The 70,858-nt window shown below is 42.4% G+C and overlaps 5 protein-coding genes across 7 annotated transcripts; 2 read left to right on the top strand and 3 right to left on the bottom strand.

Annotated features, from left to right (window-relative positions):
- Positions 1-21,501: 21,501 nt before the first annotated feature.
- Positions 21,502-32,968, bottom strand: enc1 (ectodermal-neural cortex 1). Its single transcript, XM_061071113.1, has 3 exons — positions 32,520-32,968; positions 25,196-27,011; positions 21,502-21,742 (listed from the first exon to the last, which is right to left on the bottom strand). Exons 1-2 carry the CDS (start codon positions 32,526-32,528, stop codon positions 25,230-25,232), a joined length of 1,791 nt encoding a protein of 596 aa, XP_060927096.1. The 5' UTR covers positions 32,529-32,968; the 3' UTR covers positions 21,502-21,742; positions 25,196-25,229.
- Positions 32,969-37,773: 4,805 nt separating this feature from the next.
- hexb (hexosaminidase B (beta polypeptide)) lies at positions 37,774-45,908 on the top strand. Of its 2 annotated transcripts, none has more exons than XM_061080555.1 (14): positions 37,774-38,080; positions 38,171-38,322; positions 39,616-39,681; positions 40,471-40,517; positions 40,626-40,736; positions 40,838-40,939; positions 41,022-41,154; positions 41,288-41,468; positions 41,552-41,638; positions 41,733-41,805; positions 44,138-44,318; positions 44,674-44,764; positions 45,322-45,426; positions 45,553-45,908. In XM_061080555.1, the coding sequence occupies exons 1-14, from the start codon at positions 37,812-37,814 to the stop codon at positions 45,614-45,616; spliced, it is 1,662 nt and encodes a 553-aa protein (XP_060936538.1). In that variant the 5' UTR covers positions 37,774-37,811; the 3' UTR covers positions 45,617-45,908. The 2 variants fall into 2 exon arrangements, with proteins under 2 accessions (XP_060936538.1, XP_060936613.1); XM_061080630.1 differs by lacking the exon at positions 44,138-44,318 and adding an exon at positions 43,411-43,585 and having other exon boundaries at positions 37,775-38,080.
- gfm2 (GTP dependent ribosome recycling factor mitochondrial 2) lies at positions 45,846-53,847 on the bottom strand. Its single transcript, XM_061080439.1, has 20 exons — positions 53,598-53,847; positions 53,442-53,505; positions 52,061-52,106; positions 51,886-51,983; positions 51,658-51,783; positions 51,479-51,567; positions 51,272-51,360; positions 51,134-51,194; positions 50,365-50,550; positions 50,188-50,268; positions 49,949-50,097; positions 49,266-49,406; positions 49,063-49,162; positions 48,793-48,979; positions 48,620-48,696; positions 48,390-48,528; positions 47,251-47,436; positions 46,606-46,721; positions 46,331-46,513; positions 45,846-46,249 (listed from the first exon to the last, which is right to left on the bottom strand). The coding sequence occupies exons 1-20, from the start codon at positions 53,637-53,639 to the stop codon at positions 46,121-46,123; spliced, it is 2,289 nt and encodes a 762-aa protein (XP_060936422.1). The 5' UTR covers positions 53,640-53,847; the 3' UTR covers positions 45,846-46,120.
- Positions 53,848-54,120: 273 nt separating this feature from the next.
- nsa2 (NSA2 ribosome biogenesis homolog (S. cerevisiae)) lies at positions 54,121-57,117 on the top strand. Its single transcript, XM_061089344.1, has 6 exons — positions 54,121-54,248; positions 55,281-55,468; positions 55,592-55,742; positions 55,882-56,061; positions 56,227-56,419; positions 56,856-57,117. The coding sequence occupies exons 1-6, from the start codon at positions 54,246-54,248 to the stop codon at positions 56,921-56,923; spliced, it is 783 nt and encodes a 260-aa protein (XP_060945327.1). The 5' UTR covers positions 54,121-54,245; the 3' UTR covers positions 56,924-57,117.
- Positions 57,118-59,173: 2,056 nt separating this feature from the next.
- tor1 (torsin family 1) lies at positions 59,174-67,561 on the bottom strand. 2 transcript variants are annotated; one of them, XM_061094117.1, is made up of 5 exons: positions 67,274-67,561; positions 62,187-62,452; positions 61,901-62,076; positions 60,602-60,729; positions 59,174-60,516 (listed from the first exon to the last, which is right to left on the bottom strand). In XM_061094117.1, the coding sequence occupies exons 1-5, from the start codon at positions 67,515-67,517 to the stop codon at positions 60,272-60,274; spliced, it is 1,059 nt and encodes a 352-aa protein (XP_060950100.1). In that variant the 5' UTR covers positions 67,518-67,561; the 3' UTR covers positions 59,174-60,271. The 2 variants fall into 2 exon arrangements, with proteins under 2 accessions (XP_060950100.1, XP_060950170.1); XM_061094187.1 differs by lacking the exon at positions 67,274-67,561 and adding an exon at positions 66,733-67,019.
- Positions 67,562-70,858: the final 3,297 nt, after the last annotated feature.

Genomic DNA, 70,858 nt, shown 5'->3' with positions numbered 1-70,858 from the left:
ACTCACAAATATCAGGGGGATATTTAGGGAAAACATGCCTGATTTTTTTTCGTGCAGAACCATGAATAATTTTTTGAGAAATCAACGGAAATATAAAAAAAAAAAAGCCTTTAGCATAAACATTTAACTCAAGGCACAAATGTGCCGGCATAGAAGGTCACAGAAGCTGTTCCACCTCAGGAACCTTTGCAGGAGCTGCATAGGAACCAGGGTCTAAATTCATTTCCAGGGAAACCTTTTGATTCCTGAAAAAGTTCCTGCTTGGGGGATAGTGCTTTACAAGTGGGGCTTGCAAAACTCAAGATGCCTGATTAGTTTAGTACTAAAGTATTTTAGATTGTCGCAGTAGTTAAAAGGTCTGCTTCCTTACTTTACGTCTAGCATTTTGTTTGGTATTAATGTGTTTTCAACAGGGCTTCTCTTTTGCCGCATAAAATGAATCACCTCCATTTTCACAGTTTTTATCGCCCCATTGTTGTGTATTCTTTTTGCATTACCACCATGGGGTGGAGTGGAGTGGAGCAGCCTGATGTAGCTCTCAGTTGTTCAGACGTCAACAGGCGGAATTGCCTAAACTCCCCTGATCAATCATCTGCAGGGACATTTATTTCCTTGAAAAAATTATAAGACTAAAACTCATGTAAAATGATTCAGTGGTTCGCTGTAAATTGGAACCTTCTGACATCGAAAGCTAGTTCACATGGAAATCAGTCCACATGTAACAGAGTTATCACAATTCTCCTTATCAGTGTGGACATAGTGTTAAACTAGCCAGGCAGGATTTCACACAATGCATTTTCATCATGCACAGAAGGTGATGATTAACAGAGTTAATGAGAAACTGGCCTTCACTGGTGCATGTGTGCATGTGTGTATCGAATGCCAACAGTCCACCCCATGAGAGAAAAGAAACACAAGTAAAAATGTGTGATTCGCACCTTAAGTGATCCTTGTCTACCTCCTTCCGTGGTTTTCTAAATTGCAAAAGCTACTCTGGCATCATCCCACTGTGTTGTTGCCCGCAGCTTTCCAAATAGGCGCCCGGCGTCAAGCTAACAAGTAGACGACAATCTGTCCCAGCGGGGGGGACGCCAGCACCATCAAATCCCAAAGCGGGTGAAAAGGTTAGAGGGGGGGGGTGGGTGTATCAGGCGATAAGAGGTGGGAGAACACTGGGGTCTGAGGACAGGCGAACCAACCTCTTCCAATTAAGAGGCAGCGGGGGGGCAGGAGCTCCCACTGGTAAAGCTGCTCGTACGACATCCGAAGATTGTATAATGATATTCCACGCGTGTTCCAAGTGTATGCATTGTTACAGTGCATTTTCACACTTCGTTTTTTTATGAATGAGCCGTGTGGTGGTGGAGGAGTGGGGGGGGGGGGGGGGGCAGGCCTGTTCCCGCCGCCTGAGCCAATCAGAGGTGTCGTGGCAGAAGTGTGTGTTTCTGTGGCGTTAAGCATCCTGCAGCCTGTTGTCCCTGCGTGGGACTAATCAGGAGGGGCTGGGTTTGTTTGGGTGCCTTTAGAGGACGCCCCCCCCCCCCCCCCCCCCCCCAGGCCCTTTCCCAAAACATATGTGAGCGATTATGACAGATGGGGCCCCTCTACCGGGGCTGGAGGAGGGTGATGGAGGAGCTCGATGTCAGGTTCTCGAAGGCCAGCGTTAAAATGTGACTCTTCGTGTTTTGGTAACTGATGTATTGGTGTGACTAATCCAGCTCCGGGACTCCGTTTCTCTGACAATAAGTCTGCTCTTACCATAGAGTTCTCTCCATCCACCCACAGACAACGCTTTCTTTCTGACTCACTGCTTTACGGTCTCCTACATCTGGGCACGTACGCAAGAGACTGAAAGCAATGTTTTCACAATGATGTCACTTAAGCCGACTTCAACACCGACCGTATATATTTTACCGTCATGTTGTTATCTAACCATTATTCACCACCTTTTTTTTAGGAGTGCAGGAGAAAAATATGAGTCCAGAAGCTGTGTCATTACTACTTTTAATACTGAGTGTTATCCACACAAGGTTTTAAAGTAGTCACAATAACCATTTACAAGTATAAACACCTCATTGGCACTCACTGTTTGTCAAACACTTGCTTACTCCTTTCAAAACATTTAACCATCCACCTCACAGAGAGGATTGCATTTCAACTTAAAAGGATACGCACAAACAAACACACACACACACACACACACACACACACACACACACACACACACCTTATATATAGATCTTGAGGTGGAGTTTAGTTGATGCCTATTGGCTTACATCCAAAGCACACTTACAACATTATTTTCTTTTTTACTTTGAATGTCTACACAATTAAAATAAAAGCAATAATAGTCATATGAAATAAATAGAAATAAGGCAGAAAAATAAGTGGAATATGATAAAAATAAAAAGACATTTTTCAGTGAGAATGGCATTTGCAGAAAGGCAGGGTCAGATATAAGGAACATAACTCTAAGATTGTGGTTCTCCTTATCAAACAAAGTACCGTGTAACCCATGTCCACCTTGGTGTAATAATGAGCGTTTTCATTTGTAAACTTAAAGTCATTCATTCCATTATGTAGCCTCACTTAAGTCTCTGCTATTAATGAGTTATGGTTGGTGGTTTTACATCTTTCCACTTCACAGCTGTCTATTTTTTTCTCTCCTGCCAAAAGTATATGTAGGAGTTTTACTTCTCTTAATAAATTCTACATTTAAAACAACATTATTGGAGAATTTGTCAACATACCAGCTGCGAAATATGTGTCATTTTACGACGGTTATTTCATGACCTGGAGAAATCTAGTTAGGCCTTAATCTGACTCAGGTCGTTCCAGCTGTATAAGTGCTGATGCCAGGGAACTCTTATTTTAATAACTCGTGGCTCATTCTTCACCCCACCAGCGGCATCTTTCCATCTCATGACTGATGATTGATTTGTTCCATTTTTATTTAAGACTCCCTTTAAACTGCGAGCAGGAATTTGTAAGAGTTTCAAGACCAAACCAGGCCAATAAACAACAAATGACAATAAGCTGCCCAACCCACACTGCTGCAGGATGAGTCATTTTATCCTATTATTTCTCCTCACCAGAGGACGACCAGTAATGAGTAAACAAGGCATTATGTTCTTTTCTCAAAGGCTTCAGACGCAGGCACAGCAGAATGATGCAAAACCAACAGACAAGCAACACCACTTATTGTTATTCACCATAAAGTTTCATTTCTGGGGAACTGCAGCAGTTTCTCTCTATTCAAATGTGCTGGAAATGGTCTCAAAGCTTGGGGGAAATGCAGTGGAAATCTCATTACAGTGTACACATGCTGGAAAAAATGTTGGCTCCGGGGCAAATTAAACACTCTCTCCTGAATCGCAATAGGCTTGTTAGGATTTCAGTGTGGAAATGTAGCACAGGGGGTGGGGGTGGGGGGGTGCTTGCTGACAGTTCTGCCACTACCTGACTGCTTTAACAAGCAGGGTTAAACTGTAACCTGTGGACTGCTGTGCCCCCTCACAGCAGCGGCTGCACACACTGATTTACATGATATGTGACTGCTGGAATTTCCATCTATAGACGAGACAGTGGCCTGAAGCCCACTGGTAGGTGTGTGTGTGTGTGTGTGTGTGTGTGTGTGTGTGTGTGTGTGTGTGTGTGTGTGTGTGTGTGTGTGTGTGTGTGTGTGTGTGTGTGTGTGTGTGTGTGTGTGTGTGTGTGTGTGTGTCGTGTGTGTGTGTGTGTGTGTCGTGTGTGTGTGTGTGTGTGTGTGTGTTTGTGTGTGTGTGTGTGCGTGCGTGTGTCTGTGTGTGTCTGTGTGCGTATAAACAGTCATTGATATTTGGGTCAATTCACATTCCAGCAAGCTGTGATTCGCCCACCGTGACTGTGATTGTTCAGAAGTTTCACAGAGTACAGCCGATTGTATTGGATGCTAATGAATAGTAGCAAAGTGCTCACCCTTAAGAGTTTTATAAATGGATTCAGAGCTTCAAAAAAATATTGACACTAGCAGTCGATACTGAGTCAAGATCAGAGGAAAGAAAATATCAGATCTTTGAGCAGCCATGAGGAGACTGTTCCTCAAATACATCCATCAAACAAACAGAAATGTCACATTCAAATCATCCACCCAGATGGTTTTGCATCAGTTAAGGCTTGACTGCTGTTCTTTTAGTTATGTCCTCTCGTTGTGTCCTCTTCTTCCGCTTTCGTTAAATGTCACTCGACGGGAGGTTCGGAGCCGCCAGCCGTTTTTTCTTATTTCAACCAAGTTCTGACATTTGCATAACAATGTGGTGGAGTCACAAAAAAAGGAAATCTCAGGTGGTGAGAAGCCTTAAGGTTACTGGAAAATAAAACAAGATGTCTCTTAACACACCAAATACAATAAACTAGTGTAAAATAAGATGACTTTAAATGTGCTTGTTTTCCTCATATTTATTGTTAAATTGAACTACGGGTTATTACAGACAGAGGACAGTATGCATATTTTATAATATACATGTATTCATCTGTTGAAATTGCATGAAAAGACCAAAACCAACAATGACCCTAAAAAGTATTGTCTATGTATCAAAGGCCTGATGTGTTATTGCTGATCCCTCGTTGCAATAAATGTGAATAATGCAGTTTGTTTTTGAATCAATGCCACATTCTGCAGGTGTAAACATTCACACGAGTATCACTGCACCATTTAAAACTGTGTTAACTACAAAAAAAACACACACACAACGCAAGCTCTTTTAGGAAGATACTGAACATTTTCTAAGAGCAAAAGCATATATCTGTGACCTATTTTCATCTTTCATTGGAATAAAAAGGATAAGCTGGAGGAGTCAGAGGAGCGTACAGGGAGATAGATTAGAGCAGCGCTGCTTTTTGTCTTTTCGTGTGGGAATATCATCAGACTTTTCCTTTGACAGGAATAGATCGATCAACTGTGTAGATGTGAGTATAGTTTACTGATGAGTTTTTTTCCATGTGATGTTTGCAGTAGTTTTCTCTACTGCCCATACTGGGTAAACACTGCTATGTATATGTATAATTTGCCACATTAAGAGGATGTGCAGGTATTTGTATTAAGATTGGCTAGATTATTTATCTATATATATATATTAGAAGCATCGGTGATGGTTCATGTTTACGTTCATCTGCAAATAGTCAAATGCATTCAGGTAATAAACACAGTAGTATTTAGGTATGGGTCTCTGGAGCTCAACAGGAAAACACCTAGTGATTTCCAGGTCAATTAAAATTCCAGTGTCATTTCACAGAGAGTGTGCGAGAGCCCCAGGGGCATTCTGGGATAAGGGATGCTCACAGGAAAGAGCCATATCAAATCAAACTGCTTTCAGAAGCTGATGATAAAAGCTCCAAGAAGATAGGTCCTCAGGACATTTGATGACACTGACTGAAGATCGGTTCTCTCGGTGGTCAGATACAGAGAAGGGGAAAAAATAATCTAAAAACCTGCCTCAGGAAACAGAAATATGAGTGTTGAGCGGTGACCTTGAGCGATTTCCAAGGTATTGAACTTGTTTCATCACAAGTGGACCAACGGCGGGACAGAGCCATCGCCCTGGTGACTGGAAGAGTGTTTTCATTCCATAATGGGTAAAGAAGAGAGAAAATTCATTATGTTGTTGAGCTTGTTAATATTCAAATATATACAGGAAAGATGGCGATAATTCTTGTTTATTTTATGGATAATTTTTATACTTTTTCAATCACTAAATCTTTCCATGAAAAGGTTAATTTGTGACCCATCTGTGCACACAGCTGTCAACCACATCTCCTGGCTTCCATCAACAGAGGGAGCATGAGTGGTTGCCAAGCAAACTCGATCCGCTGCTGAAGACTGTGAGATGAGGATGAAAGCCCTGCAGGATTTTGTGAGGTTGAGTATTTTTCCTTTGTTACTGATTTTTTGAAAATAATTTCGTCATTTAATGGTTGATGGTTGGCTGAAAACGATGAAGAATGCCTGTCGTATACTTCAATTATAAATGTGTTGTTATTTATTTTTATTTTGACTGAATGAGTGTGTCAGCACCATTTCTAACAAGGTTTTTACAAAAGCCGACTGTAGCAGCACGTCCCCTCAGTGTGAGGTAAAGTCAAGAGGTCGCAGTCCGTGGGAGACGGTGGTTTCACAATGATTAGGGAAGAAAAAGTGTTCCAGCTGATTAGTCATGAACAAGGAGGAGTGGAGCTGTGTGTGCTCCCTGCATGGGATCTGATAGATGGAGAAGTTCTGCTGCTGCTGCTGAAAAAAGTCAAGAAGAGTTGAAAGTTGAACAGTGGGTCAAGGTCCGGATGTAAATGCAGAAAGAGAGAGAGAGGCAGAGGGACACGGTGGGCGTTTGAGATGGAGAGAGTAAAGATGGATGGTGAAACAAAAACATTTGCTCATTGGGTGAACTGCACATTTTGTTCCTGTGTTAACTGAAAGCAGCTGAAAACTGTGACATGCTGAAGAGTGAGTAAAACAAACTGTAAACTGTGAACTGTGGATTTGCAACTAGATGATTGGCAAAGGTACAAATGCTTTTCATGACTTCAGGGGAGATTTTCACTTGTGCTTCACAGTTCGGCTTCCTCCCAGCGCTTCACCAGTTTGATATGAGGTGCTCTGTTTCTGAAGATTAAACGCTGTGAAGTTGTTATGTAGGATGAGAACTGCAGGGTAAGGGGAATTCGTCGACTGCAGCCACACATCCAGAAAGAATCTTTAAATGACTCAGATTTTCCCCAATTCCCTGGAATCAACGCCCATCAATACCAGAGGGAATTTATGTAACTTCATAGGTAACATGATATATTTAAAGCAAGTTTCACATTATGGGAATAAGACCTTTTCTCCTTTTTTGCACAGTTGCTTTTTTTACATCAAAATTAAAAGCAGGTATACACAGATTTTCACTTTTTTGAAAGCGATTGACTCTTCTCCCATCAACAGTAGAGGAGTTAGCCTCTGTGTTCTGCCCCCGGTGCAACCGAGGTCCTCTGCCACCTCACTGTCTGGCCACATTAGTGTGTCATGTCTCCATCACTGCCGACCCGATTTAAACCTGTGTGTCAATGCTGATTGTATCTTTTGCCTTTACAAAAGCCAGATGTTGGTGAGTCTTAGGTTTATTGACCAGTGGAAAAGGGGCTGAAGAAAATACAGCGTACCCCTGGTTAGCTTAGCATGAGGACTGCTGCATGGCCAAGAAATGGTCCAGTGCATCATCTACTCCGTAAACAAAATTTTGTTATGGATTTAAAAATATGATAACATCTTTATGAATCCGTTTTGCTTGTACAGGGTTTATGTTAAGCTCTGAATTGTGCCAAGATCGCTGTTCACCTGTTGACAACGTCAATCATCAGCGGATTCATATCTGTGTTCAACTTTCAAAATTAGAGAACAGAGAGGCGTAGTGATCTTTTCTCTCAGTGAGAAAGCCAGTGAGGGTATTTCCCAACATGTTCATCTATTCATTTTATATACTACATTTTCCTACAGAGTATGAAACCTGCCCCCGGCTGTAGCCTGTTGAACAAAGGGAGCACTCATTCCCTGACCTCCCTGCAATGTCTTAAAAAGGTTTAAACCTTTGAGAAATCAGTCGAACAACAGAGCCGAGAACGGGAGGGTTGGGAGGACAGTGAGAAATGAGAAGGGGGAAGTGGAGAGAGAGATCTGGAGAAGAGACAGTTGTGGGAAAAGAGCTAAATAGGCAAGATATAAGGGTTCTTTTTTACAAGCAGATTAACCCTGTGAAGCTTCAGTATATCATGCTAAATCCCCATCAGCTCTCCTGCCTATAGCTATTATCACTGAGAGCCATGTGTGTTATCAGGCTCCAGCACACCAAGACCAAGGTTATATCCCTGCATGTTTATGACAGTGCACTTTCCAACAATTCAAACATGCAAGATTAAACAGAGTCCACGTTTCAGCTTGGAACCAGTAGTCACAAGTTAACAGCTGCAGGTGCTGTATTTGAGATAACCGAGAAAAAAAAAAAAAACTCTTTATCAATTAACACCTGTACTATGGCTGCTGATTCACCCAGTGAAAATGATAATAGTAATAAAGTCTTTTATAATACAGAAATATATAAAATTGAGGACAATCGTAAGAAATTGTCGATACAACAACATTGGAGTGGAAATGAGCACAAGCTGCAGATTAGAATAAAATACAAATTGTAAAATGAACAATTTAAAAAGTTAATTCTGACCCCAAGCCCTGAGAAAGCACCCCTGTGTCTTTAAGAAGGAATTAAAAGAGAGTGAATCAACCTTTGTTACTCAGCACATGTGGCATCCGAAGTTCTGAGATGTACCAATAGCCCAGAACGGGCCTTAAAGGTCAACAGCAGAATCGTAAACCTTTCTGTTACTGCAAGCCACTGAAGTGAAGCTAAACTCAGAGGAAATGTGGTATTTGTTTTGGTTTTGGTAAGAAGTCTTGATGCTGCTGGAAGACATGCTGTCCTAGATCCTGTTGGATCAAACGTGTATAGCGAGAGTTACAGCTCTCAAGAGGATCTGAAAATATGTATGACAGCCTCTCGATTTCTACTGGATTAAAGCGAACAAGACTGGACGACCATATTAACATGCTTTTTCAATCTGACTTCAAGATCTGTGCAGTTATGTGCTACATTTTGGGGCAGAGGGCCCAGATGTTTGAGGTATAAGCACTGACTGCCTGAGGGCTAATAGTAAATAAATTACCCCTGTCCTATCAATATTTTACTGCAGGAAATTCTTTTCACTTTTGAGGTCAATGCAGTCGTTAAGTACACTAATCTGACAGGAGTCATTAGGTTTATGAGAAATTCTATTTAGTGTCATCTGCATAGAAGTTGATTTATGCATGTGGATGATATACCCCAGAGGTGACATGTAGTGTGAGAACAAGAGACCAAAGAATCTAGTTTGTAAATAGGATTAAAACCACTTTAACAACTGAACCACGTGGGAACCAGTGGCAACCAACGCTATCCAGTGGGGCTGTGTGTGAGGTCCGCATGAACCAGAGAGAAGCTTCAGATATTCTCCGGACTTTCTCTGACAAGCTCCCAAGTTAAAACTCTGTTCGAGTGAGCCGATGTGAGAACACAGCAGGACATCCTCTGGAGGATTCCCTCGTGAGCGAGTGGACATGTTGATGATGGACACAAAAATGAAACCCCCAAAAAAGAATACAAATATATCTGGATGAAACTTTTAGTGATAAGGGCCGACTCAGGTGTCGCTCTGTTGTAAACAAAATATCTGATCTCCAAAGCAAAATGTATACGTTATGTCCTGCCTCCTGCATTCCGCCCCTCATCTTAACGCTCAGGGGGTTTCTGTGTTGCTGTTAGCGTCGGACCAGAGGAACTACATACCCAGTTGTCCGCGCATTTTCCTGAGTTCATGTGTGAAAACGGCTCAAGATTGTTTGAAGTACGGAGGTTTATTATAATGAGCTGTGGTTGTGTTTGGCAAGGTACAGCAGAATGCTATTCAGATTCCTGAGATTAATTTGTAATCGTGTTCTACACTGTACTCTAAATATAACAATTGGAACTATGGTATTCAATGCATCAGAGCAGAGAAGAGAAGAACTAGTGACTTGACACCGGGATGAGATGATGCTAGTGCAGAAGGGAGGTAGTAGACTTGCCTTTGGAGACTGGACTTTATTTATGAGCATTGTGATGGCATAGCTTCCCTTAGAGGAACAGTTCAACATTCTACAGTTGCTCACTTTCTTGCCGATAGCTTGATGAACTGATCTATACCACTCATTTGTATATTAAATATAAAGCTACATGCAGCAGCTGATTAGTATAGCTTCTAAGCTTAAGACTGGAAACAAGAGATTCTGCCCTCCTGCACCTTGTAGGCTCGCTAATCAAAGTGAAGCATACACACAACACTTTGTGGTTTTAAAGGGTTTTGGAGAATCCACAGAAAGAATATGGGCTGTGACTATCGAAGGGGAAACTCATTTTGCACGGTAATTTGTCTGTTTTGGGAGACGGAGAAATGAAAAAAAGTCTCAGCACTCCTTAAATAGACTATCATCTTCTTCTTTTTTCTTCTCTGCATCGAGCATAAACAGATTTACAGGCTTATAAGTCGCACCCATTGCTGTCTGCTTCCCTGCAGACTCCGCAGCTAAATCCTCCCACTAATCTCCAATTAAAATGGTGATAATAGGTGTTTGCCCAACTCAGTGCCCACCACTGCTCCCCTGCTCTGTCCTCCCTTCTTACAACCTCCCATCAAATCTGTCATGGGGGTACTCACACAAAACACCCACACATATACACACACACACACGCACACATACACACACACACACACACACACAACCCCTGTCAGACTCTTTCCAAAGTGCCCGGAGGATTGACCTAGATTGAGCCCACTTCACAAACTAATTTCTGCAAACACAAAGGAGGATTAGCAAAGATTAAGATGACAAGGTCTGAGGATTGAGGAGTAGCTGGCATAGGCCAATTATAATTACTGCCCTGACAAACAGAGGACTGTGACAAATCCAGTCACTTGTGTTAAGATCTGCTTGACTCCCCAACTCTTATATAGATGAAAGCATTCACATTGACTGTACATTAATGGCTATACATGACAGTTCTGTGCAGTTCAGCCTTTACTGACGGGTCAAAGCCTCCATTATTGGAAGCAAAGGCACACTATGCACTTAACAGTAGCAATGATTCATCTGAAAGGATGGAGATATCTTCTTTGATTGCATCTCCCTGGTTAACTGATTACGTTGCACATTTGATTTTGTTATCCTGGTTTGCTCTCGTTTTGAGTTGTTGCAGCACTCCTTCCTGACTCTACACAGGTTGCCTGCTAAGAGTGGCTTACGGTGCTTAAGCAGTAATTTCCCCTAACATTTTCCATATGTGGCCGTGCTTTGTCGAAATACACATCTGCTCTGCCAGTAAGATTCATTAAATAATTCATGAATGCATTTTAGAATATTCACAGTATTCGTGTTGAACAGTGAGATTAGGAAATTCTAATGAAAATGGAAAATTCAATCCTCTCAGGATCACTTGGAATGGCTTAAATTTCGTCTGTGAGCCGTACATCTTAAGGGAGCCTTGGCAGCTTCATACTGCTGCTCTGCTTGGAAAATAAGACTTTTTCATGTAGATCCCCTTTTCACCAATGATGAGAGCACAAACATAAGCCCCGGCTCCATCTCCTTTACTCGATCCATACGAAGCAAAAATGCTGGAGAGGGAAACATCTGTGAGGAAAACACCAGACCCAAAGTTTGATGTGGTCACTGAAGCCGTCCTCCAATCCGTGTGATAAAGCCCCTCTGAAATGCCAGCCCACTTTTCATCATTTCCGACTCAGCTTTGGGTGAGTTGCAAAGTTTTCATAGCACATCAGGGACTGAGTGTCTGGGTGACTGTGGCTGACTGAGTGTGTCTGTGGGTGTTTGGAAGGGGCTTCAAATACATGTGCGGTTTGCAGTGTTCCTGTACGTGTGTATGTACATGTGTGTGTGTGTGTCTGTGTGTGTGTGTGTGTGGTCCAGTGCAGAACAAACGCGGACACTCATCAGCAGAGTTGGCGTGTGCACAGCACATTCGGAGCAGGAAAGAGAGGCAGGCTTTCATCTTCGCTCATGCCTACCGAGACCCCAATGGGGACCACATGCCTGAGTCAGGCAAGGAATCCTTTTGTGTGATTAATACTAAAAAGTTTAGGGGTCTCCCGCTGTCAGACCCTGAGATACAGCTCCAAAACACACATCGGGGGGGCCAGAGGAAGCCAATGAAATCTCTTTTAAGGCACAGATAACAACCAGCCACGGGGGAAGGCGGGCAAAGAATGAAACCGTCCAAATCTCAACCAGCTGTCAGACGTGCTGCATTACTCCGCTAATTACAAACTCGGTCTCTCTCATCCCCATCTCCCCACCCACTGCTGTCCCGGCCTCACCTCTGCTCCATCTGTGAGCCCGGCATTTAATTAAGGAGGCTCTTCTAATTGATGAAAGAGACAGAGAAATGCAGCTTCCAACCACAGTCTGACTCCACATGCTTATAAAAATGCCAGAGAAATTGAAGTTCTGCGCAGCCCTCGGCCTCATTCATTAGCTGCGGCTAGGCTACTTTAGCTAAGCACACATTCATCTATCAGCCTGTGAGCATGCCTCAGTAAACACACGCTTGCCTTTTGCTTCAGCTATCTTTTTTTCATTTATTTTTAATCGTTTTCTTGATATCTTTTTTTTTCCAGCAAAGTTGTTTTGGCTTGCAGATTAAGATCTTAGCCGGGGGTTGTTTGTGCAGACATGCTGTCAGAGTAAGAGCAGATCTGACCTTTATCTGACAGGTAGTTTCAGGGGATCAGGGAGGGTCAGTGTGCTGAGCAGGATGAGTAATACAGCTCAGATCATGTCTCCCACCTGCAAGATTACAACAACCAGCTCAATGTTGTGAGTTATAAAAAGTTAGAGGACAAAATGCAATATTGTCAGTTTTGAAGTATAACTACTTTGACGTACTTTACTTGAGTTTTCAATAATAATTATGGATTATTTATTTGTCCGTAAGTTACTATTCATTTGATGGTGATTCCATGCGCCTGTCTATATGTGCAACACTTATCCTGAGAAATGTTCAATATGAATACAAATCACTTTAAGATCATTTTGATAATTTGATTATTTTTATTTCAGCATTTATGACTGACAGACATTCACAGGCGTGGCAGGTGCTGATCTCCGTCATGGCAACATCATTCATAGAATCACTTCTGCAAGTTGTCTTAAAGTAAAAGCACAAGATTTGATTTGTTGCTGCAATGCTTAATGTTGAGCTTTTATTTTTGAAAGTTGTAAACTTGGGTCTAGAGATTGTGTCGCTTGCTTAACAGACCTCTGAAATAGTCAATATGGAATGTATGAAAAAATACCAGCTGTTCAGTTAATCTTTTAAACTTATATAAAAACCACACACATAAACAGTAATTAAGCAAATTCAGTTTCATTTTATGAAAAACATTGATAGTAAAATCTTTGCTGCAGATGAACCAGGTAGGATGAACACAAAGTGTTCTAACTTCACTCTGCATCATAGACTGTTTATAAAAAGCTCTGCACACAATGTCCAGCACACAAACAACACAGAAAGTGACAGTGTATTACAACTGTTTGAGGAGGACTCACTAATGACAAGGAATAATTCTGATGTAGCTCTGGAGCCTCTTGTATTTCCACCACATGAATCCTCCCATGACCCCAGATGCCATCTCTTGTGACTTTTCAAACTGTGAATAAGGTAATTTAAACTTACTGCTCCTCAGCAATCCAATAAAGTTCTACTCATGCATGGGTGCATCAGTATTATCAATTTAAAAATCTATACATAATATTACATGTAATCACCACCAAGCTCTCGTTCTCTGACACTTCTGCTTTAGGTGCAATTTTGAATGCAGAGCTTGTAATGCAGTCTTTCGAGCATAGAATTCTTCTTCTACCACATGTTTGAAGGATTTCTCAAATCATACATGTTATCGGAATGATATAGCGACTGCAAGTCAGTGCTCACGTACTCTCATGCAGTTTCCTCTGCTGAAAGTGAGGAGTTGTGGAAGATAACAGTGCACCAGAACACCCGCCTCCTCACTTGTGAATTCCCCTCCTTAATTAGAAGGCAGCAGCTAATTGATTGTTTTGGCTTCCCATTCACGTGGAGAGAGAAAAATGTTTACTGTTTATGCAGACTTCACTCGAGCTATGCTACTTTAGCGCTGAGGCGAGTTCACGCCATCAACCCGCCTGAACCCCCCCCTCTCTACCCAACCTCAAACCACACCCCGGGTTAAAATCCGTACAACAGCAGAAATTGCAGGGGCAAATGCCTTTGAGCCACGCTGATTAAAAGACCCGGCAGCCCCATTTCAAAGAGAACGTAAACAATGTTATGAGCACGCTGCCTGCAGTGACTCACCCCAAACTGTTATTACATCTACCTCATCGAGCCGCACCGCGTTTCATCTTTCTGCGGTCTCCAGCGCCGTGATAAGCCCTGAGATCGCTGAGGTAGGCTAAGTGGCCTTAAAAGCATCCCTAAGCAGTTAATAAGTATGTACTAATGACCCCCAAACACATCTTATCAACATGAAGACGTCTGATAAAGCTGTGGCCTATCCAAAGGGTGAAGTTGTGTTGTGATTCACAGGCTCATAATCCGCAGCTGTTGGAAAAAAAAATGAGAGCATGTTGCATGCAGGTATTGAGCCGGCTGTTTAACAAAACACATCCGTCTTCTTATCTCCAGTCTTAACCAGGCATCGTCACCCCATCATGAACCCACCCTGCCTGAAATCCTTCATCTCTATTGTACCAGGCTTTTCCGCACACGTCTAACTTGCTTTTGTCTCACGTACTGTCTTCGGCTTTGAAACAGTCTAACAAGTGTGGGAGGCAGCCGAGGAGGATTACCATGGCTCCAGATGCCCCTTCCCAGAGATAAAGTGTGTCGGCTCTGACTCCGATAAGCAGGAGAACGGTGGCACCAGTTCCTTCCTGTTTTCCTCTGTCTGGTTCCTTCCTGTTGCATCTCATCTGTTTATCCAACCTGATTGAATACAAATTATGGGAGCTTTGTCATGCATCATCCATTATCCAGTTTTACATTTTGGCTTATGCTTATACGCTTTCGTGCCAATCCTGTCTTTTAGAAATTCCTTAAAACATATTTTATAAAATGTCAATTTCCCCTGAACTGTGGTTTTGGTCGATGTTTTTTTCCTTGAAGTGTAAGAACTGCTAATTATGTTCTCACAGTTGCGGCTGGTGATAAAATTTAGTACATTTAGCAACACACATTATGCCCATCATGTAGCCTCATCGAGCTTCTGAGCAATGCTAGGCCTGCTGCAAAAATGTAGCCTCATTGTGTTTAAATGACTGCGGGAACTTTGATGCCATTTGCATTTTTTAGAAAAATGTTTTTGGTGTGACGCCCCCATTGTTGTCCGCGGTGCCTCCGTGCAAACAGTGGAAGCAATAGAATGCATTACTTACACCAAATCCATGTCAGCCAACTCTGTTTCTCATAACAAGAGATGCTCTGGGTGTAACCTCATCAGTTGCTGGTGAATCTGTAAATGGCGTCGGTCCGGACCAAGCTCCTTTATCCTCTTTTTTTCTTGTTGGGGTATTTTTGTAAAGACATTACCGGATTTGCTGCACTTGATGTCGCCATATCTTTGCCGGTCAGCTCGCAGCGGAAGTAAGAGATGGCGTTGAGGTTCGTTCAATCACTTTCGATTAAAATGTATATAAATACCTATTTGCTGTAAATAAAAGTGGGAGTGTCTGGGGCACAGAAGGCTGCGTCCTGTGGAAAATCAGACAGAAATGAACCTAATACAATGTGAAAACAACTTATATTGAATGCCCACAGGCGATCCCAGTCTACCAGGGGCATTGTATGAGTAAACTATAATTATCTAATGAAATTTTGATTAACGTTTTTATACAGGCGTTTTTTTGCCCCAGTGCCCTGTATTAACCTGCCACTACCGTGTTCTCATCAGTCGCAGCGCTTTGTCTCAAGTGCTAATCAGCAAATGTTAGCATGCTAACAATGCAAACCGTGAACGAGGTAAACATTATATCGTCCATTTAACATTTTGCAACTTGTTATGTTAATAGCAACGTTTCCTTGTATCCCAAAATGTCCAAGTATCCCTTTAGGTTGAAGTTTGTTGCTGTTAAAAATCTGGTGTTCTTTCAAAAACAGTCAAATAAAAGGCAAGTAGTCAAGGTCAGTCACGTATTTGTTGCACCCCAGTGTACCATTAATTACAGCAGATTTCTGAATGTCCTCATCTAATGGAAAATCACTTCAGGTGATGTTCAAGCAGTAAATTGGCTTCTGGCCGCAAAGGAACCCAATCAGCACGGGATATCGGCCAGTTTTAAGGATGCGGGTCAGCGGGATTACCCAGGGAAGAGGCTGAAGTAATGACACAAGTGACAAGACAAAGGCACAGGGGGGAGAAAGGAGAGAGAAGAGAGGTGCTATTGTGTATCAGAGCAGACCTCCTCAGACCTAATTACCTCTCATTCATTTCCATTCAGCCTTGTTATGATAACGCAAGGGGAAGGCGGCCTGCTGTGGAGGATAAAGAGGACTAATGAAGGTGTGTTACTCATGCAACATAAATCTGAGCCACAGCAGACGAAAAGCTCGAAGAAGTCCACCTTGCAAACCCAGTTAATATCAGGCAACTCGCTGCAGGTTCAGGAAAGCTCTGATAAGAGGAGGGGAAGAGCTGGAAATCTTGGGTGATATGAGTCCAGCAGATTATATATTCTTTTCCCAGTAATTTATTTTATTGGGATCATTAGTCTCATGGTCCCAATAAAAAGGGTCAGATGTAGGGCTTTTACTTTTTTGACAGGAAACATTCTTAAGGCACACATTAAAACTATTGCCATTACATGTCCATAAACACGTCCTCATAAGCACAGAACTTTTAGTGTGACATTTCAAAAGAAAAGATGTCGTTCAGCTTGTATATGGCAAGTGTGCTCTAGTATTAATAGGAAGTAGTTTTTGAAAAATGACAGGAAATTTAATCGGAACTTAAAGTTATCTTTTCCATATGAAGATTTTTGTGTTATATTCAATCTCAGGACATCTGGTAGTTTTGGAAAACTGACAGGAAATTTTAATCTGAAATTAAAGTTATCTTTTCCCTATGAAGATTTTTGTGTTCGTATTCAATCTCAGGACATCTGGTAGCGACACACTGGCCCCTGACACATTCCACTCGCCTGAGGGGGATCGGTCTTCAGCTGCCGGCCGGAGTGCTGATGTAACTCAGAGGTCAGAGCGAGCATGAGCCTGTGGACGGCTCTCTCATTTAGAAAACACCACCGACTGGAACCCAGTATCAGTGTGTGTGTGTGTGTGTGTGTGTGTGTGTGTGTGTGTGTGTGTGTGTGTGTGTGCTTCTTCATTTTTGTATCCACCTTTGTATGCCTCCACCCCCACACACCCCAAATCCTCAGGGGAATAAAGCTCTGGATTCTTACTGTGTTCTGTGTGTAATGAAGACCATCTTTAGACATTTATAGTTTTGAGGCTAAATAACTGTGACAAGAAATATTCCGAGAGACATACTAGTGATGGAAGGATGTGTGCAGTGAATATGCAGTTCATTTTATTTGAAAACATCTATATATGTGTGCGTGTGCATGACTGAGCTGCAGCTAAAGCCTGATGCGTTGCCAGGCGACGGCGACACGGAGGTACACTGTTTTATCACACTCGGCCACACATAGACTGCCCACACAAAAAGCAGGGGACTCTAGTCTGTTGAGCCAAGCGCTGCATAAGTTAAGAGCAACCAAAGGATTCACAGTGTTGAAGGGCTGAGCCATCGGCGGTATGTTTCTGGGAGGGGGATGCGGGGGTGGAGGATAAGACCTACTTCCTGGCGGACAGGAAATTCAACTTCCTGCCTTGATTAATGTGTGGGGGGGCTGCCGGATCACAAAGGGCCGCTGAGGGGGCCTCCTGCACACAGAGCTCCCACGTTTCCCCCCTCGGTGTCACACTGTTTTTTCCCCCTTTCCTGTTTCTCAGACATGCTTGAGAAAGATCATCTTGTGATTGAATTATCTCGAAATAGCGCAGAGAAGATTGTTTCAACATCTCAGCACACATATTGTGGACAGCCAGACAAATGCTTGTTTATTTCCCAAGCCCCCTCCCCCCCGAGTGAATGGGTGTATTTTGTTTGTGAGTGCACGAGGGTCAGGATCCAGACAAACTGGTGTTTCTCAACTTTGTGTCAACGGTCAGGGGGTTGTGTCAGGGCAAAGAATGTAAACAGTGAACAGAGCTGGAGGAACGCAGCTCACTAATGGGATTAGGGTTGCAAAGGGGCGGAAAGTTTCCGGTAAATTTCCGGAAACTTTCTGGAAACTTTCCATGGGAAGTTAAGCTCGGGAATTTTGGGAATTTTGAAAAAAAAAAAAAAAAAATAGGCAAATTAAATGCTGAGCAATAAAAACATAATTCAAAACTCTATTTTAAAGATGTATGGAATGCAGCATACGCTGCACGTTGAGTTTCAACCCTCCACTGTGCATTCTTCCATCACATGCACAGATAATTCCCAGCATCCTTCACTCTACAGCAGGGCTGTTGAGGCCTGCTGTAGTGTGCAGGTAAGTTTCGATGATATTACTGGGGAAAATATATTAGCATGCTGATTGAGGATTGTTCATCTGTTCATCTTGCCTATTTCCATTCATTTATCCATCAATTGTAAAATATTTTCACAGACGATTCCAATTGTTTGGCTAACTATTTATAGTTTCTATATATAGTAAAGTTTCCTCAGGGCTCAAATCAGCCTTTGACAAAACAAAGTGTTTATATTTATGTCTGTATATGACAATATAAATACAGTTAGTATAAATTACCCACAAAATGTCCAGTTTATTCCCGTCAATTCCCGTTAATTCCCGTTAATGGAAAGTTTCCAACTTTGAATATTCCCGGAATTTTGCAACCCTAAATGGAATGTTAGAACTGTTACAAACCAGGACACTGCAAAAGCAGGAGGGGGGGGCTCCACCACCGGTGAGGCGCTTCGCAATGCATTGCACTGATGAAAAGTGTGAGAGGGGGGCGTAGGAAGTGAGAGGGGAGGCAGGCCAAGGGGGGGAGGGAGGAGGAGAATAGCGAGAGGTGCTTTTTAAGATTTCATGTTCTCCTCCAGCCCCCACAGTTTGGAGATAAAGGTTGCCGTTGCCAAGGTGACTTGACAGAGAAAGGGAAAGTATCTGGCTGTGTGTTGCCTGTTCGTGTGCAGGAAGCTTCAGAGCCAGAGGCACAGATAAGATGATTCCAGTCCCTCCTCCACAGAACAAAAGCTGTACGCATGATATACTGCCTGAAATACCTCTGGACTCTCTGGCTGCTGCATTCACTCCAAAGCTGCCTAAATATGTGAAACATGCAGTAATGAGAACGCAGCCTACGCTGGGTTGAAGCTGCTTTCCTCTGCTAATTCGGCACAATCACATTAAGACAGACAGACAAATGATCTCAGAATCAGAAACAGAGAGGCAGAGAGCTTTACAGTCAAGAGGAAAAAACTCTTATGTTTATTAGCCATGAATTTCACATTGTGAAAAAAATCACATGTACAAAATAATGTCATAAAAATAGAAAATAAACTCTTACATGACAAAAGAAAAACGCAAACCGATGCACACTGACAGGGTCTCTGTCGAATTTACATCATGATGAGAAGGAGGATACTTTGCTCCAATCCGAGCCGGCTGGATTTCCAGATAAAACAGAGAATTAGAGGAGGGCAAGAGTAGAAATGGGAAATGCCACTCAGCAATTAGGAGCGAATTGAAGGGGCATTCATTACTCGCTGTTGTCAGGGTAACTTGTGCTCTATGGGAAAGAAATGCCCTTATCTGATTGGTGGGGGCCAGAGGATCTGTGTTCAATGGCTGGAGGAGGTGAACGTTAGGGAGCCACGAGGGTCTCTGTGAAGTCCAGAGACCGCAGATAAAAGGATGAACTTTTGGGCGGCTTAGGAAAGGGGGAGCAGGAATTTACAGGGCTGTTTCCCCGGATGATCGCCACCGATCTGAATTATTCATGAATCCATGAGGAAGGACACGAGGGAGAAAACAATACACATTGCACTGAGACATAACCAAATCTTACATTGAAATTCAATGAGTCCATTTATATCCAATTGTAAAATGGCAATGTTCAGGTCACATAGACAGACACACAGACAAAAACACAGATTAGAGTTACCAAGCATTTGATATGCACGTGTTTGTATTCTAACTGTTTGTTCTTTAAGAACTTGCAGCGATTTTCTTTTGTATGTGCATCATTAACACTATGACGAAAAGCACTGCGGTGTCTGCCCTTCAATGCATCAATGCAAAGTTTGCCAGATTCAACTCTCTCTCTCTCTCTCTCCCTCTCTCCACTTAATGGTGAAGAATACTGTGGATTTACACCCCAAAGAGCCAAGTTAGCACATGTGACAGTTCTCCAGCTGTCTCGAAGGACAGCTGCACAGGCCATCGCATTCTTAACCATGTCAGGATTCCTCTGTGATGTCCCCGATAGTCACTGGATCACACACACCGCACCGGTGCAGCTGCCTTATGGCTCATATCTTCTTTTCTGTTTTGGTACAATTTGAGCCCCAACAGGCAAATTAGGTTTGGACCCAGGTTGGAGCTTAAAGAGAGTCTATGTGAAGTAAAAATTATTAATTCTTTCAACCTAATTGAATTTTCCTTTTCAAGCAGAAGCATACACTGCTTTACGTCATCAGTAATCAGAGCCATTCTTCCTCTTCCGTCCACACTCTGACGAGTTGCACCCCCGCCTCTTCCAAAAGAACAAGTTTCTCCTGCAAAAGACTGAACTGTGCAAACTGCAGCCCAACTGAGGTCAAACAAAACACAACACGTGGCCATGCACGACATAACCCAAACATAGTTTCACATATGAATGCAGGCAGAGAGGAAATAAATAGGATTAAAACAAATGAACATAACAGAGTAAACATCGTCATATAAATTAAGACTACATTGCAGCATGTTTGAAAAGCAGAAACCGATTCTATTCTCAGTTTCGGTTAAGGTGACAAGATTCCTGTGACCAGAGAGAAGAGGTCATGCCAGTTGCACTGAATCACTATGAGTTGTCATGCTCTAAAAAAGGCTTTATCTATGACTCAGCAAGCAAGCCGCTGCTTTTATCTGAAGTAGCACAGCCGCTCTTTTACAGCATTAAGTGTACAGCTGAATATGACAACACTGAATTGTTGCAGTGGGTCTGTTAACCGGCACTCAGCGGGCATTAGCGTGTAGTGTTGGGATTTTAAAATCTCCGCAAAACAGCAAACATGTACGGTCATGACCCTCAAGGCACATTGACCCCCCCGCCCCCATGGCCAAGCACATATCCCCCCCTCCTTCCTCCTCAACTGGTGTTGGGCATCAACACCTCGCAACTGGCAGTGACAGCGGACTGCCAGAGCCTTCATGGGAGGAACACTCAGAGGTTTGTTTCTATGTGTGAGCTGTTAGAAGCACGCCTTTTGAAAAAAAAAAGAAAAGAAATGCATACAAAGGGTAAAATAAAAGAGCTTATCAGAGGACAGAAAGGGAAGGTTTGCTCCTTCATTGTGCATTTTTATAAATCAACTGTATTCAGTCAAACCTAGTTGCTTTCTGTTCTCTCGCACACCCATCGCTGCGTTCTCCTTCCCTCGATCTAAACAGAACATTCATCATGCTATGAGTGTTTTTTTTCCTTTGCTTTTTTTTTTATCATAGAGAAAAACCTCAATACAGAGCCTCACAAGCCCGGCAAGTCTAAAAGGGAAAACACGCAGGCTGTGCCGTATGCTTGCAGTCCTCATGTGGCAGCGTGAAAGGGTGATCCTCGAATTACAAGCAGCGGTTTGTTTGGTTTGTTTGCGTGATTTACTGTCACTGTACATCTCCTCTTCCTTCCCTGCAACAGGAGGTGACATCATTCTGGCGAAGCGTCCAGCTTTACGCGTCTCCGCAACGTTAAAATGAATGTGGGCGCCATCACTGCTCAAAGTCTCTTTCAGGGTAAGAGAATGTGTGCTCCTTCACAGTTGGAGTCCAGAAGATGATGCAAAGCAGGGAAATCTGCAGGAGAGAAAAAGAACGACTCGTTAAACAGGCTAGTATGACGTATGAAGATGACTTTTTAATTATTTCAAGTACAAAGGAAGTAAAAAAAACAGAGAAAAAAAATTCTCAGACATAAGGCTCCTGGGTTATCTCTCAACGTTAATGAAATTCTTAATTATTCTGTGTTTTTCCTTTTCCAAAGTGGGGGACTTACCGAGGCTGGATAAAAATCAAATCAAAACCTGGACAGTGAAATCCAATCCAAGGCAATAGCTTCCTATTTGATTCTGTATTGGACTGCAATGTATGTACTTCTTAATCCAACACAAACCCAAACTGCAATAACACTCAACAATCACCGGCGAAATTTAAGAATTTCTCCCTGATTAGGTCGGGACAAGGATTTAACACCATGAGCATCACATAACTTTATTCCCAAGTTACTGTCCTACCATCTGTCTCTCGAACAGATCTGGTAAATTGTTCAAATCTGTACAGTCTGTTCTCAACGACCCTTTCTACCCGAGTGAAGTTTCTTCTTCACTGCCACGGCTGCATTAAAAACAACTCTTGCTCTTGCACTTATCTCTAACAAAATGACCTCCCTAAACCGTCCAATCGGTAGTGGCGAAGGGCTGTGTGTACAAAGGGCAGGGACTTTATCAACGGCCAGCACATTCCCCATCCATTTCTTCCCTGTAAACAATGATCCAGGTGCTCATGCAGGACGTTGGTTCAGTTCAGTCTTTATTACTCTGAAATTTGTCTTGCCGTAAAACTACACTGTGTCCAGTGATTTCTTTTGTTTTTCTCTGTACCAGCACCGTGCAGGTTGTTGACAAAAGAGGAAAACTATCCTATTTTGTGTGCCTAGAAATGTTTTTATTTTGCCGAGTCATCATAAGGGGCCTTGTGTATCATTGAAGTTCAAATTTTTTTTCTTGAGTACATTTTGGGGCCTGTACTTTCTTACTTTTACTTGAGTAAAGGAGTCGAATCCGTACTTCTACTTTTCCAAGTCTTTTTCTTATACAAGTAAGAATGTGAGTACTTTTGCCACCTCTGCATTCCATCATTCATTTATTTTAACGGGCATTTAAACTGCCATGAAGCTGATCAGGTTACTGCAGCTCAGTGTGTGTAGAGACTGACTCGTTTGTGGTGGCGCTGCATTCATTAACTTGGTTCTTATCCCTGTACTTCTTGGCGAATGTCAGGCCATATATCAGTATGGTGTTATGAGGCAAGATGCAGTTAGCTTTAAATTCAAATTGTAAAGTTGTAATAGAGATTAAATGTGACGTTTTCTTGGCCTTAAAACTGCATTTGAGTTCAATTCGTTATACCGTCTTGTCGAAGTGAAGTGACCGATGTCGTGCAAGATTTACATTTATAGGTTTTTGGTGCGTTAAAAACAAATAATTTATCGTGTGTAAATTTCTTTAGAATATCTGCAACAGTACTGTCTTTAATGTAATGTTACATCATTAACATTAATAACGTCAGTCAAAAATAATGTGTTATTTGAATTGTCCGCACCACTAGCCCCACCTAAAAGCTTTCCAAGCAAACAAAAGAGAAGTTTGGAATTGTTCCCCTGGGAGAAATCTAGAACTTTTTTCTCTCGCAGTTACAGTCTCCTTCTGTGAGCTCTAACATACTTCCTTTCCCCCTTTCATTCCTAAACAGTCAGCCTTCTTTTCCATTCCTCCACATTTTGTCTTTTCAGCGCGTTCACTGAGTAGACAGTCAGTTGCCATGACAGGCAGACGCACAAAAAACAAATTCCATATTAAATTAGTGGCAGGATTATATCCTTCACCGAACCCTGTGTTGCACTGGCTTAGAGATGGTCCAAACCTTCAGTGTAGTCTCTCCTTTTCAGAGATGAGCGGGTGAAAAGAAAGGGAATAATAAGTCTTCAAAAAATATTTCATCCTGTAGAGAGGAAGGACATCGAGGTATCGGAGCAGTGAAGCTGCTCTGAGCTGCTTCCTGGCTGAATCAAATAGGAGAGTGCTGGACAGTGGGGAGTCACTCTAGAGCTGTGGGCTGCCAACCGTTTGAACAAATACAGAGAAATAAAAGGGGACTGTCTGCCTGCATGTTTGAGGGCATGGGATCAGGGTGTAAGGTTTGTGTGATGTGATGTGATCGGGGCTCCGCGGCCTGCAGCATGCAGGAAGATCAGGTTTGCCAGATGACTACACACGTTCTACATACGCCTGCACCGTTCATCATCATAGCAGGGGAGCGGGGTTAGAATGAGGCCAAGAAGACATAGACTGAGCCAGAAGAGACTGTAGACTTCAACCGTAAATCTTTAGAGGGAGACCATGACTATCAAGGATGATGTGGGTCTGACTGGGCTTTGGCGGTGGTGGTGGTGGTGGTGGTGGTGGGGGGGCTCCTCATTTCCTCTTTTGACACTTCTCGCAGTCACCTCCACTTGGAACAGATGATGAATGTTTTCCGACACAGCGTGAGTCGCTGGCTGCCTCCCTCTCACCCAACGCAAAGACCAAGCCCGCAACAAAGGAAGGTGACTGGATTAGCCTGGCCAGGGTGTTGTAGCCTGCTGGTGTGTGGCTTGTCTAATTGGCAGACCCCCTTTTGCCTCTTAGAATGATTTCCCCCACAGGAGCAATAAAAGTATCCCATTCTCTTTCAATTACCTCTTCTGTCCTTCAGCCCATCCCCATAGCGACATAACTCACTTAACTAACACACACAAGCCCCTATCAATCCCCCAGCCGTCCACCCTCCCTCTGCTACACTTCCCTCCTTGCTTCTCCTGAGAAGACACTACCTACCCAAAGGGACTAACAATTGGATATCAATTCTTGGATTGCAAGTATCAGCATTTAAAATATGTTGGGTGACGTGCATATATAAATTGCAGTTCAGGAATATTTTATTAGCTTATTTTTGTTCATATTCACCCTCATTTTATCCATTTAACTTTATTTTGGTTATATTTGTGTTCATTTGGAGGTATAATCGATAACGATTTACTCTTGTGTGAAGGCTACTCGCAGCTCAAATTGAACCCCTGAAAGTAAAATGTATTGACTTTAAAATGTGCTGCTTCAATATGTTTCTCTGTGATTCTGATGTTTGATATTTAAAGTGATAGTTTGAAAAGGGGATATCAGCCAGAATATAATTATCTTTGCTCCCTGAATATACAAAGCAGATGCGTACAATCTTAGTATCTGCCTACTTAGTGCACCAAACCAAAAATCCATGAGTTAAGTTATAACAAATTTAACTGAATCAATGTTGTACAGATCTAGACTTACATTTTCAAAAACACATTTAGTCAGTAGCATCAAATGAGATAATCTCACTTCTTTGGAGCACCACATACCCAGATTATTAAAATGTTCAAGCACTAGAGCAAGGGGCTTACATTTTTTTTCACATGCAGTAGAATGCAGACAAAGAGACATTAGAGGTCAAACATACCTTATGAAAATGGTGCAGGTGGAGAGTTTGGGGCTCAAGCAGGCAGATGTTTCCAGGTGCTGACGAAAGCAGTGGGGATGAGCGAGTACGGCACAGTAGTGATGCTGTTCCAAGCATCCAGTGTGGGGTCATAGCAGTCTAGAGTTTTACACCGTTGCGTGCCAAAGTACCCACCCACCACATAGAGTTTGTTCCCCGATGCTACAGCCTGGCAGCTCATGCGCTTGGCTGTCACATCGCCCACTTTAGTCCACTGGTAGGTGTCGCAGCTGAATTTATAAGCCGAGCATGCTGAAAACTCTGTATCCCCGCCCATGACGAAGATCTGGTTTCCCAGCACGGCGGCGGCTGTGTAGCGCCAGGGTTGCGGGCAAGATGCGGGCACTGTCCATCGATTCTCCTGCGGATCATAGCACTGCACCTTGGGCAGCTTGTCGTGGGTGACGCTGGTTCCTCCGAAGGCAAACAGCTTGAGTTTGACGCTGACTACCGCTGCATTGCTCACGCCTTCTCTCAGGGGAGCCACCATGGTCCACTTGTTCGCCACTGGGTCGAATTGCTCCACCTGTTTGAGTGACACGGACGGAGAAGCCGGGAGGCAGCCAGTTGCTGCAGTGTGGCCCCCTACTACATAGAGGCAATGTTTTAACTCTGCAGAACCATGGCCAAACCTAGCGATGAGCATTGGAGCTGCTTTGGACCACTCCTCTTGGACGGTGTCGTAGACCCATACATCTTTAGACACACCATTCTCTGAGCCTCTCCCACCGGTGATGTACACCTTGCAGCCGATGGCGCAGGCACTGAACTCCTTCCTGGGGCTGGGGATGTCGGCTTTGGGGATGATCTCTTTGGCCTTCTGGTCTACCAGGTACAACTTGTCACACATGAAAGTCTGCCCTCCGAGTAGAAAGAGAGCATGGCTGGTTTTTCTTGGTCGAGCACAGGGGCTGTTTACAACACCATCATTCTGCAGGATTTTCAGCTTACAGCGGATAGCTTCATCCACCAGTTCCTTGCTCTTGGTCTGGGCGTTGATCAACTCTTCTGTAGAGACATTCTCCATCAGAAAGATGGCCGGCAGCAGGGCGAGGCGGACCGTTCTCAGAAGCTCCGGTAGGTGGCAGTGCCTCTTTTCCACATCATAGTTGATCCAGTTCAGAGCAGCTTCATAGACAAGTCTCTCATCTTCGGTCTCTAGCTCCTCGTGTGACAAAAGTTGCACCACCATATCTTTGGGCAATTGGAGGAAGTCCTCTGTCTTGCAAATAGCTGGGAAGTTGCTGAGGCACATGCCCCAGGAGAGCTCTGACAGCTTGGTGCACTGGTGGGCATCAGAGAGTAACAACATGCCAAGACAGTTAGTCGGATGAAGGTTTCTCTCTAGGAATTCAGCACAGGCGTCTCGGATGTCCTGAAATTCTAACATGTCCCCTGCTTCCAGAAGTGACTCTGCGTTCTCCTCGTTGATGACTACACGTGATGAGTATGCATAATCCAGCAGAAGTTCTAAAACCTCCGGGTGGATGGAGTCATGGAAGTTGACTTCGCTGGCCTGGCTCTCCATCATCCCACCACTGAACATGGCCTCAAAGTAGCGGCTGCAGGCAGCCAGCACTGCACGATGGCAGGGGAAGGAGCGGCTGCCGGCATGAAGCAGGACGTCCGTGAAGAGCCTTTGCTGCCGCAATGAGTTGAGGTGCATGAGGACACTGTCGGCATAGGAAGACTTGTGGAACAGGTAGATGTTCATAGAGCCGGTGCTGGCTCTTGATTTCCGGTTCTCATGGACGCACACGGACATTTTCATTGAATCCTGGGAGAGAAAAGACAAGAACAATCTTTCTTTAATGCAAATACTATTTTGAGTAAGTTCTCTTTAAAACAGTTGTGGCAGTTTACTATCATTTCAATGATGTTTTTTGTAAAGAGGAAGCAGGTTTTAGGTAAGAAGATAGGAGTTTGTGTGTCATAACAGTTTATCTTGTATGATTAGACATCCAACCAAATTCAAGAAAGATCTCCTCTGCTGGTAGATTGTAAAAACTGAAACTCAAGCCTAAAGATGATGTTTATTACTGAAAATTGTATAAAAAGAAGATTTTGCTGTAGATTTTGTTTTTATTTAGGGCTGCATTATTACATTGCATCCTCAGCAGGGACTATTGCATGTTGCCACACTGTGATGTCAATGCCAAAATATTACCTTGTTGAGCTCTAGCATTTTCCTTTCGAAGAATTAGGAACACATCTGATGATTAAACGTACGAGCGTCATATATCTGGTAGTTGTGAAGGTCAAGCAGATAACAATTGTCTTCTCTTCAGAGAGCAGGAGGCTTTTCCACTTTCATCTCTTACCAGTACTAATCCCCCTCTAGTTGAGATGCCATGATTTATAAAAAAAGAGGTAAAAAAGAAAGAGCAGGATTTCTTTTAAGCTTCTGAGAAATGCACAGAATTTACTCCTCTTCCAAAGTCACAGCTCCAATCCTCCCAGTCCTTGCCCTGTCCTCGCTCAGGGCTCACTTTCATCCCCCCGATTTCAAGACATGTCAAGTGCCTGCAGGCGTTGGTTTCCAGAAATACTGAGTCGCTCTCTGACCTATTAAATCCACAACTGACAGATTCTTCAAGCAGACGTTTTAAGGTCTCATCCTAGCCCTAGTTTTGGGGAAATTATTTGAGCAGTGAAAGAAGATTCCTTAATCTTAGCAGTAAACCTTCAGAATGGATTATACGCATCTAATTCTGCAGGCTTCAATCGGATCCGCTGATGAAAAATGTTCAAGGAAAGGTTGTTTACAGTAGGAAAACATCCTTCGTCATCCATGCTAACTGACAAGGTCAAGTTGAACCACAATTTTACTGTGGACACTCAAAAGAAAGAATTTCCCTTCAACACTTACAGAGTTCAAACATTCAGAGGTGTCATACACCCAGCTGCGGAGCACACTTTCCACTTTCCACCAGTTGCATCATCTGCTACAGAATCTCCAGAATGCTGTCACGTGAACACACAATCAGGTCTCCCTTACACCTTTGGCTTCAACCGAGCTGCATTGCAACGAACATGATCAAAGTACGGTTAAAGTGAAACTAAAGCAAAGACGCAAGAAACTTTGTGTTTTTCCTCAGGTTTGCTGTTGTTGTGCTGCTGCCTCACAAGCCTGCTTCATGCGTAATGATGTATCTGAGCTAATAACAAAGCATTCAAGCATTTATTACAAAATGTAGCCCCTTCTTACACAGTCTCACGTTATAGCTGCTTTCAGACATTAACTCCGGAAAATTGGGCCGGGCATCGCCTACGTGTATGTCATCTGTTTTTCATCTTGGGATATTTGTATTCTGTTCATTTGGGTTGTGTTATGCATCCGTCAATTGTTATCAACCCACTCGGTCACTGTGCATTTTATTAGGGATCTGGAAGGAGAAAGCCCAGAGCAAGTCACTCAGACATTTCATTCTAACCATCAGGTCCAGTTCAGGGCATGTCTGTAAGCAGGAACTCTGTCTGCTTTGCTCATTTACACAGAACCTATCAAGCCAGCATATTTTTGCCCTGTGTAGGATTTTAAATATGCTGGCATTAGAAATTAGAGGTGTGGCATGTAGCACAACATTGTCAGCGACCTGTTTCACCATTCAGCTCTTGTTTCCAGACATCGATTATGCCCCGGGACGACCTACGCTGCCAGCATACTGGTGGAACAACAACAACCCAACTATCATTCCATGCATTCGTACCTTTTATACACAACAGCGAGACAGAAAAAAAAGGCTCAACATTCCCTCCTTGAACGGGCTGTGTTCATTGGGCCTTTACAGTGAGGCTGAATAGTGCAAGGAGAGAAAGATACTGAGAATGTAAGATGCCCGATTTCAATTTTATTATGAACCATAACGATAAAAAAGTACATCCTGTGGTTATGTCATGAAATAAATGTGTCCAATTGAATTCAAGGGATGTGAGCCAATAAAGCCGCTTCCGATGAATAGTTTGACTCTTATTTATTCGCTCTCTTGCCCTTGGTGAGATTAGAAGATGGATACCACTCTCATGCATGCTGAATATAAAGCAACAGCCAGCAGCCTCTAAGCTTAAATTAAGACTTGGAAAAGCTATATGTACCAACAGCTTTCCAGTTACATTTGACAATAATAATAAGAGGGAGAATATTATTCATCACAACTTAATGAAATGCAGGATTTATTGCATTCCAGTGACAAAACTAGCAACCCGTCACCTCATAGCCTCTGGCGCAACTATAATGAGACTCTCACCTGCTACACATGTCACATTTCACACGCACATACACACACCCACGACTACGACTGGAGCTCATGTATTCTGGAAGTCCTTAGTGGGTTGATTAAAGCAATTGACTCAAATAAATAAGCCAGTGATCTTGCAAGGATTTGCGTATCCCAATGATTAGCCTGTTAATAAGTATCACCTTCAGCGGTGCAGGACAAAGGCACGGTAGCTGTTGCACATGATCGAATAGAATAATTTGATGACAACGGCAGTTGTGCTTATTAAGAATGTGGTCATTTTTCGTCTCATGGGGGAGGACAGTGATAAGAACACTGAAAACTAAAGACTTTCCTGCAGTGAAAGTAAATGAGTAATTGTCGCTGTTGAAATTTTACAATTATTGCCTCATGGCCTAAAACATGATAATGTGAGTTCACACATTGTTGTATTATCCCGCGGCCACTGTCCCATTAGATTACATACCGCCCACACACAACTACCAGAGGGGATCTGCTTACATAATCTAAGTTTTGCATTTGATCAAACAACCAACAAACTCTTAACCAGAGTTAAATAAGCTCACTCATACATGCAGTGAGTGCAGGAGAGCTGCAGAAGGAGAAGAGCAGAAAGCCACATACTTGCACCATTTGCATTTCAAATTATAAAGCCTGGGAAACAAGTAGGCCTGCAGGTCATGAAAACCTTTTTCGTTCACCCATTTGTAACTTAAATAGGACTTTGTCCTAGGTTATAAAGTTGCTTGTTCCCCAAACAAAATTGTTACAGATGTTTCACGACTGAGTCACACCTATATATTCTAGTAAAAATATTTCTATTTTACCTATCTGTACATGTATGCCATATTTAATTCTATTGTTCTTCTTGTTCTATTGTGGGGAAGTGTGCTTCTTCTGCATCCTCAAATAAACCACATCAGTGGTCGGGAACTGGGTCAAACCACCATGTAGGATTGTTACAGACACAGATGGACTGACCCCGCAACCAGTGCTGATCTCAGTCATGTCACACTGTTTTTTTTTAAAGTTGTGAACTTGGGTTTGAAGATTGTGTCGACTGCCTAACCGACCTCTGGAATAGCCTAAAGGCAACGTGTGAAAAAATAAAAGCATCTATGTAAACCCAGTTTTCTAACTTCCCGCTACATCATTGACGGTTTAGTTAAAGGCTCTGCAAACAGTGTTCAGCACACAAACAATAAAAAGTGACAGTTTAAGGAGGACTTATTCTGAAGAAGCTCCGCAGCATTATCACAGGCCAAGCTCACCGGCAGGTTTAGAACAGTCACTGCTGTTAATGTGACCGTGACTGAGAAAACGAGTTTCAGCAACAGTGTTATCATCCTAAGTTAAAACACAAAAGCTACGGAGGGAATTGTCGCCAACTTAGTGTGACATAGTAGCCAATATAGTATTTTATTATATTATGCATCACATCCCCACTCCAGAGTTTATTGTAACTTGCAGCTCAACATGGAAAGCTCCGATGACAGCCTGCTCTCTGTTGCTGAGGATTTCTTGCAACCACCCTGACCAACGCCAGTGAAGCAGACAGCGCAGTGAAAATACATGTTATTATGTTATTATTATAGAAAAACATTTTAATTGTTTGGTTAACGTCGAGATCTTACCACTAACATTATTATTTTTAATCTCATCTCTAACCAAGGATAAATCAATGACATTTTTTCAGATGCATCCGCAGGAGGAAACATCATATCCTCAACATTTTGGTTACCTCATTTTGCTTGACAGATCATTTTAGGGCTGATTTTAAAACATTTTCAAATCGAATGACAATTATGTAATCAATTACCTAACTTGTACTTGAACTTTCCACATACTGGACTTCACCCGATTGCTTGTGTTGCACTCATAATGTGATAGTGTGGCTGTTTGGTTTTTGGCCTCATCGTGCTCTCTCATTATTTACCTGATGAGCGTACGCATTCACTTAGATTCCAGTTGTAATAATTAATGTCAAGAGTGGTTACTAAGGCATATTCATTGTAATGTATAACCTTAAGGAAAATATAAAATAAAACGGGAAAAATAAAACGATAAAAATAAATTATTTTGCAGCATAAACCAACAAGCACTGAAATGTTCATGCATTAAATGCCTGACAATTTTTTTTCTATATTTTGACAACGGTTTCACTCGTTTTCAAGCACAAATAGTGAAAAAGGCACTACCCACTCTCTGCTTCAGACTCTAGGTTGCTTTTCTTTGTTACATATGCGAATACCTTTGGGTGTCTGGCTGCTGGTCGCAGACTAAACAAGCACATATCAATGGAGTCTCACTGATCATAACACCAAAAAATAATTACTAATTCCAGCCCCAAAGGCAACCAGAAGTAACAGTCAACAATCTGGCTCCATGATTGATTTCACAGCCCAGGTTTCTGTGACAACACCACAGCCAGTACGTTCACTCCAACGTGCCCTGGGAGTGTGTGAGAGATGTCCACCACCAGAAAGAACATGGTGTATGACAAGAAGAACAGACACATGCACGATATAGCTGTGGCCTAGCCGGGCTCTACTCTGTATAAAAAACATTGCCAGGTGCTCACAGTGATCCGTGCGGCTGCAGGGAGAGGGGATGGGGAGGGAGAGACTCCGAAAGTAAACAACCGGCTTATATGGAGCCAAGTGTGTACATCTGCTGTTTTCAAGGGGAGGAGGAGGGGGTGGGTGGTTGGGTGAAACGATATTCAAAAACAAGAGCAGAGCAGCGACTATCGATCTGATCGTCTGCGTCCATCTTCATTCAAATCAAACCGAATGAGATTTTTAGTCTCTAGAAAACCTGGGTTGAAAGCTTCCCCACTAACTACTGGTGATCAGAGGATAATGGAAGAGAGAGGAAGACACGGTCACACCTGATCCCGGGCGTGCATGAGTTCGGAGGAGCAAGGGGAGGACACACGGGAGGAGAGGAGGAGGAGAGGAGGAGGAGGTGCGTGGGCACATTTCATACAGATACACACATGCAACAATCAGTGAGTGTTGGGTGAATAGATGGCCGCAGTAACATACCCCAGACATGATCACAACAATCTTTTGTGTGTTCGCCTGTGTCCTGCTGCTGCGCGATCTCTCTCTATCTCTCTCTCTCTCTGTTAGTTTCCCATCGTCAGGGATGCACCAGCGGCTCCATTAGAACAGCGGTGCTGGTGTGGAGCAGCCCGGACTGGGAGCTGATCGCCAGGGAGGAAGGTGCTCCTCTTCGGGTGAGAGCAGGAGTCCCCGGAACGTGCCACCCGGGAGAGAAAGCCACGATGCGAGCCCCGCGATCGGGGGGGTGGGGGGGTTGGGAATCGGCTGGTAAATCCGTGCTCGTTCCCGTGAAAAGCCGGAAACGGGGTCGCGCTCTCCTCCGAACTTCAGATTACACGTGTGCGGGTTAGATTCGCAGAGCTTCCGATCCAAGAAGCTGCTGCTGCTGCCGAGGTCGGGCAGAGTTGTGTGGAGACTGGACTCCGCTGCTGGGTGACACTCCTGCTCCTCCTCCTCCTCCTCCTCCTCCTAGTCCCCCCCACCTCTCTCTCTCTCTCTCTCTCTCTCGCTCTCTCATCAATGGGTGTGTTTACTGTGGGGGGAGGACCGCCACCTCGTGCAGGAAACGTGGTGGGGGAGGGGAGGGAAGGGAAGGGACAGGGGTAGGAGGGTCTTCGATGTAGCCCCCCCCTCCCCACCCCTACACGCACGCGCACACAACACCCAGAGTTGGGTCTCAGTGACCTCAGAGGACATTACATTGACCTGCGTTAATTTCCTGCAGACTAAAGTCCAATTGGTGCTTCTGCATAGAATCTACGCCGCTTAAGCATTGACATGTACCCTATGTAACCACATGCTGAGGCGATGCACGCTGCAAGAGCTGTGATTGGTCCACTTGTTGCAATAGCGTTTCCAGCAAACAGTATTTCCGAAAATCTCCTAGGAATTTAAACCTACCCTTGATCTAAACCTGACCTTAACCATACCCCAACCATAGTTACACTTGCCCATCCCTTACACTTACCCTAACCTTTATCTAGAGCTAACCTGAGCCTAAACCTAACCCTAACAAAATGTACAACTTGCCTAATTATCAAACGTACTCGTTTTTAACCGAAACCCAATCTTTACCGAAACCAAACCTTAACCAAAAACATACACTTTCCTTAACCTGTCCTGAACCTAAACGTAGCCTAACTTTTGAACATGTCTTCACCTTATGCGTTGATTTTGGGTTACTTGTTTTTGCCCCATACACATACACACATTCTTGTACTTATATCTTTGAAAGGACACTCAGAACCATCAAAACGAATTGCCTAACCCTTTCCATATTCTTACCCTTACCTAAACTTAACGCTTACCCTAACCCTAAAACCAAGTCGTAACCCTCAAACAGCTCTTTGAAAAGTGATGACCGTTTAAAATCTCTTCTTTATCTTCGTTCGGTTTATTGGCGGGTGGCAACCAACATCAGGGTGCATTACGACTATCAACTGTGTCTTGTTCTTCCTCTTTGTTCCATCCACTGTCATACTTTTGTCTCTCTCTTGTCAAATTTGTCCTTTTTTAGTTGTCTTTTACTTCAACTTCCTCTTCGTGGTAGTCACATTTGAACCCACTCAGTCATTTGACTGAGGCTGCCTTGATAGGTTTCTTTAATTTGTTTCAATAAAAGTGGCAGAATTAGGGTTTTGTTTACAAAGGCCTTAACCCATCTCTAGTTCTTTGTCCTACTGTGTTTCTTCCCTAGTATGGCACTACACTTGTTGTTGTTGCATACAACAGTATAAGACCCTTTGGATTGGATCAGCAATCCGGGCTTCTCTGGAGGACAGCTTCGCACCCGTTGGGAGGAATTAGGTTTTCCAAGAGGGACCTTCTGTCCTTTCCTCGGTATCCAGATCACGAGTCCAATCCCATCCTCGTCGCCAAGTTTTGTGGTGGAAATATTTTGTTTGGCAAATAGAATAAGAATTCTCAGATCGGCCTGTGTTTTGTGAATTTATTCAAGCAGGAAATGCAACAGAGAATATAACAGAAAATAGCAAAGAATATATATCTAAGAAAATAAATTACATTAGACTTCTTAGTGTTGTTTTATGATCAGCTATAAGGTTCTACGTTTTGTTTTTAGAAAAAATAAAAATGTTTTAGCTGCCACTAGACCTTGGTCATGGAGGTGAAGTCATATGCTAATGTACTTCAATATTCAAATGAATTTTAAGTATCAATGCATAAAAGTGTAAAAGGTTATTGAGTTATTCTGGGAACACATCAGTAAGTACGAAAGAAAAATTAGACACTTTGTTAAGGCGTCAAGTAAAGAATGAAATTAGCATTATTATTCTTACTTAATTGTTCTATCAGCTTTATATTTAATATTATTGATTGGCAAGAATGTGTGGCAAATATTGGAGAAAGGGAAACTAGAGTGAATTTTTTGTGAAGAGTCACAAGCCAAAAATGTTGGGAAACACTGGTTTCATCTGTTTTTTATATAGCTGTCTGATGTTTTTACGCAACATTTAAATCAGGACATACTCAAGTATGTGAATAACTTGAATACAGTACTTAGCTGTTCTTAGTTACTGCTTTTAAGATTCACGGTGACAATAGGATACAGTTGTTGTATACACTAGTTGTAAATAAGTATTTGATCAAGTAAGAGCAAACCTACCACTTAACGCCACAGACACAGTGTAGGTCGTTTATGATTATAAAGACACTGCAGCGTTTGGTTGGGGTAGTTGGGAACGATGAGTTAATTTTCCTTCCTGGATATCATGTGTGAGTCACATCTGCAGACCTTGTTGATCATATCAACTCTTTAGCAGAACCTTGAGAAAATGGCAATGTTTATTTTTATGTCCAGTGCATGAGTGGTTATTATATACTTGCATTTGATTTCTTTCCCCATCAACTGTTTATGAAGACAACGTTACGCAGTTACTGTAGCGTCATGAGTAGGACAATGCAGCAGACCGATCCTGAGAGAAGTGTGTTTGGGTGTGAAGAAAAATTGCAAATGGTTCATATATGTGATGTGAGCGACACCTAGTGGAAAAATGGCTCATCACTGGGAGCCGTTCTACTTATGTTATGATCAGAAAAGTGTGAAATTCTTAAGTGGGGCTTTCATGAACTAATTCCTAGTTTATTTTCTGCAGGAAAACTGAGCATTGTAACTGCAACATAATTTTACATTTTTTATTAATTTTAATTTTATTATCATTAAGTTAAACGGCTACAATAATAATATAATGATAATAAGCAGGAGTAAGAATCGGCTGGGGAAACTACAAATACAAATCATAATGGCATAAATTCATAAGAATAACAGGCATATTATAGATACATCAGCTACAAATTTAATTAAATTTTGAGTTCTGTGAAAATCATAGACTGTATGGTGAAAACAGATTCAATCAGGGTAACATGATTTTAACTTCTAAATTATCAATCAATTAGTTGAAAGCTCAATTCAGGATGTATAATTACTATTTAGTAACTGAAGCTAAAATACTAATAGAAATAAATAACTAAATTAAAATGAACTATTATATAGTTTTCATATATTATCTTATAGACCAGGGATAGGCCGATGGTTGGGAGAGGTGGCAACATACATGTATATGTCAATGGAAAAGTTAATCTTTATTGTTAAAGGTCACCAAAAAGCCTTTGAGGAAGTATGGCGGCCTTTCATTTCCTATTTTAAATGTATTGTTGTTAGTAATCTTATGGATCCAGAGGATGATTGACAGATGATATAAAGAGAGTCGTTGGTGTGGATATATTTACATATTATATTAAGAAGCAGAGACTTTCTATTTCGCTGTTTTTTTATCACTTATGTGTACTGTCAGTCGTCACATATTTGTGTGTGATTATGTGCTTCGGATTGTCATTATTATTTTATTTTTGTTCTTTTTTTTATGATAAGTTGGGGGTGGGTGGGAAACGTTGATAAAATTATTATTATTAATTAATTATTAATGTACTGATAGTGTAGTGCGTGTGTGTGTGTGTGGGGGGGGGTTCAAGGGGAAATGTTGTGTCTCCAATATTGTCAAACTAGTTTATTATATGTGGAAAATCAATAAAAAGATGTGGTGGGGGGGAGGCGACAGATCAGTCAAATCAAACGTTCAATAGCTACATTTTGTTGAGAAAATATAACAGTTGACCACAATATAATCATGTTTATTTCCCCTTTGATTGATCATGACTGAATACCTTACAATCTAGTCTTGATCATGCTGTTTCTCGTACTACTGAATGAATCTTGGCCTGATTGCTTTAAAGGGACTCTTACCTTTGTTGCATTTGAGAATTACAGCACATTCAAATCATCCCGCCTTCCTCCAATGCCCCACCCCCTCGTTCCCATCCGCGGTGTTTTTTTGAAGAAACTTTATTTACACTTACAACCTACTGCCTCCGCGCACGCACGTGAGTTTTTGTTTACCAAAGCAATGGATTCGGATTCAGAAGCACCGGTAAGTTATATACATTGCCTTGATGACGCGGGCCCGAATGCGCCACAAGAAGCAGACGGAAAACCTGCATGTCCATGCAGCAAACAGACAGGTCTGTCGGCCAATAAGGTCCTTCGGTCCGAAGAATTTTATTGGTTGAAGTTTTCACTAAATATTATGAGAGTGAAATAATTGTTTGTTTTTACTCCTGGTGGGTCTGTCTTGCATTTTAGAGTGTCATTACCTTATTAATACCAATTTAACCTTATCCAAAAAAAGTGTAAAAATGCAACAAAGGTAAGAGTCCCTTTAACTAAGGCATTGTTGTTTTCATGTGATTAGAAGATCTCAACCTTTGACTTTGTAACAAACCCCAACCAGAGTGGGAGGGGTTAGCCAAATGTATAAAGACAAAGAACTGTTTCCCATCTGGGTGCATATTACAAACTAAACTTTGTCGTATGCACCATGCTCTGAGCATTAAAGGTGAGAATACTGTAAGAGAAATGTGTGTCTCGTTTCCTATTTGGTAGAGTGGGATTGTAGATCTATCTATCTAAATAAAGCTAACTTAAGATGTATTGTTTCCTGTTGCAATGAATGGGCCGATGGAGAGAAAGCAGCTCGGTGCACTCGTCCGGCGTTTTGACACACGAGGGCCACCGTAGCTCCCCTCTCGTCAGTAGGGGAGGGGACCATAGATGGGACTGTGTTTTTTACAGTTTAAAACACTTCACCTTTAAATATTTGCGCGGAACTGACTTCCGCTTTAAGCCCCGCCCTGCCCCCCCTCTGACAAAATGTTTTGGTGTGACCAAGTCTTGTGACTCCGCCGCCTTCCGTCAACATGCTCGCCTCCCCGCGGCTCGCTGTCCTGGGGCTGCTCCTCTGCGTCTGCTCCGGACTCCAGCACAACCGGGTCCTGGATGAGGAGGAGGAGGAGCAGGACCGGCCCGTACTGCAGGCTTCCAAGTCCGGCTCCCTGTGGCCTCTGCCGCAGAAAGTGCTGATCTCGCAGGTTCCATTCAAGCTGATCGCCTCCAGCTTTCGATTTGTCGACGCCAAAGAGTCGTCCGCGGGCGCCAGCTGCAGCCTCCTGCAGGACGCGTACCGGAGGTGAGAGGATGGAGGGATCGGTTCACAGGAGACACAACTTGGCCGCTTGACGGATCGACGTGTCTCACCCTCTGTGCCTTTTGTCCACAGGTACTATGAGTACATGTTCGGCAGCTCCAGGAGGCACGGGCAGGGCAGGAGCAGGAAGCCAGGCCGATCCGAGCTGACCGAGCTGCGGGTGTGGATCACCTCACCGCACTCCGACTGTGACGGATACCCCGGTGTCACATCGGACGAGTCATGTGAGTCCCACTCTCTTCCTCATTGAACTCATGTCTCACCACAGTGGCGCAAGCAAGTACAAAGTTCGAGTATTCGTGTGTTTGACTTAAGTTTGTTTACCATTTCCTGAGACTTAATACTGATCTGTAAAGCTGCTTTAGAGATACTGAACACCGGATAATTTTATGGTGTGTATTCACATAGAGCTTTTCTAGTCCCGATGACCACTCAAAGCGCTTGTTTACAGCACTGAGTATCACTATTCACACACATCCATACACTGCATCTATGTGCTGAGCCTCAGTCTCTGTGGTCAAATCACAGAAATTCTACTGCGCGCATATACTGACATTTATGGTAAACGCATCCAAAGCGTTTTTTCAAAATAAACTGTTGACATGGAGCATATACAAAATACATAATTGAAAAGGAAATGGATTGGATTATATTCACAAGAAGTATTAACGTCTCAAGTGGCATTTTTATGAATAGCAACATGAATTTAGAGATTTTACAAAATAAAAGTCACACATTTTTAGCTTCAAGTAGCTAATTTCTGGATATTTCAAAGTACTGTAAAAACACTTTGCTCAATAAGTTCAGAGAGAGACTGATATTCCTGTGTTCAGGACCTCTCTGACTTTCAATATACTGAAGATCAAACATATTTACTGTATAGATTTGGAGATTTTTCAAAGTAAAGTCCAACATGTGTACAATCAAATCAGTTGATTCCTGGATATTTCAAAGTTCTATAAAAACACTTTGCTCAATAAGTTCAGAGTTATACAAGTCAGACGTATTAGGCTGCATTTGTTTTAGCTGCGTGTATCTCAACCGCTCAGACTTAAAATAAATAAATTAGCTACATCTAAAGTAGAGGCAAAGTAAAGTGTAGTATCACCTCAGCCAATAGTGTTATTACACATTGATACAAGTATTCAAAATGTAATTTTATATAAATATAAACACTCGGTTGCCATGTGTACTTTTCCCTTTGCTACTTCAAGAACATTATTTACTTTTTCTGAAGCATGCATCTTTTTACATTTTGTTGGATTGATGTTACATAACGATGTCGGAGCATCTTTTTGATTCTTCAAACTGCATCTTACAAGCAGAGAAAGGGTATATGCCGTTTGCATGTAGATTTAGAGATCACCTGGACGGCAGATATGAGGATTAGCACGTTAAGTCTAGGACGAACGTTTAAAGCCCCCCCTTAAGACCCTGGCTTTGGTACCACAATGACCCCACCTGCCGAGCTTGGACTAAAAATATGCATGCAATGTATAACTGTGTTGTGTCCACAGATGAGCTGTCTGTGGATCAGCCATTCGCTATCCTGAAAGCACCGACGGTGTGGGGAGCCCTGCATGGTAAGATCTCTTTTGTTATTCAACCATTACACAGCAATTATTTTCCTCTTTTATAATTGGATACAATATTTTTGAATAACCATCAAGTCTGATATGCAGTAATTATTTTTTTCTATTGACTTAATATATCATAAAGCCGGGCTTCAGCACCACTAAAGCTCACTAGTTACCACTTAGTATTTATCCATTGTATCAGATTTAATGTAAAAACCCAAGAGTGGTGTTGATCCTATCATGTATCTCTCAAAAAGAAAATTAATTAATGATACGATTCAAATGAAACTCACTTGTCACGATATCAGATTTTTGTTACATTACTATCAGGACATAAGAATTCAAGATAACAATGCAATCATATAACGACTCAATAGATCCTGATTTTTATTTGGATCAGCAACAAATTCCACACACATTTATACCAAGATCCATGAATTATTCTGAGAAATCAACAAAAATGTTAAATAACCTTATTAAACAATATTAAAGAAAGGGGGACATTTTTGGGGGGATCGTCCCCCTGATCTGGATCTGCTCCAAAAATGTAATATGTTCTTTCCTGACTCGTACCACATCCTTTCAATTTTGTGATAATTCCATCTAGTTTTTGGGTTACTCTGCTAACTAATAGACGGACAGATAAACAATTAAATGCAAACCACAACATAGCCTCCATGATAATGATAATTTGCTGGTGTGGTGAAACTTGGATTCTGTGGCATTATGTGTTATGTGACAATGTGGTGCAAACTCGCTGCTTATAAATTTAAAATTACAGTTTGTGTTTTTAAGGTCTGGAAACATTCAGCCAGTTGTTGTATGAAGATGAATATGGAGCCGTAAGTTTCAACATGACTGCAATCTAACTGGCAGTTGACATTCAAACTCACTCGGCTGTGCTGTATCACATGAGCCTGCTTTTAACTCCATTCACCCTGTGTTTTCAGAAAAGCATCAATATCACAGCAATCAGTGACTTCCCCAGATTCGCCCACAGAGGCATCTTGCTGGACAGCTCTCGGCACTTCCTGCCCATCAAAGTCATCTTGGCTAACCTGGTGCGTCAGCGAGAGCTGCATACTTCCTTTTTTCCCCTAACTTTATATGTGATCTATTATGTCAATACATCAACACACTCTTTCTGTGTTCATTCGTACAGGAAACGATGGCGATGAACAAATTTAATGTTTTCCACTGGCACATTGTGGATGATCCATCCTTCCCTTACCTGAGCCGAACGTTCCCACAGCTGAGCCAGAAGGTCAGTGAGACTAGTTATTATAATTTTTGTTAATAGTAGGACACTGTAAGAATAAGAAGCTCATTGGCTAAATTGTTCACAGGGAGCGTACCACCCATACACTCATGTGTATACACCTGCTGATGTGAAGATGGTGATTGAGTTCGCCCGCCTGAGAGGCATTCGCGTCGTCCCGGAGTTTGATACCCCAGGACACACACAGTCATGGGGCAAAGGTGAGTTTTGCAAGAAGTAGATGAAGGAAATTATTTGAGTCAGCCCCCATTTCCCCCCTTTTTTGTATGTATCATTTTAATAAAAGTTTGAAGAACATGAAGAAATTAATTCAGTCTCCATCATTCCCGTTAGGTCAACCCGATCTACTCACACCCTGCTACTCTGGCTCCAAACCCTCCGGATCCTTCGGGCCGGTGAACCCCATCCTGAACACTACATATGACTTCATGAAGCAGTTCTTCACAGAGATAAGCTCCGTGTTCCCCGATGCCTACGTTCACCTCGGGGGGGATGAGGTGGACTTCAGCTGCTGGTGAGACACGATATTGGAAACGTCTCCGCATTCGAGACTCGACAGCCGTGAATGCTGGCTGATGTTTGTCCTTTGCCCTGCAGGAAGTCCAACCCGAACATTACGAAGTTCATGGTTCAGCAAGGCTTCGGACTAGACTACAGCAAACTGGAGTCCTTCTACATCCAAAAGTGTGTTTCTCATTCGTACACAAGTAAACTGCTTGTGCTCTAGGTTTTATTCCTTATTCCCTATTCCTTTTTTCCCCCTTGTTTTATTTGACAGACTCTTGGATATCGTCACCACTACCAAAAAGGGCTACATGATCTGGCAGGAGGTCTTTGACAATGGGGTTAAGGTAAAAGAGAAATTGTGTGTAATTCTATAACAAAAAGAGTATTTCCGTGTAAAAACAAACAGAGCTGTGTCCAATCCAGGGGCTGCTTCCTACAAAGGCTAGGAGTAGAAGCGAAGAAAATGCCAAACCAAAATAAGATGTGTGGTCTACTGTTACTTTGAACGCCTCACCTGGCTGCCCACGTTAAAACGCTCTTTAGCTACAGTAACTTGCTACAATTAATCCTGGAATAGTTTGGCCCTGAGAAGGATTCAGCAGATGAATACTTTGTTGTTGGGAATGGATTTATCAGCAACGTATAAAGGAGCCTTTGAAACAGGAGACAGCGTAGTCATGCTGATGTCACGCTGTCAGTTTTTCAAATGGAGCATGCATCCCTTGAATTGAGACACAGCTCAAGATGTATCAACATTTTTTGGGGGTTATTTGTGTGTTGTGTATTTATCCTGTGTTAGAATAGTTTGACATTTTGGGAAACGGTTTTACTTTCTTGCCAAAAGTTGGATACAAAAATCTACGACTCGTGTCTAAACACAATAATGACACTGAGTCAGCAGCCGAAAAAAAAATGTGCAAAGGCTAATAGAGGAGCTGAAGAGCCATTGTGACTGTCGAAGGGCAACACAAGTTTAATATGAGATCATTATCCAAATGACAAAACCTACAGGTGGGCTCGTGATGATGTTTCTAACATATGACACTGTGTCACCCTTCTAAACTTGTTCTTCCTGCGCTTGACCTCTCTTGATCTCCCTCTCTGCACTGACACATACACAATCGCTGTGCTCAACCTTTATATATACGGACTATGTGCTTAACTAAAGAAACAGCATATAAACAGCTTATAACTTACTCATGTAGGAAAGAGCTCAGGAGGAACCCATCTCTGTGAATCTCTGAACCTAAACCTGATTTTCTAACAATTACCAAAACCGTTTTTTCTTACAATGGCTTCCCAGCTTACGTAAAAATGTTTCCTGTTCAACTGGAACCCTATCAACTCTGGTTTTTCGGGTGTGACATCCTTATTAGGGCCGGGCTCCGAGGAATAATGGAACACGGCACAAGATCTGATTCACTGAGACAGTGTGAACAGCACAAATCACACTGAATCTGATATATTCGATTTCGGCAATTTTCATATGTGGTTCCAAATCAGATGTAGATCAGATTTCTTTGAACGCAAACCCAGTCTGAACAGCCATTTGACCCAACATTAAGTCACTCCACATAATTATGTGCAAGCGAATTCTTGTTGAGAGGCGCTGACAGGTGTAGTTAAAAATAGCCTCCGACATCCTGAAAGTTTGGATGAAATCTGTTTCATTGAAGCCATTCATGTCACAATCCCACATACAGCTCTGTATGGAAGTAGCAGCCAAAAATACACATCTAAACTCTCAGCTTTCCTTCTCTTCGCCTCCACCTCATCTGCTCCACTGCATAAAATAGAGAAGATCTGAATTGAGCACAAAGGCTTGTATTGTGAACGTGTGAACATATTTCCCAAAATGTTGACCTTTTTGTTTTTACCTTTTTAACGAGTACCAACGACTCTTGTAGTATGTAACCTAAAAACAGCAGTTTGGCCTGTAACAATTCCAGCTAAGGCCAGATACAGTAGTTCATGTGTGGATCGGCAGCGGCTCTAACGAGGAGATGAGCAGGGTGACATCAGCAGGATACCAAACCATCCTCTCCGCCCCGTGGTACTTAGATTATATTAGCTACGCACAGGACTGGCAGAAGTACTACAAGGCTGAGCCACTCAACTTCAACGGTTGGTTTTCTTTTTTCTTTATATACGTCGTGTCAAATCAGCCCTTTTGATTTAGGAACTATCTGGATATCAACAGGCTTACAAGGTTGCACAGGTTGGACAAGGATAGAGAGTCAGAGACGGACCTGCAGTGAACCCGGGGCAGGTGGTTTCAGATTGTGTCTGTTTATGGGCCGAAGTAGTTCACCACAGTGCAGGACCAAGCCAGGTGTATTTCAAACAATAGTCCAATACACTGAAGGCTCAAATGAACCGAGAGCAAACAATGTGGCATGGCGAGTATGTTCACATTTCCCTTGTGTGAGTGGGGGACTGGAACCCATGACAATCATAAGGCAAAATAAGTCGGGTTTGGTCCTCCATGTAAACGGACCAAGGCGAAAGCTGGACTTAACCAGATTCTTCCTCTAAAGGTCATAAAGCAGAGCTTGTTCTGCAAAATGAACAAGCAAAAGTAAAAAGGCTCGGGACATTTCCGTCCTCGTGCCTCCTTCCTTCCAATTTCTGTTCATCTCGCCAATACTAATACATGCATGTATGTGTGCTGTGTAGCTGAAACCAGACACACTTATCCACGTTTGGAAAGGGACGCAGAAGCAATACCAGGAAGAGATGGCACATATTACGTCATCAGGGTACCAGACCCTACTGTCCACTCCCTGGTACCTGAACCGTATCTCCTACGGACAGGACTGGCTGGTCGCTTACAAGGCTGACCCCCAGGATTTCAAGGGTTTGTGTCTGCATGATCTGTTCAGCAAGAGTTTGTCGTCCTATCCATGTTGCAACATTGCTTTTTGTAGTATTTACATGAGGGATTTTGGAGTTCGCCTCAGTCATACGATTGTTTTATTGCTCTGTTTAACTCTAGACAGATCTGAAATGTCTTACAGTCGTCACTCTTGTGCAAATACGTGTAAGCCTGTTGAATGATCAGAGGGAACGCATGCCAATAAATCACCACACCATTGTAATTCAGTTAAATTAAGCATGGTATTTCTTTTTCTTTCTAATCAAGTGGAGTTTTTAGTTTCTCTGAATGTTGGTAGTGCTGCCTGACCTCATTAAATGTTACATTTTGAAAACAGGAACCGAGGCGCAGAAGAAACTTGTGATCGGTGGAGAAGCTTGTTTGTGGGGAGAATACGTGGACGCCACCAACCTCACACCCAGACTCTGGTAAGGCTCATGTGCTTCCTTTCAAATGTGTGAGATTTTAAACAATACTGCAGCGGCCAACAACCATTAAGATGTAGTGGAGAAGCGTTGCCCTGAGCAGGGAATGAAGCCACAACTCCCCCCTTTGGTTCCAAAACCAGGGTTGGGACCTCTTCACCGATTTACAAGACACTTTTGACATTTTTGATTTTAAATAAAAGGCCAAAACAAATAGAAATTTTAGGTGTGAGACAAATGTATCTCAAGATTAATCTGCCTTTCATTATCTTTGTCCCCACATGACATCAGTTACAAAAGGTCTATTTACAACATCACAGGAAACACTGACATGTGCTCAAATCACTATCCTTGGTGATCGAAGGTCACAAGACTCTGTTGCTGAGAAGATTGGAAACTGTTGTAATCAATGTGTTATAATAAGAGCTTCTTTGCTCTTTGTTTTGGTAGCCGGGTTCCACATATCTTGTTTAACCTTTAATTAACTCTAATCCGATAAATAATGTACCTTGAACCTTCACATCACGTCAGACTGATTTTCTTTTGTCCATCACTCCCAGGCCTCGTGCCAGTGCAGTAGCAGAGCGGCTGTGGAGCGCCAAGAACGTGACGGACATCAACGATGCCTACAACAGACTGTCCGTGCACCGCTGTCGGATGGTGGAGTAAGTATCTGCAGCCTCTTTTTAAACTAGTCATTGGTTTGCCAAATCATCATCTAACTAATACCTGTTAGAGTCTCGTGTGAACCATACTTTATAAAAAACATTTCCTTTTTCTTTTTGCATCAGGCGCGGGATCCCAGCTGAGCCGTTGTTCTACAGCTACTGTCGCCATGAGTACAGAGGTATCTGACGGGAGGGGAGAAGCTGACCACGGGGACGGAAAAGGGAAAATGAATCAAATCGATATGCAATCCGCTTCATGCCTGCATTTTAAACTGAGAAATCAAATCTGGAACACGCTTTTGTTGAGACCCTGATATGACACTGATACATCGAGACACATTGCCTTTCCAATCTGCTCTACAGAACGCTCGATCAAACCTAATGATATCAAACTACAACCCAAATTAGCAACTGCATTCTTTTATTTTTTTTAATGAATGTTTGTACAACTGATTGTGAATAAAATGCTGACATTTTAAGTGCTAGTCTGTTGTTTTATTAAAAAACTGTTATTGGTTGCACATTTACTTACACATATAATAATTAATTACACATATATTCACACTCTAATAATATTTTACTCAAGACAAATGTGATAATCGTGGAAAAGTCTGTTTGGGCAGCAGCTGTTCCTCTGCCCCAAAAGCCTATTGGTCCCATTCCTGATCCATTACAGCGTTGCCAACATGAATCACAACAGGCCGGACATTCTTTTGAGAAGGATGTTCTGGTCCTGAGAGTTCATTGCCTCGTAAGTGTCCAGCGCCAGAGAGAAAGTGGCGTTGCCGGATGTTATTGTTCGCAGGATGGTGGAGTAGCCCTTCAGCAGGAAACAACAGAATTTAAGATAAATGACACTGAAAACCTTCGGGAGAAAAGTTCGAGTCAGATCTGATCTCACCATCATTTCTGCCAAGGGCACGGTTGCTAGCAGCAGCTTGTGGTCGTGACGACTCTGGATGTCGCTGACGGTGCCTCGTCTTTGGGCCAAGTCCCCCAGCACGGAGCTGAGATGCTCTTCGTCCACCGTCATCTCCAGGGACATGACTGGCTCCAGGACCTGACCTCCTGCCAGCCTCAGGGCCTGCAGCCAAACACACACGCACAACTGTAGCTCATCTATTGCCAACCCTGTTAGTTGGCATCCGTATGACCTGAGAGCCTGTGATGCTTTACCTTCAGCATGCAGCGGGACACACAGGCGGACACCATGGCTGGAGACGTCCCTGGTTCCATGTGGACATTCTGGATCAGCGTAGTTACGCCCTGTAGAGGATAACCTAGCAATGGACCTGGAGGTGTAAGCAGACAGTACAAACAAAGAGTGAGTGAAACACACACCGACTACTGCAGTCAGATCAGTGCAAGGTTTACTGACACACCCCCCCCCCCTTCTTTACAGGCACGGAATAAGGATTCTCACTCAGCTTCTTACTATGAGCGATGGTGTTCATCATGAACACAATGTTCTTACCAAGTTTGAACAGTTCTGTTTATTTAAAGTGTGTGATGACTGCTCTGTGTGGTTGAGCTGTCATGTTGTTTACACTGTTTAAGTGTACTTGTCTTGTAAAAACTATAACACCCATACAGCCCTCTGAAACAACATTTATTTTTCTGTGTTTAACTATATTGTTCAGAATCAGAATCAGAATTCTTTTAATTGCCAAGTATATATTCACATACAGGAAATTGCTTTGGTGTGGTTTATTTAGCCATTTATATTTAATGTTATTGAGAGATACATTTAAATTGAGTTTTCAGCATTGGTTTCCGGGGCCTTTTTAAAAAACAACAACAAATGAGTGGAGTCAGTGTCACCTTGAAGATATGAGCTGTGCACTCCATTCTCCACCGCATCTTTCAGCTCTTTTGATAGTTGCCCCTCGACCTCCTTTGTGAATGCTAGGTCACATGAGGCAGTGGTAGAGGAGGCGTCCACAGGTCCGACCTCCAGCTCCACTGTCACAACATGTCTTCTCTCGCCGACTGTCCGGTCCAGTGTATCTACATCATCAGCAGTGAGGAAAATCAATACAGGAACAGAATCTGGTCGACAAGAATCACTTCTCAAACAACATCACTGTCTTGTGATCAGGTGTCTTGCAGTCGCTGACAGGCAACAGGAAGTCGCACACTACACAATCTTTCACCAGGAGAAACCTGTCTGGTCTCCAGACGACGTTTACTTATGACAACACGTGAGAAGAGACATGGTGGGTAAGATTGATCTGTCTGCTCTTTAGTTTCATCCTGCTACAGAATGAATAGAAATATATACGAATAGCAAATTGTGATAATTAGATAGATAGATAGATTACTTTATTCATCCCCGAAGGGAAATTAAGTCGTCATAGCAGCCGGTATATTTGAATACAATAAAATACAATACAATAGAATAAAATATTGAGGTAGAAAGAATAAAAACAGAAACACAAGATAAATAGGTAGATAAGGTGCAGTGGCAAGATGATGGTAATATTACTGATGATATGATGGTAATGTTATTGTTAGACAGTATATAAAAATAGTACAGTATATATAGTCTATAATATAACATAATATATATTTATATATGATAGTAATTATACCAATATAATAGCAGTATATAGTAATAATGGCAGCAACAGTATATATAATAATAATAGTAATTACTCTAGACTTTGCCATTAACTATGCAATAACAGAATTAAATGGTTAGGTCCAGATTGGCTGTAGTTGTCAATGGTTTGTGTAGATATTTAGCCTGCATGAAATGTAATTGGGGGATGCGAGCCTCTCAAATCTTGTCTTGGAAGAGTTCCCACACAGCGATCTGTGACTGTTGGTCGACCGCCTATTTGGCTCCAATCTGGGGCTTTTTCAGCGAGTTCCAAAATTTGTCAGCGAGTAGAAAATCAGGCTAAACCCATGTTGTGTGAACGAGGCATAGTGCAACGATTAAGAAATATTTGCTGTACCTGTAGTTGAGGCCTCGTGGAGAACGGTCTCTCGGTAAGCCACCTGTAGAGGTCCAAGGTGAGTCTCAATGCCATACTCTCTCCTGATTCGATCGTGGATGATCTCGATGTGCAGCTCTCCCATCCCACACAAAACAGTCTGAGGGGGGAGAGGGAAGGAAATTAAGTTGAGTCATGGTGGCATATGCACTTACTAGAGAACGCCCTTGGTAGTCCAGTGATGGTAATACCTGGCCAGAATCAGGGTCCACCCTAACTTTAAGACTGGGGTCTTCTCTCTGGAGGTTGTTCAGTGCATTCTCAAGATCTTGCAGGATAAATACAACACAAATGTGTGAGTGGCTACGAGGATGTCGTGGTAAAAAGCTGAGCCTTTTGCATGTGTAACCAAACTATCACTGACCAGTCTGTTTGGCCATGGTGGGAGGTTCTATAGTGCAGAAGAAGACAGGTTCAGGGACCTCCACTCCTGAAAGCACCACAGACGCATGTTCCCCGGGCTTCTTCCCTGTGCTATGGTCATTGTGGGCTCTGCGGGCTGCAGCTGCGGCTGAAGCCTTGGATGAGACGATGGTGTCCCCGGTGACTGTCTTGAGTGAAAGCAGGAAAACTTAAATAACCAGAGGAAAATCTTAAATGTAGCAGAGAAGGAACATAGGAAACAACGTTGTACCTGCTTCAGTCCGACAGTCAGTGCAATGTTTCCGGCCGTCATCGAGGGGATCTCTACATGTTGATCGGCAAACGGCACCAGCAGCCGGCTCATCCTCTCGCTGCAGACAACATGATACAAAACTGTTTAATTAACATATCACACGGGTCCAAACCGATTTGTAGGTCAGTCAGGGTTGCATTACTGTATTGAAGGTGACGCACATGCTGTTCCTGTTGATGTTGTGGACGGCGGTCTGTGCTTTCAGAGTTCCAGAGTAAATCCTGAGGAACACCAGAGGACCACGCTGCTTGTCATGGAGGACCTTGAAGGCCAGAGCACAGAGGTCATCTTTGTACCACCGCCTGTGGGATGATGATGAATTTTTTCAACAGTTACAAAAGAGACAAAAATGGCCAAATGATTATAGAAAGATATTTTCAAACAAGCATGTTATATTCACTGAAGGATTATTGCTCTTTTTTAATTTATGTTCCATCCATTTAACGTTAATCGTGATAAAGCACACACCACTACACAAGTTTTTGTGCTCGGAGAAATTCTTTCTAACAAATGTATCCCCATTGAAATTATATTTATGAGAAAAAAACAACCGCAGTTGACTAAATGAGTGAGTATACAGAACACAATAGCAATCACAGCACACTACGGTTAAGGAGTTGGCTTAAAACCTTTCTTTTTGATAAAGCTTATAGAGATAGATCAGGTTTGTCTTGGACCAGCTCTTAGTTATTCTGCTAAAGGCCTTGGCTGTCCGTGGATACATGAAGCTTCTCTGTCCTCCTCTCCCTCTTCATCACATTAACACAACTCCTATGAGGAAAATTGTAGTTTGAAAATATGATCTGTACAACTGTTACAGTTCTGGTCTAAGGCCGTTACTCACACCAGGTCGTGGTGCCGTTCACTGGGGGCCGGCAGGTAGGCAACGATGGCATCTAAAAGAGGTTGAACACCTTTGTTCCTCAACGAGCTCCCACAGAGAACCGGGACGCCTTTACGAGCCAGAGTCACCCGCCGCACAGCCTCTTGTAGCTGGAGACACATTAAAAACGGTTTGCTCTGTTTTCACAAGCAACGGGTGCTGCTTTACAGGCTTACAGAATGGAACTATCCATTACTCACTTTGACTGAAGGAACTGCATCAAAGTTATCACTAAAGTCAGTGAGCAACAGATCAGCAAACTCATCATCCAAATCAGCAACCTGGGAAAGAGAACAAAAATACAAAACTAATATTTGTACATTTCTTCTTCAAGAAGTTGTATCCTGATTGCTGAAGATGATATTGATGATGTGTACCTGTTCAATTAAAGCTGCCCTGGCCTCATTGACCTCCTGCAGGAGTTCGGGCTCATCCGAGTGGTCGAGAGGTTTGTTTTCAAACATTCGTCCATCATCTCCTATCGATCTTGGCTTCCAGATCAGCTTCTGGTTGGTCAACAGGTCCACCACACCCGTGAAGTTCCTGCCGCTGCCAACAGGAATCTACAAGAAAAGATTCATGAGACAAATGAAATTCACAGACATACACTCATTAGGTTTTTTATTTAAAAATACACTGTTACAGTTTGAGTGCTACTTCAAGTCTTTTTTAATTCCCCCCCCCCCCCCCCCCCTATAACTTCTTGTTATTGTTGACATCTGTTTCGAAAAAAAATATGGAAAAACTAAAATCCCAATCACATGATCCCATATGACAGGTGGTGTCCTGAAGAAGTCACAAGGAATGACGTAGTTCCAAAATGTATTTTTCCAGGTAACCGTGCATAATGTGGGACAATGGACACGTCCTTAAGCTTATAAAGATGGAAAACAATTTATGATTTTATGATAGGAAGGATATTGTGAAGTCAGACATTTACATCATACAGTGTAGTATTGCATTACCTTCTGTAGCCATTAACAGTCAAGAAAAGTTCTACAGCTAATTAAGATTAACCAATGATCATGGTGGTATACATAACATCGTGCAGAAGTCAATATGAAATTCCATTATTACAACATAATATATATGTATATACAGACATATGATGCTTTCCATTTTTGCCTTAGTTTTCTGAAGGCCTACCTGCAGGAGGACTGGGTTGGCTTTCAGCTTCTGTCTTATGCTCTCGATGGAAAAATTCAGGCTGAGAGAAAAAAATACAGTTTTTTCAGTTCAACTTTGAGAATAAGTCGTATGTGGTTGAACAGCTGAGTCACTCACTCGGCTTTGGGTTTGTCCATCTTATTCAGGAAACAAACACAGGGGATGTGGTGCTTCTCTGCTTGTCTCCAGACAGTCAGAGTCTGAGCCTGTTTAGGTTCAGGGAAACAGAAGCAACCGTCTTCAGCATACAGCCGATTATAAGATATTGATTTGTTTGTTTGTTTGTTTTTCATAAAAAGGGAAGATGTTCGGCAACAGGCTAACCTCAACACCGGCAGACGCATCGAACACTGCAACAGCTCCGTCAAGAACACGAAGCGCCCGCTCCACCTCAAGAGTGAAGTCAACATGTCCTGCAGTCACACAAAATGACTTGTTTGAGTGGCTCGTTCCCCCTGGGTTATTTCTAATCTCACAAGGATGCTTTCATATAATATGTCTACCTGGGGTGTCTATAAGATTTATTCTATGACTTCTCCAATCGAACGTGACTGCGGCCGACTGTATGGTGATGCCACGCTCCCTCTCTTGAGCCATAAAATCTGTGACCGTGTCGCCATCGTCGACGTCTGAAAGCAACGTGGACAGAAAGGAACTGAGAGACAGAAGCAAACAGGCAGGGTACTGGTTATGAAGAATTATCAATGTTCACATCTGTTTCTCCTGCACACCTCCCAGTGCTCGTGTGTAGCCAGAATAATAAAGCATCCGCTCTGTGGTTGTTGTCTTTCCTGCGTCGATGTGGGCCATGATGCCAATGTTTCGGATCCTGCAAATACAGCAATAACAGGTTTATATGGAGCACAATCTAAAGAGCATTTCAAACAACTGAATGCAGTTACTTACTTGGAAACATCGGGGTTGACCACAGCCCGCAGTGATTTGACGTCATCTATGAACACAAAGTACAATCATGATGATCTGACTGAATCAGTGATGCTGTGTTTGTATTTCTAGTACTGACTTATAGAACTGCTACAATTTTTATTCCATTGTCTTAAAGGTTTAATCATAAAGTAAAAAATGACTAATACATCAGCTCTTGTGTTGTTCAAAACATTCTAAGGAGGATAGGTTCAGTTTCAAACTGCAGATTTCCATTTTGAAGCATCTGTGGAGCGTTCACATATATCGTATGATCGCATGAACCACTTTCCTCGAATTTAACTGTGAAACAATCTGACATAATCATCATGGACACAAATCTCTCAAAGAATGCGCCTCAACTTCTTCGTCAGAGTTGACAATTCCACATCCGCAACCTTGGAGCCTCTCTGCACAATAACTTCAATTTCGATCACCATGTTTATCCTTAAACCAGAACTGCCTTTTCCCATCAATGAAACATAGCCTGTCTACGTCACTCTGAGTCTCTGCTCCTAAAACCCTGATCAATGCCTTCATCACATCTAGAATCCACTGTTGCAATAGCATTCTTTGTGGTGCATCTTCCAAAGTCCTCAAAAACTCTGTTGTTCATCTCCTTACCCACACCCGCTCCTGTGACCACATCGCCCCTTTAGAATCTCCCCTGGCTCCCAGTTCCTCAGTGTATCCCATTCAAAAAACCCTCCTCTCCCCTCAAAACCCTCCACAATCAGGCTCCTTCCTTCCTCATAGAAATGCTCGACTTCCACACCCACCCACGTAGCCTTCACTCCTTTGTCGCAAACTTTGTCTTCATACCACACGGGACCAGGCATCGGACCTGGAGCAACAGAGCTTTCCCATTAGCTGTCCCCTCCATCTGGAACCTTCCCCCTCAACACATCAGAGACTTCACCGACCTGTTCACTTTCAAATCTCTACTCAAAACTCACCTCTTCAGAACTGCATTCAATGTGTGACAATTTTATGTTTTTATCTTTGGTGTGATTTTTGAATCATGTAAATTGTCTTTTAATTTGTATTTTCACATTTACCATGACCACATGTTCTCCTAGTCAGCGATAATCAACTTCCCGTAAATGCTCTGAAAACATCTACATCTACATTTCCCTGGCTACGGGTCAAACCAGACTGCTGATGAAGATCATGTCATATGATCAGAAACCGCAGCTACTAAATGGACCTAGAGGTGCTGGGATTATTCTGTCAACAAAATAAAAGATTTACAGGAACAGAAGTTTTAACAAATAATTGAATGCGATAATTGGAATCAGCTTAAACAACCAATTGATACATTAATTAAAACCTGTCAGTGGATCTGATTATAAAAACAACATACCTGGGAGGAAGCTGTTGTGTCTCCTCACTTGATAACTCACCCTGCACCTTATTAAACATCTCCCCTGTTAAAGACAAGGACCCTGTTATGAAGACAACAGGATTTTGAAGCAACGTGACGCTAACATCACATGTTTGTTCCAGATCCTCGTCTCACCAACAACATCCTGCTGAATGGGCGAAACGTCCTATCACACATGTTTAATATCTGCGTCTCTTCCTAGCTGCTTCCTCGGGATGAAACAAAGCCTCGGGTGAGCCATGGTGGACGAGCATTAGCTCAAATAACAGATACATGTTCTGTTGTGGTAACACAGTGGAAATTAAAAAGAAGGGAGGCGGGAAGAGTGGGAAGTTGTCCTTCAGAACAGAGTCATGTTTAAAGCTGTCAAGAATGTCACGCTCTCATAAGGTCCAGCTCCAAAATAAATCCGTAGGAACTGACGCGTGACGTATAGAGTACCGGGTTCGAAACCAAACTCGGTTCGGTCAGTATTAGCGACTTGAAAATTATTTATTGTCTATAAATAAAATAAAACAGTGATCATTGACCCAATAGATATTTTTAATTGATGATACTATAATCCCTTCGTACAGTGGCCTTGTGTCGGGATCAGCCGTCCCTGTTAAATGTGCGGACAAGTCGTTGCCTCAGTGTGACGTACTTCCTTTAAGTTTCAGCTCCGGGGAAAACAACACCTGAAGAACCCGAGCCCCGAGGAAGAAACCACCAAGTAACCTGCGTCTGGGTCGACTGGGACCAGCCGCGACATTTCCACTGTAACATCAACACCTCAACAACACAATGGTAGGAGAGCGGCCGCTTTATGCTCCATTCTTTGACTTCTATTGCGAAGTTAGCATGCCGTGTTAGCATTAGCTTCGGTTCACATGTGGCAGGGGGACGCTTCGTGCGGAGCTCCCGTCTGTAGGAACGTGTTCCTGGGTACTTCATGTTCATGTGGGAGAGGTTTGTCGTCACGGACAGATCCGGTTGTGACAACCCGGCGTGTGAGCAGGAAAACTCGGGTTTTTGTCAGTTTCCATAAATGAACTCGGTCGGAGAACAGTGAGAACAGCTGAGTTGTTGTGGGACGTGTTGTTGGCAAATTCACCAGTGAACGAGGAACTGATAGATTTTGACTGCAATTAAACAATGTTTTCTTTATTGTATTAATTTGTGCAACCGTCACAAACTGGAATTCCCTCACTTTGCTACGACGCCGCAGAGTTTTTTAAAAATAATCCAATACCACACAAGCTGCTGATTATAATGGTTACTATTAATCCAATTACCAACGTCACTGTCTTTACAGGCACAACGAATGAGCCATATTTTACACCAATGAGATATCTTAATGTTTCCTACACCAGAACATACTTTTCCAATATATATATATATATATATATATTTATATATATATATATATATATATATATATATATGTCTTATTGTCCTTTTTTACCGCTCTCTGATTTGTGTGAACACACACACACAAGATGGTTACTTATTTTTGTTGCAATGACAGGAGTAATTCTGAATTTCAGTGAGAGGGATTCCACTAGTTAAGATACTGAAAACTAACTGTGGGACCCATGGTTAATATGAAAGAACAGTTTAATGATTTCTCCAGGTTAGATATTTTAAATTTGCAAACGCAACCTGACTCAAGTTCATGATCCAGCACAATTAAACAGCTGATTTATCCATATTAGAGCTTTTTAAACATCCTCCTTCCTGGTGATTTGTATTTGGAACTTGAAACTAGATTTGTGCATTTATTACAATTCATCTCAAGATGGAATTAAATTGGATGTTTCTTTGTATTGTCTTTTTTAGCCCCAGAACGAGCATATCGAGTTGCACCGCAAGCGGCATGGCCAGCGCTTGGACCACCATGAGAGGAAGAGGAAGAAGGAGAGCCGTGAGGTCCACGAGCGGTCGCACAAAGCCAGAAAGTTGATTGGATTGAAGGCCAAGCTGTACCACAAACAGAGACATTCAGAGAAGATCCAGATGAAGAAGACGTGAGTACAGGGGGAGACGTTGGGTTTGTCTCTAACGGAGCTGGTTCTATTGTTGATTTAGAAAAAACAAACTCATTAGAACTCAACTAATAGTTGAACAATAATGACTTATGTATTTCACAGCATCAAAATGCACGAACAGAGGAGGACCAAACAGAAAGCCGACGATAAGACGCCAGAGGGAGCAGTGCCAGCATACCTGTTGGACAGAGAGGGACAGTCCCGTGCCAAGGTTCTGTCCAACATGATCAAGCAGAAGAGGAAAGAGAAGGCTGTAAGTGTCCACTGTTGTCTGTCTCCCCACTTGTTTTGGTAGAATTCTGAAGCATATCTATATACATACATATTATTAACTCAATGAAAGGGATATCATTGTGTGTAATCCAAATACAAATGTGTAATGTTTTGTTTAGGGCAAATGGGAGGTGCCCCTGCCAAAGGTGCGCGCCCAGGGCGAGACAGAAGTGCTGAAGGTCATCAAAACTGGAAAGAGACAAAAGAAAGCCTGGAAGAGAATGGTCACAAAAGTCTGCTTTGTCGGCGACGGCTTCACTCGCAAACCTCCAAAGTACGAGCGTTTCATCAGACCTATGGTGAGATATTTATCAAAGCTCGAGTTCAATGTGACATCCTACACTTAACCTACTATGGCAACACTGTTTCTTTAAATGCATTCAGGTTTAAAGTTAAAGTTCAGTTGTGCATGTCTGTTTTAATTGAGGTGCCTAAATGATCTCGTTCTCCTTTGTCCACTTCAGGGTTTGCGTTTTAAGAAGGCTCATGTCACACATCCGGAGCTGAAGGCCACGTTCTGTCTCCCCATCCTCGGAGTGAAGAAGAACCCCTCCTCACCGCTCTACACCTCCCTGGGAGTTATCACCAAAGGAACAGTCATAGAAGTCAACGTCAGTGAGCTGGGCCTGGTGACACAAGGCGGAAAAGTTATCTGGGGTAAGTGCTCAAGTTGCTAGGAATCCATAAACCTGTGGGTCAGTGTATTCAGATGCACTGCAGTAATCTGTTTATTCTTTCACACGTTTGTGATGACTGTGAAACTACTTCTGTGAACTTAGGCTGTGAGGTGGAGTTGGGGGCTTTGTGGTGGCCACACCATCTGTAGCTAGACTCACTGTTCTTCTAGTTGCTGCAGTTCTCTTTGACGCTGGCTGTACGTTTCGACTACAGACTAAATGTGATATTGATATTTGCATGATGCACAGGGATCTAAACATGTTAAATGTGTATGTAGACTACTGGATTTCTGCTGGGTGATGTTTAAATGGACATGACAGCCGCTTGGAGGATAATTGATCCTTTAAATTGTGATACTTAATGATAATAGTTTGTAATGTGACCATGTTGTAACTGAATTTCTTCTTCTTCCCAGGTAAATATGCCCAGGTGACGAATAACCCCGAGAACGATGGCTGCATTAATGCAGTTCTGCTGGTTTAAGACTCTCTCACTGGACTGTGTCTGGTTACTCACATTTACACAATGAACACAAAGATGCAACAAGTAAGGAGCTGCAGATGAACGTAACATCAGGAAGATCGTGGATGCAAAACAGTTTTCGGACGCTCAGAGGAAAAGAAAATGGTTTAATTGTTGTTACATTTGATATAAATAAACTTAATGACGACAAATTATTTTTCTTTTTTTTGTTTTGTTGCCTTTGTTATTTGTTTATATTTCATGATTTAATATAACGGTTAAAAAGTTGATCAAGTTTTTACGACTGAAAACTGGTTGATGGTTCAGGCATATCTTTTTTTTTTAATATACAAGGCTAAGAAATGAAAGATCATTCAAAGCACTTCCCAGTACAGTTGGCATTCACCCATTCACACAGTGCTTCTGTATCAAGTGCTTTGTCTGATAGTCTTTCATTAAGCTCATGTTACAGGTGGACTGACTTCATCCTAACCTCTCAGCCACAGCTGCTCATGATAAGATGGTCTTACTGGAAATGGGCGGATTAAGAAAGTGACTCAGCTGTAGTTAATGTATTCCGAAAAAGTGAAATGTCAGAACAAGGGCAAAGCTGCCACAGATAAACTGACGGGCAGATTATTGTGTTCCAGTTGAGGTATAACAGGGTCCTTATATTTAAAACTGCCCATTATCTAAAGTAATATGTGAGCAGATGTACGGTACATTACACTTGGCATAGTGTTGATTATGAGGGAAACGAGTGGGCCAACTCACCAGACGAGAGGGAAGGTATATTTGAAATGTTGCTGCAGTTATTAACAAAATAAAGTTCATTGAACATTGTGCCTAATCACATTACTCCCCTCTGCTGAAATAGGAATCCCTATTATCTGCTGTCCGTAATTCAGCTATAAAACTACAAACGTGATCACAACATTGAAATGTGCCCAAAGTCGATCTGAGTCACGAGACAGGATGAAAACCTCACAGGCTGATTCTTCCTCCTCTTCCTGCACCACACCACATATCCGCCTGTGGATCATTTGTATTTCAAACCGCGATACAGCTTTAACAGGGCAATAACCTCCGGATTCATAGGAACAGTACAGGATTTATGGTCTTTCTCTTCATACTCAAATTACCTCATGGCTTTATTATATCAAGACCTTTTACTACCAAGGTGTGCTATTTGACCTCTGTATTTCAGCTCCATGTAAAATATGAAGGTGAAATACTGCAACCCCCCACCCTCTACTGCCACAGGACAACTGCGCCATCTAGCTGCATCCACCCCATGATATCTGTTGCTTTCTCTTCTTTATTTCAGCCTCGGAGCTGAACTTGCACTTTGCACGGTGGCGTTCAGCTGTTTGATTAATTTGTTACATAACTCTGAAGTGAGTTTGCAGTTTCAGCTGCCAGAGGATTGCTCAATGATTTGATCGTGTAAAATAGAGAAATGTTTTGCTGCTTTGCAGGAGACAGTCAGAGGGGATGGGCTGATTATTTAACAACAGTCCACCAAATACTTTTAGAACCACAGTATATATACACAGTGCTAGTGCATCACTTAAAACAAGTTGAATATAGATCAGTGCAGATTCTATAAAGAGCCTGTTAGCATAAACCATATAGATTTTACAAATTACAGTTAATACAGTGTCTCACATTTGAAGTTTCAGGCTGGATGCAATAGGTTGTACAGAACTGGTGACAGAAGTAAATGGTGTGAGACATTAGTTATCATTTTCCTACATGTATCATAATGATGTACAAATACAGACCCCCATGTCTCTGGTGTTGGTGCCCCCCAACGTGTCTGAAATTCAAGTAAAAGGTCTCATGTCAAACACATGCATGCATGTAAAGTTATTCCTGTCGGGATGACGTGTCCGTACATGGATCCGACTACAGTCTGCCTGGCGTGTGATCAGGGACTTAGACATATGTTTAAAGTTCCTGACTTTTCTATTTGTGGTTGCATTAATAGAGTGGCTCAGATCCAGCACACATGTCTGGAATGTACCTCGCCTCTCAATCAATGTCAGCCCCAAGAACCCTCAGGATAGGATAGATAATAGATGATTGATGGGTTCTGTTGGCAGGTACATTAGAAAAACAGGCTCTGAAGAAGATAATACACATTTCTCACAGTAAAGTATAAACACTAGTCAGCTGTTTTCAGAGAACCCACTCATTGAAGACCGTTGGTTTCATCGTCACCCTCTTGTCCAGGAGTCGTGCTGTACATATCAGAAACAGTGACAAAGGTAAAATTTCTTATTTTATTTGCGATTTGTTTTCCAGGTGGTGTTAAACAAGAAAGTTAGGAAAGACGCTTGCAGACGTCAGCTTCACATCCACAGCTATACAGTTCCTGCACAGATTTAGCTGAAGCTTTTTTAAGTGTCAATGCAGATTTAGAAAAACCAACATAAGAAAATCTTTCAAATTGTTTAGGCAGGGCTTTGAATGACTATGAAAAAAACTGCAATAAAGAAAGGTATTGTGATTTGATTAAAAAAAACATTGTCGGTAAACTAGGGCATAATATTAACTCCTTTTAAAAATCATGAAACATCTGCATTTCTTTTTTTAACGATAAAAATAATTTTGGTAAATTACATTTTTTTGTGTAGCAGTTATATTATCCTGAGCTCATTCACAGCTCCAGACATTGTGTAGAAAGATGCTCTGTATGATTATCCTTAGAAAAATGTTCACCTAGATATTTCAATATTTTACTATGTACACAACAATTTCAATAATGTACTGTCTCACTCATACTGTGTTTTGCAATGTATCAAACCAAACCAGATTTCAAAAGTCCGTGGCCGTGCAGCATAAAAAAAGTCGGTGTTGGTAATGCCGATATTATACAATACAATTTTTTGCATCATATAGTTCCGTATTTGAACAGTGAGAGTTTCAGTCCAACGGCTAATGAACTCGTGGACATTCATAAAAAGGACAGCAGATACTACGAAAATCATAACAGTAAGAATTAAGGCAAGTGTTAACCAGGAAACCACGAACCTAGATCAGGGCACCTTTAAGACTCAGCAAAACGACGGCATCTTTAAAACTCACTGTTGTGTGACGTAAAAAAAACTGAAGAAACCTCTTCATCCGTTACAAAGGACGGCGGTCTTATCTTATTGTTTTCTTCATTCAGCTGGCACTGTGTGCTTCCATTAGCCCCGTCATTCAGTGTAAGCGAGATGTAGCATAGAAGATGATACGGGCTCACACAGAAACCTCTGAAGAAGCCCTCTACAGGTGTCTCGACTCCCCCTCTTTAGTCATTTGGCTGAGAGCGGGTTCTCATTTTAAAAAGTGCAGTGTTTGAAGGTCCATCCCATGGTGATGTTACAAGTAGTAGTCCAGCTTGCTTTCTATCGTCTTGCAGCCTGTCGCAGCGAAGACCCTCTCAGTTTTGGGGAAATAGATTAAATCCTTGGCCACTAATTCTGCCAAAGTCAGGTTTGGCTTCATTTCTCTGGATATCATCTCGGCCATGGTGCACTGGACGATGTGCCGGGACTCCAGAGGCAGCAAGGGGACGAAGAAGTCCACCAGGTTCTTGTCAATCAAACTTGTACGGTAAAATCCACCTAGAGGGAGATAGATGTTTTTCTTTAAATCAAGTCTATATTCTGAAAGATAATGACACAACATTTTCATGCAATTTATACTTACTTTGTTGGTCGTTGAACACCGACATAGAGAGCAAGGATTCCAGGTCTTTCAGCTGGATGTCCTCTCGAGCTTTTGCTGAATTCCAAAAATCTAAAGCTGTTTCGACGATTCTGTCGGACCCAGCATTGCTTTGAAGAAGATCAGAAAGTATGTTAAAATTTTTCTTGAAATATCTGTTAGCAGGTAGGAAAATTGTATGAAGACAACACAAACAAACGAAACACGAAGGAAGAACTTAGTGATTGAGACTAAAATTGTTTTTGAACCAGGCTGTAAACAGGTTTAAATCTGCTCTAAGGTCAGGCTTTTCAACATGGGAGTCAATGGGAATTGGCCACCGAGTGAACTGCAGCTTCTTGCACTTCCGTATTGGTCTCATCGCTCAGCCTGGGATGTTTCCCCTTGGCTATGACGTAACCAACAAATCATCGACTATTCATTTCGTCTGCAACTATTTTTGTCATAGATTTTTGTCGACTACGTCGATTCATTGTTGCACCCCTATATTCAATATTAATAAGAATTGTCACACTTCGGTCTGTGGACCGTGTTGAACATTTCTTCTTCGATATCCTCTGAACAGAGTGGTGGTCGACAACTGGATCAAACGCGAATCAAAATTGGCGGCAAATAATTTTAACTCTGTGATTAGTTTTAATTTTACCATACCAGACTGACAGACATTCAAGGGTTTTCACCGTCACGGATGCAACATTCATTGAATCACTTTCTCTTTCGCAAGTTGTCTTCAAAGCGAAAGCACAACTTTGATTCTGTTGCTGTAATACTTTATGTCGAGCTGAACTGCAAAGCTTATATTTAAAAAAGTTGTGAAAATGGGTCTGAAGATTGTGTTGATTGCTAAATAGCCAACATGTAATGTATGAAAAATAACACCAGTTAAATAAATCATTCCAACTTATATATAAACCACACACGTGAACAACAACAAAGTAAATTCAGTTTCACTTTATGAAAAACATGGACTATAAAACCTTTGTTGCAGATGAACCAGGCAGGATGAAAGCTACGTTTTCTAACTTCACTCTGCACTATAGACTGTTTATAAAAAGCTCTGCACACAAAAGCCAGCAGCAATAAAAAGTGGGTTTATTGTAGAACTGTTTGAGGAGGACTCACTAATGACAAGCAATAATTCTGAAGTAGCTCTGGAGCATTAACATAGGACAAGAGAACAGCCCATTCTAAACAGGCAGGTTTAGAACGTGCAATGCACTAGTTTGGAAGAAAATGTAAAATCTATTGATTTCTGACATGGTCTAAATTTTAGCCTCTCACCTGAGGAAGATGAAGATTGCTTTCCGATATGAAACTCCATCCAGATTCTCATAGTAGTCCAGGAATGGCTTAATGCCGTCAATCAAACCAGGATGCATCTTGTCCATCTCATCAAAGACGAACATGGAGCGTTCACAGCTGGTGACATTCCCTTTGATCCACTCCTTTAACTGAGACTGGGGAGAAACAGCAGCAAGTTTCGGGTTAACACAGAAAGGCAGAAAAAGAACAATGACACTGTGTTTCAACTGATAGTGAAAGATGTCTTATTTGGACTCATACATACCTTATAGTGCTCATATTGACTTGAATGTGGGAAGTGATACGTGGATGCAAATAAATGAAAAAAGCTGCTCTTGGTTCCCTCCTTGTAAATGTTATTAGCAATCAGCTTGCTGATAAAGTTCTTCCCTGTGCCGGTCCACCCGTGCAGAGAAAGCACCAGGGGCTTCTTCGGGTTGTCATTGTTCATGAACCCATCCACAGCTTTCAAGATGATGCGTGACGCGATGTGCTGTCCAAACAGTTTACTCCTCAGGTCAGCCTCGAGACCTAGAGGGTACACAGCAGAAGGTCAACAGGATCAGTGTCTGCAAACACCTGACTCAAACATCTTTCTCTGAATATTTAGACATAATCCATTTGGTTATTAGGAGACAGCTTCAACAATGGAAACACTCATATATAAGAACTCAAACTTCATTTGTGCAGCAACAGTCAATGGAAGGCCCTGTTCACACCTGGTGATATCATCCATTCTGAGAGATCCAATCACAAGTGGACCGTGCTAAGTTCATCTGTTTACACCTGGTATCAAAATGTGTCTCCAGATCTCACTGCTCGATGTGCAAATACACAAGTACATAATTTCTGGGTGAGAAGAGCCAATTAAATTTGTTTTTAGCCATTCAGATTTTATAGATGTGTCTGTTGTCGAGGTTTGTGTGTCAGCACCGGCGAGAGGTGGAGAGAGCGAAACCAGGAGGGACTGAGTGGATCAATCCGTGCAGCTTTACAATGAAATAAGATTTTACCCATTTGAAAACATTGAGAAGTGGGAAGATACTTTTGTTCATTGAAACCGTAGCGAGTCAGAGGACGTCAGCTGAGTAGATCCCAGACCCCGTTTAAATGGGGCCTGAGTGATCGGATCGCAAATGTGTCCTCAATGTGTTGGGGGTGAGTTCACATTCGAAGTGAGAGCTGGCCACTTGTGAATCTGATCATTTAAAACGGATGTTATTACCAGGTGTAAACGGGGTTAAAGTGCCTGGGACGTGACAAGCTGCCAAGATAAATATGAACCACATGACTAACACACACAAAATAAAACACTATACAAGTTTCACAGTTTGTGGAGCCACACATGGGGATTACGTTGGGCTCTGTGTTCAAGTGATAACAGGGTTTTTTCATAGTAAGGAAAAACAGTCAATTACAGTTTTTCTCAATTGGTTTGGCTCATTTCACGAAACAGAAATTACATTCTCAGAGCACTAAGTGCAATTGGCAAAATAGCCTATATGGTTCAGCACAACTACATGGATCACCTTCAAAAGGTCATATCTCACCCAAAACAGTTAACTCAAGCTTCAAAACCAAATCATTTTCTCATATAAATAGTCAGTGCCCCCAAAATGAAAAGTTCCTTCTCGATTGCTGTGGCTCATCTCTCAGGGGAAAAAGGACATTCTCCAAGGTTTAAATACATTTGCCAAAATAACCTGGATGGTTCAGCAAAACTCCATGGCACACCTGCAAAAGGTCATATCTCTCCCAAAACAGACAACTCATCAGTCAAAACTAAATCCTTTTCTCAGACAAATAGTCAGTGCCCCCAAAATGAAAAGTCCCTTTGGCATTGTTTAAACACTACAGGTCAAAATGTTTAGATGTTTTGTCAGTATGGCAGTGGACCATAGAAATATCCCTCATGTGCACATTTCAATCTTGGCTCAGTCCTTTGACACTGAATGGTTTCAGTAGATGTTTTCTTTCCAGAATACTATGTGTAAACAGAAAAAAGATTAATTCAGGGTTTCACATAAAATACTTTATTGCAGTCATACAGCCATGGAAATTGTTACAGTAATTGCCATACATCGTGGTTACAGTAACAGAAAATATGTATAGCACAATATACTGCGGGACAATTAGCACATCAAAACTAAAATTAGGTATAGCCTACACTAACAACACATACAGTAACAAACTAAAGTAAAGCTGGAGTTTCACTAGTTTTCATTCTCACTCTCCTGCTCATCCTCGCGCTCTCATCTGTCTGGCCACAGATTTCCATCAACATCACATCTGATGTTCTCCCTTGTTATGCAACGGGGGAAGAATCGGCGTGCATGCTGCAACCATCCCTGACACTGCTCTGCTGTGACAACACCACAAGCAGCATCCATTGCCTGGAGAAGGGACCTCTGGTTTTGAGCCCGATGCTCATAGACCCTCCACCTCAACGCAGATAAAAACTCCTCGATAGGATTGAGGAATGGGGAGTAAGGTGATAAGATTCTTGGATGGGCAGTGAGCCACGCCCTGATGAGCCGTCCACGGTGGAAGCTTACATTGTCCCACACAATGAAAAATGTGTGGGAATAGACACTATTACCATTTGTATTTACTTGTTTACTTTGACTTTAGTTCAATAAATTTGAATACTACAGTTAACTCTACCATCAATAATTCCATAGTTGACTGACCACATACCCGTTTTCCCTGCGGAATGTTTGGATGATAGAGGACACTGTAGAGCGTGGTACATTAGGCTGAACTCGACGACCTGCCTCTGCCATTGTGAGGCCATGGTTGACCACATGGTCCACAAGTGTAGCCCGAATTTCATCTGGCACAAATTGTTGTCTTGGTCCTCCTCGGCCTCCCCCTTCTCCACCACCACGCACCCTTGCTCCTCTTCCTCTTCTTCCTCGAGCAGGCAGTTGCCCTTGGTTGTTTCCCTGGCCAGGTGCTTCCAGGTCCATAAATTGTACTGAACTTGGTCAAGCTCTAGATATTTGATGGAAGCATTTAATCCCTGGATAGCACCTGTCAGCTAACTAAACTTACTGTGTGATTGGTGATCGGATGTGTGAAACTCCCCCTTGATTAGTAAAGTTCTAGTTGCACCTGAAAATTAGGCAAATGATCCAAGAGATCCATATTACAGTATATTCCATGATGTTTTTCATGGTATAATGTGCCTGAAAGATTTTGACAGTGGAGTGAACTATTGTGCAGGTGATGATGTAAACAATGAAATTATGCCAACATGTTCTGCAGAGAACAACCACTAGACTGAGAAGCAACATTCAGTTTAGACCAGCAAGATATGTTCAATTGGTAATTGGGCTAACTGAAGGCAATTGTACCTAACCGTTTGCAAGGTGTCCTAAATCATATGAAAATTGTGCTTGTCATGTGCAAGGCTGTGCTAATACAATTGCAATTTGATTAAAGGAATGAGATCTGCCAATCTGTTGTTAACAAGTGCCCAGTGGTTTGGAGGTTTGCACGTGTAGTTTTGAGAATGTCATTTCTGTTTCGTGAAATGAGCCAAACCAATTGAGAAAAACTGTAATATCTGACTACGTGGTCACTCACCTAACTCATATAATTGTGGATATCACCCATGTATATGATACAGCATGGGATGATGTTAAAAAAATGCAAGCCTCTGTTTAGAATTTTTCCCATTTCAAAATTATCCTGACTGAATATCGGACATAAAAGCTGTTTTTTAAAGACCAAGTCTTTTAAGTGATCTACAATTCAAATCAAAATCAAATCAAAGTTTATTGTCACATGCACCAATGACAGCATCATTGGAGCAGTGAAATTCTTGGGACATGGCAGGCAGCATCTACACAGTAGACGGGCTTTACAAAAATTAAAAAAATTGAAGCAGCAGTTTACAGGGTGCAAGAGTGGGGAATATTAAATTAAATAATATGAATATATGTGAGGTAAGTACCTATTAAGTGTGACCTGTGATCTTGTGACCTGGCAGGCAACATCTACTTTCAGCATTATTCTTAAAGGTGCTGGAGCTGATTTTGACAATTGGGTTAATCAGTTACACACTTCTCACTGGAGATCGTGCCCACTCACCAAAGTTACATAAAGCCAGAACAGGCAGGATAAGGCATGTGAATGAATGCATCATGTTGCATCATTCTCCCCACTCCAAACCAGTGTATCATCAAACTAATTTTGAAGCTGCTCTTTCAAGGCTAAAAGGTGTGTGCAGAGTTTTGCTTTGAACTAGAATTTACATAATGGCGTTAAAGTAGTCTAGTAGAAAAGCCAGGCCTTAGAGGTAGGTTCTAAATTGACATTAAAAATATATATAAACTTTGCCCTCTGCTCTCAGATCCTCAGGCAGGTTGCTTCTGCGTATTGGTACAACACTGCATTTTATGATTCAGCAGGACAGTGATCTTTGCCAAACCAGCAGCTGAAGACCCGACTAAAGGCAGAGAGCCGGAGGAGGCTGACTTCAGTCAACTGCAGAAGATTTTACTCATGATATCAAACGTGAGGATTGTGTTTGGTTCCATGTGTATTTGTTCTTTGAACCCATAACCTGTGCAGGACAGAGTGTGCTGTTTTAAACTGAGATTAAAGAAAGTCAATATGATGAAGCACAGGGTCTGAAGGACAGTGAGAGTGTGTGTGTCTTTCTCTCCCAGTTTGGTTTTCGGGGGTTTGACGGAATAAAATTAACCAAACTCACGCCAGGGCACTTCCGCTGCCATTTAAAACTGTACAATCATTTACACATCCGACCCCCTCATGTCACGTAAATCGCAGGTGAACGCGTTTACCTGTTGCATTGAAGGCTATCCACTTCGGGTCGCAACTTTCATGGAAATAATTGTAGACCTTCCGGCCCACGATCGAAGTGGCACCGATCACAAGTGTTGTTGTGAAGGGATCGAACGCGTTGACCAGCGGGCAGGTCGTCGACAAAACGTGCAGCAGCAAACATACATGTGCAACTTTCATCATCTCGACATCTAAATCCCGCACATCCGTTGTTTTACGTGTTGAAAACCAGCATTAAATCCTCGGTGAACCCGCGCCAGAGTAACGAGCGCCTTCACAACGCCGAACTTCCGCATACGTCATCAAGAGGTGACAGGAACAGGGGGGCGGCGTTCAACGAATCGCAAAGCCGGAAATGTGTCAAAATAATGCAAAATAAAACAATTCAGAAGACAACAGCCAGTTTTGTGATATACGTCACACCATTGCAGGACTTGGGAAGCTAACTGACAATGTAGCATTGGCTAACGCTAGCTTAAAGCAGTTGAAGGGTGACATGGAAGTAGAGAGGAGTCCTGTGTGAGCCGGATGTCCTGTTACCTGTCCGGTTGAACACAATCCACTCGGGGTGGCAGCACTCGTAGAAGTAGTTGAAAATGTTCCTGTAGTTGGCGATGAACGCCGTCAGGGTCGCGGCCACGCCGACCGCGATAGTGGTGCTGACGGGCTCTATGGCCTCGGTCCCGGCCCCGGAGCAGAGGAGCAGCCACAGCAGCAGGACCGGCCTCCGCGTCGCTCTCATTTCACACACAGGGCTCCTGTTTATGTACAGAAACGTCTTCATACACAGTCAAGGGCTCGAACACGTCGTACAGGCAGAGTGGGGGAACTCTGCAGGGGGGGGCGGTTGTTATCAAGACGCGCGGTGTCGTGACGTCACGGGCCGAAGGTTCTTCTCTTATTGGCTCACCTATTGTTTTTTCTTTAGTTTTGTATTACATTACATTCGTTTTCATTTAGCTGACGCTTTTATCCAAAGCGACTTAGCCCACAGAAAGTGCTTTCAACCCCGACTGTACAAACCCAGAGTCAAGAAAGTACAATTTCTTCAAAAATAAAGCAAAATACAAAGTTTTCCTTTTACCGCAAAGGTAAAACACCAGAGAAGGGTGGGGGGAATTAGACCTTTGGGATGGACACCTTTTCACAAAGTGGACTTAGTGATTCCTAAGTTTTAAAGAACGCTTCACAACCAAGCTGTGGTCTAATAATAACAATAATAATAACTATAATTATTATTTAATCCTTATTTTTTAACACTTGCCACGCACAGACTAGCGCAACCAAACTTTGTTGGGCCTGAGCAGAAGCAAACATGCAGGTGATGAGTTCCGGTAAGGAAACTGTGAAAAGACGGTGCTGTAATTAAACACAACACTGATGATTATTTTTAATGGTATAATGTGTAAAAAAAAAAAAAAAGGCTTTATTAAATGAACAAACTTTGAATACCTGGAGAATTTGGCTTGGCAGCATCTGAAGGCAGCACCAAAGAAGAGACTTATTTTTTTTTATTTGGTCTCCTCCCTTCTGAAAAATGTAAATCTCTTCTAATACGCAAGATAAAGTATCCTCGATGTCCAGATGTAAAAACAAACATGCCTCCACACTGTTCCTGTGCTGTCATCCAAGAGTCTGGAAGCCCCGACATTCATATTCAATTCAAAACGGCCTCATGTTTTTAGTCTGAATGTCCTCTGTTATCCTCCTCTGGAGCCACATTCCCGTTCACACAGCAGAAACACAACACAAGCTCACCCCCAAGGGTGCACAGCAGTATCGCTACATCCAGTTGCATCGCTGCTTTCGGTAGCATCGATAGTTCTGCTAGCATAACTGCAGTTATTGCTGAGTATCGCTGATGTCGTCACCTGCCCCTAGGACAAGAGCATAGAGGCATGAGGCAAAACCATCTTTGTATTCTCTTGTTCAGAGCCATTTTCTGCTTTAATGTTGTTTTACAGTTTATTACAGTGCCATCTATGTCCACCTTTCTTAACCATACAACACTAATGTACAATTAGTAACACCATCACTAAAGCCGGGTACATTTTACCCGATATAATATACCTGATAACACAAATACTTCTCATCAAAATATATTATATATTAATGTACCACAATACATGGCAATTTAAAGAACTCTTCTTTCATTTTCCCCTATACAACATCTCATAAAACGATGTAGGATGTGATAGAACTTCCTGGTCTGTGTTAGGATTCAAACAACAGATTTTCAGGGACTCTAACACTCTGAGCTAATCATTGGCTCTGAGGACTCAGTCTGAGGACGTGTGTTTTCCAGTGTCTCTTCCTCATTGTCTTCTTTGGCCCCATGTACCAGTGTCAGCTCTCGTGCTGATTGCTGGACTTTCACCTTGAACACGTCACACTTCTCAGGTAACAGGCCTTTGTTGAAGAGCACAGACGTCAGATAGGAGAACAACACGATGGCAGCAATGGCAGACAGCATGGAGATGGTCTTAACTGGAGCGTACTGGACATAAACTCCATCCTCAGGAACACATCCTGGGAAGTGGAGGACAACTGGCAGCCAGAGTGATGAGTCCACTGAGAACTCTGAGCACCAATCCCATCACACAGCCCATAACAGCTCCGTAACCATTGGAGATATTGACGAAGAGGACGCAGACCAGTTGAGGGAAGATTATGATGTAGGCCACTTCAGCACTAAGAATCCAGAAGAGTAAGACACTGTTTTCCTGGCATGTTAGTGATGTACCAACCAAACCCACCACCATCACAGCAACTCAGATCACCCACTGAATCTCTCTGTCTGATGCCTGGAGAAAAAGTAGAGAGGAGGATTTGAAGAGGTTTGAGATGCTAACTATTATCTTATAATTCAATGTTCTCATCTGTGGCCTCAGGATGTTCTTGTATATGTTGGAGGTGAAGACAGAAGCAGCAGAAATCAAAGCAGAATCAGCAGATGACATCACAGCAGCAGCAACACATCCAGTTCCGATTATGGAGATGAAGGATGGGGTGAGGTGCTGTAATGTGATGGGCAGGACTTGAGCTGCTTCCCCACGTTCATATGGAAATGGAGAACCATAAGACGTCAGGTTCCAATCTGAGGAGCAGACCAAAGAAAATTCATACAGAAATAAAAAATTTAATTGGACACCATATAAAGTGATCAAGGATAAAGTAATCAACCGTCCAAATTGTCGACAGAATCGCTCCTATCTAAAGGCTGGTTAAATAACTTTGTTATAGTGATCAAGTAGTCTTCTTACAGTGATCATTTGGGGTGTTGGTACCGGGTATTTGTGAACTACAGTTCGGCCTACATGTCTAGTCAAAGCCATGAGCACATGTTCTTTGTTCTAGAGACAAACCAGAGCCTCCAGAACTCAGTCTCCCAAGGTGCCTCAACGTCACACATAGGGGTGAAATCTGATCGGAGACACAAGTTTCAACCTCTATTGGTCCCTCTGGGCCCCATGCCCCATGAGGCCACCAGGCCAATATAAGCCCAGTTTTCCCTTCCTTCTTTCTCTTTCTACGCAAACCTCTGAGAGGAGAAGTTTGGGTGTCCAGCTCACTTACTCTTTTCAACTCATCCATTCGATTCAACTCTCCGAGAGGAGTTCACCTCTCTTTCTGCTCAACTTCAAGGTGCAGCTTTCCACTCACCGAGCGAGGGAATCTTCCTCCCAATCCGAGCTCTACCAACCTTCAAGTAGGCCTGACTGGAGCAGACGGCTAAAACCTTCCAAAAGGCAGCGTCGCAAGGGCCTGCCTAAGAACCACTGGACTCCGAACAGCACATCAACCTTTCTTCCCCTTTCATGGACGGGTCACACAAGTGGGCTTAATAATTATACTAGGCTGAGCAAAGACTGCTCATTAGATTACGTGTGATGTTTATAAGTTTGATTTGTGTTGCTGTGATATTTTGGTTTTTAAGTTATTTGAAAGTTAATGTTAGTTATTTTATGCTCTTCACAGTCTTTCTTTGCATGCAACAAGCTACTTTCTCTAATTTGGCACCAACACACACACACACACACACACACACACACACACACACACACACACACACACACACACACACACACACACACACACACACACACGCACACACACACATATTTA

This window comes from Limanda limanda, chromosome 1 (genome assembly GCF_963576545.1).
Source record: "Limanda limanda chromosome 1, fLimLim1.1, whole genome shotgun sequence".
NCBI classification, from domain to species: Eukaryota; Metazoa; Chordata; class Actinopteri; order Pleuronectiformes; family Pleuronectidae; genus Limanda; species Limanda limanda.
This window is presented reverse-complemented; position numbering and strand designations above follow the sequence as displayed.

What these genes read in the sequence shown, in the direction of transcription:
- hexb (XM_061080555.1), top strand. Translation starts at nt 37,812, where the DNA reads ATGCTCGCCTCCCCGCGGCTCGCTGTCCTGGGGCTGCTCCTCTGCGTC. An exon ending in CTGCAGGACGCGTACCGGAG is followed by an intron (nt 38,081 to 38,170) that starts GTGAGAGGATGG and finishes TTTTGTCCACAG; the next exon opens with GTACTATGAGTACATGTTCG. An exon ending in AAGTCATCTTGGCTAACCTG is followed by an intron (nt 40,737 to 40,837) that starts GTGCGTCAGCGA and finishes TCATTCGTACAG; the next exon opens with GAAACGATGGCGATGAACAA.
- gfm2 (XM_061080439.1), bottom strand. Translation starts at nt 53,639, where the DNA reads ATGTGTGATAGGACGTTTCGCCCATTCAGCAGGATGTTGTTG. An exon ending in CATTCAGCAGGATGTTGTTG is followed by an intron (nt 53,506 to 53,597) that starts GTGAGACGAGGA and finishes TGTCTTTAACAG; the next exon opens with GGGAGATGTTTAATAAGGTG. An exon ending in ACACAACAGCTTCCTCCCAG is followed by an intron (nt 52,107 to 53,441) that starts GTATGTTGTTTT and finishes TTGTGTTCATAG; the next exon opens with ATGACGTCAAATCACTGCGG.
- nsa2 (XM_061089344.1), top strand. An exon ending in AAGATCCAGATGAAGAAGAC is followed by an intron (nt 55,469 to 55,591) that starts GTGAGTACAGGG and finishes TGTATTTCACAG; the next exon opens with CATCAAAATGCACGAACAGA. An exon ending in AGAAGAGGAAAGAGAAGGCT is followed by an intron (nt 55,743 to 55,881) that starts GTAAGTGTCCAC and finishes TGTTTTGTTTAG; the next exon opens with GGCAAATGGGAGGTGCCCCT.
- tor1 (XM_061094117.1), bottom strand. Translation starts at nt 67,517, where the DNA reads ATGAAGACGTTTCTGTACATAAACAGGAGCCCTGTGTGTGAAATGAGA. An exon ending in GTCAATATGAGCACTATAAG is followed by an intron (nt 62,077 to 62,186) that starts GTATGTATGAGT and finishes GTTTCTCCCCAG; the next exon opens with TCTCAGTTAAAGGAGTGGAT. An exon ending in GCAATCTTCATCTTCCTCAG is followed by an intron (nt 60,730 to 61,900) that starts GTGAGAGGCTAA and finishes TCTTCTTCAAAG; the next exon opens with CAATGCTGGGTCCGACAGAA.